We start from the raw sequence: 72,089 nt of genomic DNA, 5'->3' as shown, positions 1-72,089 counted from the left end.
GGAGCTCAAGCCTTGAGACAAACTGCATAAAAAATGAAGGAATGAGAAAATAATCCCAACAGCGCAGTAAATCTATACTGGAAGACAAAGATATCAAAAGAACTCCTGTAGAGGCAGAGTAGCAGAAACCACTTTGTCACGACCTCCTCTTGGTGTGGTGCGCTGTTGTAAGGCATAGCCTGGTTTTCTTCTGCCCATTCTCTATATTTTATCTAGGGGGAAAAAGAAAAGGATTTGGTTTTTTTTGGTCTGCACACAGTGGTATTGCAAGGGACTTCTGAGAAGATTTGTGTTGCTTTACACCCTGTAGCCATTCTGAAACAAACAGCTTGTGATTAAGAGATCAGTTGCTAGCAACAGTGAAAGATATTGGGATTTGTCTGGGTAAAGTGCTCTCTTCGAAGCAAAGCTTCCATTAAATGACACATCTAAGTGTATCTTCCCTTGAGGATTAAAATGCTAAGTAGGTTTCAGGTTGCATTTTTTGCCTGTACTTATTTCTCACAAAGATCTGCCCAATAAATTGTTTTTTCTTTGCATCAGATGAAAATTTTATGTTGATCAGGAAGTCTGATTTTTTGAAGGGAAAAAGGTCTTTTCCCTGAGTAGTTTTAAAATATCATTCAGTTTTTTCAGCTGTTTAGCAGTGGTGAGCTTACCACAAGCTGCACTAATAAGAACATAAACCAAAGGTTTTGAACAAATCTAAGATGAATTCATTATTTCCCTTTTGAAGATCTACTCCAAAAGCTAAAGGACTGGCATAAGTAATTGCTAGTTTATGCAGTTTGTGAAGACTACTTCAAAGTCACAGCAATCAATGGGAGGCTTTAGCAGGAGCTGTGTAAGTCCTTTGCTATATAATTCAGTATACTTCAGCCCTTATTCTTTGCATGAACTTCTAATTCTGCCTCTTCTTTTCTATGCGCCCCTGAGTTCCTGTAACAGCATACTAGGGTTATGTAAAGACAAGAGGAGAAAAAAAAAACTAAAGGAAAGCTCCAAGGTGGGATTAAGTGAACTGGGATTTTGTATTAAGGACAATATTAGAGAAAGTCCTTAATTTTTCTGGTGTTCATGTGTTGCAAGGAAGAAGCAAGACATTAGGATTTGCCGTGGGCACTGAAAATTTCTAGACTTGTTACCCATCTAAACAAGTCTGCCATAAAAAGCAACAGAAAAAACTCTTGAGAGCTATGTGTCAGAGACATGTAAGTTCCTTTAACAAAAGAACATGTTAGGACTTAGGGTTGTACCGTTGCACAGAGATAAATGTAACCCATACTGATGATGCTGGAAGAAAAGAAATTAGATCCTTATACCTCCTTACCTGTTCTTGTTTAATTAAAATTGAGTTTAAAACATTTCTTCTTCTAGAACTACTAAAACAAGTTGGATTTTTTTAGTTTACTTCGTATACAAAAGTTCATGTTGTATCAATGTAAAAAATCAGCAGCTAGTAGAAGAATAAAGCAATTTGCAAATGTTCTTCCTAGAAATTTATTTGCATATTTGATGCTGCCACTGTCCAGAGACAGCCAGAATCTAACCCCATAAATGATGTTGATGTATCGTACAGCATGAAATTGTACAGTAATTTTGTGGTGAGAGCACTAATTCCAGCTTCGGTTGCTAGCTTGTACAGGTGATGTTCACTGCATTCTTTTTTTCTTCCTGTCATAATTGTCATAATCCTGCAGCTCTTAATTATTTTGTGTGCCTCAGCAAGGGCTAACAGGCGAATGCAGTGTTATCAGCCCCGTTGAAAATATAAGGGCAAATCACATTTTAAATATGCCTTGTTTAAAAAAAAAAGAAAAAAAAAACAGATGGAAACATAAGCATAATTTAATACCTTTGAAGGCTAAAATGTATTATGTGTACTGGAGAGCAAATCAACAACATGAAGCTGTTACAAAAATGCTGTGGTTTTATCCCTTAAAATTCAGCAAGATGGTACTATTCCTGTTATTTCATCCCTGCCGATGAACACAGATCAATGGAAAGTTTTTACAGAAATATCCACCATAGGTTTTACTAATGTTACTTAACAGTAACAGTAGAGTAACCCTATGCTCTGTGATTGTTATCTGACTTCAAGTGCCAAAAGAAATACATAACTGACAGGACAGGCAAATACAGTGCATTTCAGTCAAGTCACGATGTAGGATTGATTTATTACAGAACACAGAAGCGATACCAGTGGGTGATGATCAGATAAGACTCATACAAAACACTTGAGGCTTTTGAATTTGTTTTCCTATGCTAGAGAGCTCCTGTGAGGAGGAGGCACAGGTTATGACCTATGTCTGACTCAAAGAAGGAAATGAAAGAGGTCTGTTTTGAGAGTTATGTAAGTCTTCATTTTTTGTAAGACAGGGAAATTTTAGTATTTGCCAAACAAAAGTAAAAGATTGGTTTCCTTAAAACAAACACCTAAGCAAGTCTGATGCATTGGTGTATGACAACAGCAGGAAAGTAATGAGGGAGACCTTGGCAAGAGGGCAATGACCTTTGTACTTGCTCCTACCAGCTTGGTTCTCGAGGCTAAATATAAAATGGGAATGAAATACACACTATCTAGACAGGTCAAGGAGCTGTGATGCTCTTAGCATGCTCTGGTGCCAAGTAGTTCATTAAGTTGCAGTGGATTTGACTTAAAATGGAACCATTTGTTCTGAACTTGCTAAGTGGAGCCAATGGCACAAAGAAGCTACAAAAGAACTGGCGTGGAGAGTGATGGGTCCATAGAAAAACCTGCAATAAAAGCCTATGAAGGGAAATTTATACATAGCCTGAAGAAATCCTTGTAAGATAGTCTTTTTAAAGATAAAATATACATTGATTTATTAAGATGAAATCTTCCATTCATCCCCACAGTCACTGTGCAGGAAAACCACAATCTTCCTTCCTATCTTCCTCCCTTATTAGCATGCCAGTCCTTGATATAGAAAGTTTAGGGCAGAAAATGAGGAAGTACACAATACTCAGCTGAAACTAGCTGGGAAATTTAGGAAGTAAAATGTAATTATCTGAAAAGGAATTTTGCCAGAACACTTAATTTAATGGCTCAGTGCTACAAGATATAAATAGGACTTGTATGCTTTTGAACCTTCAATTGTATGCTTTGCCTAAAGAGAACAGGCTGGCTGATCTCTACCCATACAAGTACAGAGCATCAGCACCACAGGCAAGGCGATCACGTTTTAGAGGGTGTAAAATAGTAGTATTTTTCATAGCAACTCTGTTAGCATAGTCCTTCTAATGCCTTTTTGATACAGAAAAGACCTTTAAAAACAAGCTGCTACTCACGCTTTGCTTAAGTTTTTGGCCATGTCCAGAAAAAAAATCGTTCTTTTCCTGAAGATAATGTGCTGCTGATGGGGAGCTATGGTGTAGGAATGGGAACGGATCAAAGACATCCAACAGGAAGGACAGACTGACCAGGGAGTAAAGAATTTCTAACAGGAGACATCACTAATATTCATTTTAGTTTGGAGATTCTCCCAAATAAAGGAAGTCATCAAGTGATCTTGTTCAGAGTAGCAGTGCATAGTCCAAGCTCATGAAAAGTATCTCTTGTCTTTAAGCATCACAGCTCAGGACCTTTGTACAAAGATGAGAGAAACATCCTGTCCCTTACACGAATACTTCCCACCACACACCTCCTGGTCTTTGGAAGGTGGCTTTCAGACTTCCTCTGGTGGTCCAGTAGTCTAAGACCTAGACTATGTTCAGTTTGGATTCCATTTTGCTTCTGGCTTTTAAACTGGAGAAAGGAAATAGGGAACTTACAAATTTGGTAACAGCTCAGCCCCAGCCCTGCAATGTGTTTATTCAGCTTTGGCTAGAGCAGTGCCATTTAAGCAACAAACACAGTTTCCCCAACAGTTTTTCTCCTTTGCAAGGCAATGCCCCAATCAAATGAGAAATTCTTCTACTTTTCTTGCAATAACTGGACAGATCATTGTACAGCATAAAAGGCTACAGTAGTAACTAATGGAAACATTAGTCTGAGGGGTTTGCCTCCATGGTTATGAAGGCACTACACAAGAACTCCACAGTAGTTCAGAGTTTTGGTGCATCCTTGGGAAGACTGCTTCATAATTCAGATTTCCTGATTCTTTTTGTAGAAGTAAAGTAGAGATTTGCTGCTCACTTCCTGTTGTACTTATGGAGAGCTGCATACTCTGTTCTTCTCTTCTGTTTTGATCTCAGAAAGACACACTTCAATTTTATTCACATTCAAGTGAAAGTAATTTTAGTAGGGATAACAATAGATTTTTTAGTATCATTTCCTCAAATTCCTTTGTTAATTACAATAAACAAGCAAAATTTCTTCATTTTCTGCTTTGTTCTCTTACGACTAAAGCTATCCCTGCAGATCTGCAGTTCAACAGTAAAGGAGTTGGAGGATATAATTGCCCAGGCTGATCAGTGCATCCTACTCTGTACACTGAAAAAGCAAAAAGTTTGCTGTAACAGTCCAGAGTGCACGCAGTGGCAATGGAAAGCTTGCCAATAAAAGCAATAGATACTGAAGTGCGAAGCTCACTGCTTTTCATTCAGATCCAGTTCTGGTCTACCCCTGGTTCTTTGGCTGCACTCCAAAGGATGCATAAAGAAAATATTGATCTCACTGCAAAAGATACAAATGGCAGTTTGTGGTCAGGTAATGATTCTCATTTACTTTTTTTTTAATTTAACTTAAATAGTTTACATAATATAAAAAAATCTCCTTTAGGGTTTTTCTGTGTTTCCTTTGGAAGTTGCAAGAAGTAAATTTTCTGTCAGAATCCATTGTGTCACATGGGGTCTTGTTTCATGCCATTTTCCTGTACATTTCTCTGATCCCTTGTTTGCCTAATGCAGACACTTTGACAATGTCAATATGACAGTATAGAGGACCATAAGAAATTTCTTGATTTTGTGACAGTAATTTGTTGACATTGTGACAAAATAAATCCTACTATAGAGGAAGTAGAGAACAGAGAATGATAGTACATTTGTAACATAAATGTGATTTATAGGGGTAGGTACTTGATCTCTAGTAAACTGTTTGACTGAAAAGGCAGCTATTTTCCCTGTCATGTGCTAGTGTGTGGCTCTGGATGTGTAGTTTGCTGAAGTAGAAGTTTACTGTGGTTTTTTTTTTCCCTTTTATTGGTTACTTTAGGATTTTTGCTGTTGTGGGTTTTTTTTTTTTTCCTTTTATCAGCGACTTCAGGATTTTCTGTATTGTAGCATACCTTTCTAAGCACTTACATTTCTCTATAACTGCAAAAGAAACAGACAAGAGACTTACAGGTAAGAGCAAGAGAAGATGTGCTCCAGCTCCATATCTTGTAGTACTTGGCCATTTCCTACACCATGAGATGGTGTGACAACGTGACCCAAGTGTACAAAAGCCAACAAACCCTTGAATTTCTTCATTTCTTGTGGTGGTCAGAGCTCTCTCTCATGTGCACATGTTCAATGTATCTCCTAGACTTAACTGATAAACATTAAGGCTCCTTCCTGCTGCTAAGGCAGCTGCAACTGGTTCTCCCCACTGCTTTCTGGTTGCATAAGAAATTTCTTGTACAGAAAAGAACAATGGTCCATCTGGCTTTCAGGCAGAGCAAGTATCCTGTTGCTTTGAAGTGAGGTTGTATATTTGATTAGTTTGTGTGTCAGCCATTTATTTCATTGTTAAGAAAAGTATCAGTTAATACCAAAATTAATCAAAGGATACTTTTAGTGTTCTATAACTGGATCTTATCTGTGAATGTACGAGATAAGTAGAAAGCTTTGGCTAAAGCTCTCTCTGTGTTACTTATAAAGTGGAAAAAGAACCTGTCTCTCCCTCCCACTCCAAACATGTCAGTCATGCAACATGTATGATAATGGAAAGCAAACTGGATTCGTTGCCTTACACGTGGCATATATCTGAGAACCACAAAATATTAAATAATTTTTTAAACATAATCAGAATTAAACACTTCTGCTACTTTATGGACAATTAAATTTCAATAAGTATAAATGTGTTTACCTTGCACAGTGCTTGGTCCAGCCATATCCACGTTTTCCAGGTAAGTCTATAATGCTACCACATCAAAATGGTTCACATCTACTGAGAACATTTTCAACAATGTATAGAAGGCAATTATTATCTCTAATCCCTGCAAATATAGTACTTATTCAATGTGTGATCAGTAAAAGGGTGGAGTGGTCTTTTGGAAAGGGTTGTAGCACAGATACAGACACCAACAACAAAAGATTAGTCCTTAAAAGGTAGTTTTCTACAGACGATCTTTTTCCAGAGATACTAATGTCTTTAAACTAGGCTTTCACAAAGAGAATTGTTTCTTCCAGGCACATTTCAATGTCAAGTACTAACCTGGGCACTCTAGGTCATTCCCCTGAAGGAAGTATTCTCTGCCTCCAACTGAGTGCTGAAGAAACAGTAGGAAAATTGGCACCTCCAAGTTCATGTTGGCCTTAAACTGTCCTTTAATGTCTAAAACCTTTTCCTCTTAGACAAAACTAAGTACGATGGTTTTGTATTAGAGAAATAGTGATTAAATAACATGTTTGTTCTTATAAATGTAATCAAAGAGATTATCTGAAGGACTGCTGAGATGAAAGCAGAAATTAAAACTGTTACTTCTCTTAGAGAACCCCCAGAACACAAGAGGCATTAAACTTCATAGATGCTTTAAAGCAGGATTGTTACCTAGGTGTTAGGTAATTGATTTCATCCTACAATGTTCCAGACACCTAGGAGATTAAGTAAGCCAAGTACAACAGCTCCATCTCCATGTTTGAGAGTTTAGGGTTTTTTAATTTATGGTTGCAAATCTGTTTTGAAAAACTTTCTCAAATGGCTTTTGTTTTCTAATTGTGCTTTTCACATATGGACTGAGCTTTACCGTTTAAATGGATTTGAGTCATAAAAGGCAACAAACCTGACAAATACCGCGGTGAATATTTTCAGAGTATTTGGGAACATTTTTTTCTTATTTTTTCCTCTTTTTCTTGTGCAAGGTGTTAAGTCAATATTTAGCCATAAATCAAATGTTTGGGGAAGCTATCTGCACAATATATCACTGAGTCTATTAGAAACTGCTGGGATTATTGCAACTGTGGCAGAACAAATTCAGAGCTACTTGCTGAGTTTTGGCACATAAACATGTGGTTATTTTCTGATCTTAGACTGAACATTCAGCAAAGAGAAATTCCTATCCTAAGCTAAATTGACCAAAAAAGTAAGCTACTAAGAGTTTGAAAACCTTGTTGCCTCAACAGAAACATAAAAAAAAAAAAAAAAAAAAAAAAAAAAAAGAGTTTCTCACTGGATAAAGAAATACTGGATACTGGACTTTGATTTGATGATGTTGAATTAGTACAGTAAATGTGCATATCTACACGTACATTCGTCATTCGTAGAGGGTATTAGGCTTGCCTTTTCAGTATCGTCTTGTAATTCTGGTCCAATAGCCAAAGCAGAAGATGTGCAACAGTGTATTTCATGAAAATTAGCATTTTCAAGATGGTTACTTACATACCTCCTGCTGTTTCCTTTTACAAACCTTTATAACATGTCAGTCCACGCATCAGTTAAGAGAGAAAATAGGTTTTAAGTTCAATTAGAGGGTAATGTTTTTAATTTTTTCCTAAAACCATTAACTAAGTGACTTGAGTGACACAAACAAGAGATTTGAGGGAATCATGCAAGGAAGAAGAGTGATGTTTTTACCTCTTTTGCTATACAACAGAAGTAAAGATGGCATATTTAGACAACAAGAGGCTTACTTTTTGCCTTGAAAAGCTTTAGAAGTCTCATCTGAAGTAATCTAATTTTGTTACAACAGTAGAAATGTCAGTTTTGTAGAATGAATCTCATTTTTTTCCCTGAAATACTTGATGGCTCTTAACAATTAAAAACTTATTCCCCCAATACTTTTAAGAACAAAAGATGTGTAAGGAAGGCTAAGAGTGTTTTGTCTGAGAACTGGAGTTAAAACAGAAAACTTACTTACAAAAATTTAAAACTGCTCCATAGTACTTAAAAACTTAGAAGTCCTTTAATTCCATTACTTGTATGGATCAGTACTCACAGATAGGTTCTAATTTTGTGTAAGTTACCAGACATGTCTCCCAGGCATGGGTGTTCGTTTTTTTCTTGACTTTTGCTATTTTCAGTTCTATTTCTGACAAGAAATGTAAAACAAATGGTTGCAAAAGGCTGAAGTCTGATCTTTTACCCAATGCCTTATTCTGCCTACGGCAGTAGTCCTAACGGATTGGCAGGACTAGTACTGTCTTTGATATTTGGATGCAGCACAAACCTTTGTGCCATGTTGAGTTAAGGGGCACCACCAAGGAGGTGCCTCCCACAGCTGGTTAGGCCCACTGATTATTTTCCACTCCTCGTAGTCCAAGTGGGCAGTGATGAAATTGCACAGAGAAGCCTATGAACTATGAAAAGAGATTTCAGGGGTTTAGGGTGTTTGGTTCAAGGAGCAGAAGCTCAAGTGATCTTCTGTTCTATACCTTCAGGGTCAGCGAGCGGCACAGAGTGGGCTTGGAAAGTTCCATTAATGAATAATTGGCCTAAAGGCTGGTGTCGAGAGAGAAACTTTGGGTTCTTTGACCATGGGGCAGTTTACTCGGCCCCTGGCCTGTCTTCTGTTTGTGGAACCCACCTTTCTCACAGGGGGCAACGAATCCTAGCACAGGAGCTGGTGGGGCTTATCGACAGATCTTTAAACTAGCTATGAAGGGGGAAGGGGACAAAACAAGGCCCTCAGGGGAAGAGCCCAGGGGAACGGTGCTCGATCTGGGGCTGAGGCAGCTGTCTCGGCTGAAGTGCATCTACACCAATGCACGCAGCATGAGCAAAAAGCAGGAGGAGCTGGAAGCAATAGTGCAGCAGGATAACTATGACCTGGTTACTATTACTGAAACATGGTGGGACCACTTCCAAGATTGGAGTGCTGTGATGGAAGGCTACAAGCTCTTCAGAAGGGATAGACGAGGAAGGAAGGGTGGTGGTGTGGCCCTTTATATCAAAGACTATTTTGACGGTGAAGAGCTTGGGGTTGGGAATGATACAGTTGAGTGTCTATGGATAAGGATCAGAGGAAAGGCCTGTAGGGGTGACATCGTGGTGGGGGTCTGTTATAGACCGCCTAATCAGGATGAAGAGAAGGACGAGGCGTTCTATGAGCAGCTTGAGCAAGTCACGCGATCGCCAGCACTCGTTCTCATGGGAGACTTCAACTTCCCTGATATATGCTGGGAATATCATACAGCGCAGAGGAAACAGTCCAAAAGGTTCCTAGAGGGTGTGGAAGATAGTTTCCTTAAGCAGCTGGTATGAGAGCCTACCAGGGGTGGTGCCCTGATTGACCTACTCTTTACTAACAGAGAAGGTCTGGTGGGAGACATGAAGGTTGGGCACTGTCTTGGGCTGAGCAACCATGAAATTGTAGAATTCTCTATTCTTGGAGATGTCAGAAGGATCACTAGCAGAACGGCTATCCTGAACTTCAAGAGGGCGGACTTTGACTTGTTCAGGATGCTTGTTGCGAGGGTCCCTGGGGAGTCGCTCCCTAAGGGTAAAGGGGCCCAGGAAGCCTGGACGCTCCTCAAGATGGAGATCTTAAAGGCACAAGAACAGGCTGTTCCTGAATGCCATAAGGTGAGCCGTAGGGGAAGAAGACCGGTGTGGATGAACCGGGAACTATTGTTGAGGCTCCGGAAGAAAAAGAGAGTCTATGTCCTCTGGAAGAAGGGACAGGCTACTTGGGAAGATTACAAAGAAGTTTCTAAGGTATGCAGGGAGGAAGTTAGGAAGGCAAAAGCTCAGCATGAACTCAGATTGGCCACTGCAGTAAAAGAGAACAAGAAATCCTTTTACAAATATATCCGTGGTAAGAGAAGAAACAAGGAGAATTTACACCCTTTACTTGATGCAGTGGGGAATGTGACCACTGAGGATAAGGAGAAGGCTGAGGTCCTCAACACCTTCTTTGCTTCTGCCTTTAATAGGCAGATCAGTTATCCTCAGGGCACTTTATGCCCTAATCTGGAAGTCTGGGATGCCAGGCCAAATACACCCCCTGTGGTACAGGTGGAGACAGTTAGAGAGCTCCTCCTCCATCTGGACTGCCACAAGTCCGTGGGACCGGACGGGCTCCATCCCAGGGTGCTAAGGGAGTTGGTGGGGGTGATTGCCAAGCCGCTCTCGGCCATCTACCAGCGCTCCTGGTTATCTGGGGAGGTCCCGGAGGATTGGAGGCTTGCCAATGTGACTCCCATCTACAAGAAGGGCCGTAAGGAACTACAGGCCTGTCAGCCTGACCTCAGTACCCGGGAAAGTTATGGAACAAATCATCTTGGGTGAGATCACTCAGCATATGAGTGGCATCCAGGGGATCAGGCCCAGCCAGCACGGGTTCACGAAAGGGAGGTCGTGCTTGATCAACCTCATTTCCTTTTACGACTGGTGGATGAGGGAAAGGCTGTTGATGTGGTCTACCTGGACTTCTGCAAAGCCTTTGACACGGTCTCTCACAGTATTCTCCTAGGGAAACTGGCTGCCCGTGGATTGGGTAGGTATACCCTTCTTTGGATAAAGAACTGGCTAGGGAGCCGTGCCCAGCGGGTAGTAGTTAATGGAGTCAAGTCCAGCTGGCAGCCTGTTACAAGTGGTGTCCCCCAGGGGTCGGTACTTGGGCCCATCTTGTTCAATATCTTTATTGATGACCTAGACAAGGGGATTGAGTGTACCCTCAGTAAGTTTGCAGATGACACCAAGTTGGGTGGTGGTGTTGATCTGCCTGAGGGTAGGGAGGCCCTTCAGAGGGATCTGGATAGGCTGGATCGCTGGGCTGAGCTGAATGGGATGAGGTTCAACAAGGCCAAGTGTCGGGTCCTGCACTTTGGCCACAATAACCCCATGCAGCGCTATAGGCTCGGAGCTGAGTGGCTGGAGGACTGTGAAGAGGAAAGGGACCTGGGGGTGTTGGTTGATGCTCAACTGAACATGAGCTGACAGTGTGCCCAGGTGGCCAGGAGGGCCAACGGCATCCTGGCCTGCATTAGAAATAGTGTGGCCAGCAGGAGCAGGGAGGTAATCATCCCCCTGTATTTGGCGCTGGTGAGGCCACACCTCGAGTATTGTGTTCAGTTTTGGGCCCCTCACTACAAGAAAGACATTGAAGCCCTGGAACGTGTCCAGAGAAGGGCAACAAAGCTGGTGAGGGGTCTGGAGCACAAGTCTTATGAGGAGCAGCTGAGAGAGTTGGGATTGTTTAGTCTGGAGAAGAGGAGGCTCAGGGGAGATCTCATTGCACTCTATAGCTTCCTGAAGGCAGGTTGTGATGAGCAGGGGTTTGGCCTCTTCTCCCAGGCGACAAGCAGGACCCTAGGAAATGGCCACAAGTTGTACCAGAGGAGGTTTAGATTGGACGTGAGGAAAAACTTTTTCTTCCAAAGAGTGGTCAGGCACTGGAATGGCCTGCCCAGGGAGGTGGTGGAGTCGCCATCCCTGGCAGTGTTCAAGAGGCGGCTTGATGAGAAGCTACAAGATATGGTTTAGTAGCTGTGGCAGCAATGGTAGGGGGAAGATAGTTGGACTAGATGATCTTATAGGTCCCATCCAACCATGTGATTCTATGATTCTATGATTCTATGATTCTATGAAAACATGAATTATTGGCATTATTCTTTACAATTAGACCTGATGACAATTTGTTAAGAACTGAAGTGTGTAAATGTCAAACAGTGAGTTTCAGATGCAGAGTCAAGAACTTAAGTTGAAAAATAAATTGTTGTCTTGTTGACATTTGGAATTATATCAGCCTGAAAGCAGTGATAGACTGATTCCTGATTTATGCTATTAAGGTGGGAAGATAAATAGGCCATGTAGTTTACATGCCTTTTCTTAACCTGGGTACGACACAAGATGTTCAGTACTTGTCAGATTTTCTGCACATCTGTCAATTCTCCTACCCTCATGCTTTTTTGGTCCACTGGGTAACTTCAGTCAAACTTGACAGAGAGGCAGAAGTCCCGAGGACCATTCACTTTCTGTGAACACACTGAAAATCAGTGATTGGTTAGAAGGTAATATCTCTGCTTCAGGGGAAGTAGAGTGAAAATCAGCTTTTTCATGCTTAGCTTTCTCCTTACTTTCTGGCCAAGCAGGCAAGACAAACATGGCACTGACCTTGCCCAGCATGTAACCTACCTCGGTCACTGGCGCTATAAAGGAAGATGGGAGGCTGCAAAGGATTAAAGTACTGTTGGAGAAACAGGGATTTAAGGTAAAAAGGGCACAAACGCCTAAGAAAATTGTCTTCACTAGTGCTCCTGATTATGGAACAGGTTATTAAACTGCATTACACTGCTAATATAGTAGTTTTCAAGTAGTGATACATTCTTAAGCACACAAATAAAGTTCACAGTGAGGAACACGATTTAAGTGATAACCAAAACTAAAACAAGATGTCTTCATTTTACCTTTCTTGGATTAAGGGGAAGGAGGAAAGAAGGAGGATAAAACTGGGATGTTGAGACACCTATGCTGATGGACCATATTTATGGCTGATTGGGGTATTTTCTTTTGATAATTTGTTTCAGGGAGAAATCTTGATTTACTGTACTTCTGACTAGTATGGCTATATTTTACAATTTGGCAAGGTGCCTACAGGCCCAAATGCATATGTGTTTAAGTACTATAGGTGTTGGAAGATGATATGGTAGCCCTGCTATGTTGAAGGTAGTACGCTTACCCATTTTTATCTCCAAAGGATCTGTCTCTCTGCTTCTCATCCCTTCAAAAAATTAAAACATATATATAAATTATACTTATAATATCATTAGGAAACCCAGCATTTAAAAGCAAGAGGATTTATAGTTATGAAACAGGTGTAGTTATATGAAAAGGCATACTGAGAACACAGTAAACAAAGTTGTTACTCATACTAGGTTTAAAGAAAAGTGTATGTAAGCTGAAGAACTTAATACTCCAACCTGTGTTTTCTTGATTTTCAAGTTTGATTTTGGTTATCTTGAAGAAAAATATGTCTTCTTACATAATGAAAACTGTTGTATAGATATGGTAATTATTAACATCTTTATCAATAGGCATTACAGCTCATTGCTAATGCACTTATCACTGTTTTGTGAGAGTAATGGTGCATCCTTAAAATAAGAATAAAAGTATTGAGCACTATTTATATTAAAATTATGTCTCTGTGATTGCATTTAGGACAAATCAATATACACCATTGATAAAACTTATTTCATCTTCATATTCCCTTTGTAGAAGCAATTTGTGTTAAGTTCCTAGCTCATTAGGCTGTTGTTGAAAGACTAGAATATATGTGAGATTTCTGTTTATGATGATACATTGTGCTGTGCAGACAGAAGACAGGGTGAGTTTGGTTCCAGATTTGGTTCAAAGAGTTACAGAAGGGAGGTTACATCACTTAAGAAACAATAAATGTAGTGGATGCTACTGTGCTCTGAATGTGTAGAGGCAGAGGTTGCAGTACTGACAACAAAGTCACACTCATCTATTGGCTGGGTGGACTCCATGCCTGCATTAATGTAAATTGAGATGGGTTAGCTTAAGCCAAACCTGAAACTGCATGATTTTGTTCTGAAGTGGGTTAGGACGGAGAAATGGAGGCAGCTTCTTGTCTCATTCCAGCTAGAAATGCAAGATGTCTGCTACAATTACTGTAAATAGGTTCACCGGCCTCTAACAGGAAAGCAATGCATTTGAGATACGTCCTCCAGAGAGTGACAAGGTTTTTGTTAGCTTTCCTCTCTCCTATCATCTGTATTTCTGTATTTCAGCCACTGGCAAGTCCACAATGAAAATCATCAAATCAAATGAATCTTAACTCTAAATAAGTGTTTGTCTTGATTTTATTTTAGTAAGGCAGGACTAATTTTTCCCCTAGAAGAATTTTCATACTGCTATTGCAGCGTGAAATAAAGCACACAAAGAACTGAGATAAAAAAGTAGATTAAATAAAAGTAGACTACTGTCGTGGTTTTGTTAGTAAGGGGGGGCCTAAGGTGGTAGCTTCTGTAGGAAACTGCTAGAAGTCGCTCCCCTTTGTTCAGTGGATTCAGCCGGGCCTAGGGCGGACCTGCTGCTGGCCAAGGCCAAGCCAATTGGTAGCAGAATGTCCCGTGATAACGCCTCTGCGATAACGTATTTAAGAAGGGGAAAACAGAAAAAAAAGAGAGAGACGAGAAGATGTGAAGAAGCTGAGCGGGGGCAGAGGCGCAGAGGTGGAGGCGCAGGCCTCATGGGCCCTGCAGGCCTCACCCTCTGGCCTCTTGCCAGGTGGCCGACTGGGCCCGACTCGGTCCAGCCCGGCTGCAAGAAGTGGAGAGGAGATGAGAAGTGAATAAGATGTAAAAAAAGATCCTGAGAGACATCTACCAGCCTGTTGTGAGGAACGGCTGCAGACGCCAAGGTCAGTTCAGAAGGAGGGGGAGGAGTAATGCGGCTCCTGGCCAAGATTCCCCTGCAGCCTGTGGTGACGACCATGGTGGAGCAGGTTGTCCCCCTGCAGCCCATGGAGGTCCACGGAGGAGCAGAGATCCACTTGGAGCCCGTGAAGGACCCCGTACCGGGGGAGGTGGATGCCTGAAGGCAGCTGTGGCCCGTGGAGGGCCCGCTGGGACAGCTGTTCTGGAGAGACTGCACCCGTGGAAGAGATGACCCACGCTGGAGCAGTTCCACAAAGGACTGTGGCCCGTGGGAGGGACCCCACAATGGAGCAGAGGAGGAATGCGAGGAGTTCTTCCCCCGACCATGAAGCAGCGGTGTGAAACAACGTATGATGAACTGACTGCAACCCCCATTCCCTCTTCCCCCCCCTGTGCCGCTCGGGAGGGGAAGGTAGTAGAGATAATGTTAAGCTTGGGAAGAGGGAGGGGTGGGGTGAGGTTATCTTGTTCTCTGTCTCATTATCCTGCTGTTTGTAGTAATAAATGAATAGTTTTCCCCAAGTTTAGTCTGTTTTGCCCGTGACGGTAACTTTAAGGATTTCTCCCTGTCCTTATCTCAAACCTCGAGCCGTTTTTCCTTATATTTTCTCTCCCTGTTCTCTCAGAAGGTGGGGGGAGTGAGAGAGAGACTGCGTAGTCTGGTCTGATCGGGGCTGAACTACGACAACTACGTGAAATTAAATACCATTTTTGTAATTAATTATTACAGTTTTTAGTTTTGACGTATAGCACATACCAATAGTGTCAGGGGAATTAAATTAGCATCAGGGAGAGCTGGGGAACTGTATTTCACTTTGAACTTACAAGTCTGCTGTTTGAAGATGGGTTGTGGAAGAAAACTTCAGAGATAAACAATGGACAGTGTTGATGGCTGGTATAAATCGATTCCCCTGAAGCCTGTGGAGTACGCTAATTTAAACTCGTTTTTATGTATTTGTCACAATATTTCTAAACCATACTTTCCATGCAGCATCAGATGGAAATATGTTTATTTGTTGTAGCAAAGAATTTAAAACTTCTTATTATTTTCTTAGCATGTATTCTTCTTCTCTCATTTGTGCTTTTCTGTTTTTTCTTTAACATGTCTTCTTTTTCACTCAGTAATGCAAACCATCACAACTTGCATCAGGTTATTGTTCGTACTAAATATGTCAAGCCTATCTATTCTTTCATATGCTATGTGTAGCCAGTTCCCAGCTGATGTGTTTCATCTGTGATATGAAGTTATTGCTTTCCTAAGATCTCTGGTGAAAGGGGTGACAGGGCTGAATACAGCCCCAGCTCTGCAAATAAGATGACTTAGCTGCAAAATTTTACACCACTATCTAAGCCCAGTGCACCCAGAACTTCTCATCAGTAGAGTATTACATATGCCTACCTTGTGCCTTGTGCAGCACTGTCAGTAACTTGGGCTTTTTGACAATATTGTCTGATTCTCTACACATGATTTATAGGCTGTTGGTCATGTCATTTTATTTTAAGGGAAAGCAAAGTAACATGGATCTCAGAGAGACATGTTCCTAGAATGGTTCCTGCCTAATTTTTGTAGGCAGACTCCAGAAATTCTCTTAAAAGGGTATAAAATCCTAGTGGCAGTATCTGGGCAGATACTTAATCCTACTGAACTGCTCAGTCTCCATACACAGGCCTGCCAAGCAGACAGGTTTTGTCACCACAACTTATTCTAACCAGGCAGGTTAAACAAATGACATTTTATGGCACAGATTCTATTTATTTTGACTGTGTCAAAAAGTGTCATATTAACTTCAGCCTTCTCATCCAATGAATGGATTTTACTGTGTTTTCTTCTATCATAGAGTCAGCTGTGATGATAGAAAAAAACACAGCAGGAGTAGTCTGAAGACAGGAAGGAGAAACAATTTTTTAGCAATATTTTTAGTATATTCTTATTTTGAGTATTTGGTCGATATGGAACAGATTGTTTCTTTTTCCAAAGCTACTTACTTTGACACTCAAAAGAGGAATTTTACAAGCAATGAAAAAATATACCCATATATACCATATGGAAATGGTATACACATTTTATGAAATAGAGATAGAAATGGACATATGAAGTTCCTGACTCTAATATGATATACAAGATACATGGACCCACAGGAATACCGTGATTTTTTCAGTAGATTCAGTCCTGGGAAGACCCCAAGGACTACTGAATAATTAAAAAAATATCACCAACAATGATGAGTTATTAATGATGGTGTTTCCTGCCATAAACTCAAAAAGTCTTTTGTGCTGAAAAGATATTAGATATTGAAAGCTGATAATTTTTCATATTTTCAGCACCTCTAGCCTGTATGCAGCTAAGAACTCCATTAGAGTTTATTTCTTAATAAAAATTGCACCATGGAAGAAAAATATGTTTTTCCTTTTGCAAAGGTTACTCAAAATAATATTTCAGTATCAACAGGAGATAAATCAATTCCCTCTGTTTCCTGCATTTAGGACTAATGTTCACTCACATTTGGCTTTTCACATTTTGTTATATAGATTTCTCAATCCATTAGCTAATAGCTGTTGAAACATAATGCTCAAACAAGAAGGTTGCAGGAGAAAATCTTGCCTGTTATATAATCAGACAACTTAACAAACTCAAAACATTTGGAGCTAGGACTCCAAGCTGAGGAAGGTGAAAGTCCCAGAGTGTGTTTGGAAAGAATACGCTGTGTGGCTACCAATTTTAGGACTTTTTGCGTCTGTTAGGATTTCAAAAGAAATTGCAGTTCACTGTTTCTATTGTTCTACTAATAATTGTTAATAATTATCATTTGAAGTTACAGAAGGAAGTGGAAGTACACATTCACAGAATATGAGACAGGTGATATAAGTTGAGTTTCTTTATGGGAGTGAAGTTCAACTCTAGAGACATTTTGAAGACTGGCCCCATTGTCACCTGACGATAAGAGGATCAGAGTTGCAACTCAGATGCAGTCATTAGTAGGAAATTTCCATAGCTCTTTTTATGTTAGATCATCTATTATTTCTTGAGCTTCTCTGACTTTTTCACTTGTCTAGCGAGTCTCTGGCAGGAAATGGTAAGAGGTAGAGAAGGGAATTATCTGCCATTGCATCTTCCTGTGCCTCTGGCTACAGCTCTGATCTGTCCATATTCAGACATTATTAATGATTTCTATCTGAATCTACTCCTGTAGCACCCAAAATGGGTTAGATATTATACGAACATAGGAGAAGGGCACTGTTCCCACCCTGACTATTTAAAAAAAAAAAAAAAAATAAAAATCATCAGATGATTCATGATAGAATCATCACTAAATGTCATTTCCAGTGAGCAAGCAACAGTTTGGGTCATATACAAAGAAGTTTTTAAATGTGTCTTTGGACATCTTGCTGGGCAATTTCCTCCTGTAATGCAGAAATGCTGATAAAGTTAATATTTGTGAAATTGTCAAAGGAAATTGAAAAGGTCACTTCAATTTTTCTTTTAAACTATAGAAATTGCTCTGTTTTTTGTAGAGTAAATATATGTTCCTTGAGGCAGTGTGGAATGAGTAGTTAAGAAGAAAATACACTTTTTTTTTTCATTAAAGAGGAAAAATCATTTATCACCAATTAGAAAAGACATATTATGAATTACTGAATTCAAAGTAGCCCCTTTATTATAGTCAGGAAAAAAGAAGACAGAAACAGGAAAACATACCTTTAATTTTTTTTTTCTTTTACCAGTAGGTACTCATTTTTCTCCCACTTTTTTAAGGATTCTGTTTTTGCACTCATATCTGTGCATATTCCGAAGGGTAGGGAAGGGGATGGTGGTAGCTGATGACAGTATGTTGAATAATGTAGCACCTAAGCACAGTGCAAATGGTATGGAACAAGGAAGAGACTGTACTAAGATGGAGTTAATTTTCTTCATAATGGTCCATATGGTGCTGTGGCTTTTGTAACAGAAACTGTGTTGATAAATCACTATTGCTGAACAGTGCTTGCACAGCATCAAGACCTCCTCTATTTCTCACTTTGAACCCTCAAAGAGTAGGCTGGAGGTGAACAAGAGGCTGGCGGGGCACACAGCCAGGACAGCTGACCTTAACTAACCAGAGATATCCCATGTCATATAACATAATGTTCAGCAATAAAGACTGGAAAGGGGTAGGATTTTTTTCTGAAGTTGCTTTTGCTTGGGAACTGCCTGGGCTTTGATCTGCTGGTGGTGAGCAATTGGTTTTGCATCACCTGGGATTTTTTCCTTTTTTTCCTTCATTTATTGAAAAGTCTTTATCTTGACTGACAAGTTTTTTTTCTCACTTTTGCCCTTCTGAGTCTCTCCCCCATCCCTCTGGGGGTCGAGTGAGTGAGTGAGCAACTGCATGGTCTTTAAGTAGCTTGTGTTGAAGCTCCCACATCTGAGTGGGAGACCTAGGCTGCAACTCCTTATTGCCTCATTTTAGAAAAGGATTTAAACTGAAAACTTCAATTCTGTGGAGAAATCTTACATGCTGTGTGTAGCCATCTATACATTCTGTATGTGTTTTCTTATTTCAGCTGATAGGTGTTCACTGGAGAAGATATTAATACTGAGTTCTTTCACTGAAGGAGCAGTATTTTCAGCAATGAGATTTTTTAACTGTTCTCTTTCCCTCTAGCCCAACAAAAACCTAATGTTTTATACAAAGTAAAAGTTTTAGAAAAATAACTAGCTCGTTTTTAGAGTTGCAACAGAGTAGGCTCAAATCTTTGCCATGAGAGAAGGAAGAAGATTTGTCTTCTGGACATATTTTCTGTTAAGATAGCAGAGTTAACATCTGGGGAGTTAGATGGCAATAGTGGTGGTGGACATATCCTCTCTTTCCATATGTAATGCCTTTTCTTTTACTCACACAGGAATAATTCAGATTCAGCTTAAAAAAAAAAAAAAATTAAAAAAGGTTTTAATTGCCAAAATGAAAAAAAAAAAAGTTGGGCACTAAGCCAAAAAGCAAAAAGTCAAGGCTTATCTGAGAGGAAATGACTCAAAAGCAAAAATCTGCAATGAAGATGTTGTCCCTAATGGATGAAGTAAAGCCACAATTGCAGTAAAATAATAATTTGCACTTTGAAAACTTAAAATGACACAGACAATTATTACATGAAGAAATTGTTAAAATAAAGTCACGGCATTCCTCCTCAGAAACCAGTTCACACACACACATATATGTTCATATATACATATTAAATTAAGACTGAGACGTTTCCAGGAAGATATTTTGAACTTATATTACCGGGGCTCATTTAAACAAAATTTTCTACCTAACACACGTCTGACGGATCAACTTGTTGGTGTAAACGTGTTGGTTAAATTAAAGTTAATAGACAACACATGAGTAGCTGGCCTGTGCTCTTTTCACTAAAGCTAATAGACAGCACCTGTGCATCTAATACACAGTGTTCAGGTAACTGCCAACTGTGGTATACTGTGCAGCAACTGAAGGAAAGTTCATGGTTTATTTCAAACACTGAAGTGTCCGTGGTTTTTCATCTTAAGATAAAATGTCCAGATTTTTCGGAATGACTTCTGTAAATGTTCTTTCAGGCTCTGATAGCCCTTTTCCAGAGCTGTAAATTAGATTAAAAAACCTCTTCTCTACAAAATAGGAGCTGGTTATTATTTTCTGGGAATCAGCCATTCCCATTTGTATTCAAAGAAAATATAAGCACATCAAGAGCAAAGTTCTTTCCCTTCAGATTTGAAGCTGAAAAAGTAACAGAAATGAGAGATTATCTCTCAGAGCCACTTTTCTTGTGAGTTTTGTATATAACACATACAAAAATTGATTTTAAAAGAGAAACCAGTGCAGAGAATCTATTTGAACATGCTAAATATGAAAAACCTGGGAAGTAAAATTATTCGATTTTGTTGTGGAGAACTCAGTGACATACTGCAATTATTCTGTCCCTCATAATTTAATATTTGTGTTATGTTTTAGCTATAAGACTGTCACTTATTGTACTACACACACAGCAAGGAGATCGAGTCTCTGAAAACTAGATACGAGAGTAGACAAGAGTCTAGAAGCAGAGGCCTGGCGAACTGCAACAACTGTTATGTACAAAGAGAATAAAGAACCTGAACTATTTCACTGAGCAGCTTTAGAAGGACCTTAATAGAAAGTAAGATGTCCAAGAAAATAACAGGCAGAGGCCTGACTGTTTGGAAATCTCCAGGCCTGTGGAGGGAGGACCATTCCTACATCTGGAATAGACATGATGAAAAGAAATAAATGCCATAATGAAAACAACACCATTTGGAATAATATCCTCTGAATTTCAAGTATAATACTTTTCAAAGAATGATTTCATAAAAACAGAGGCTGTGGTAGGAAAATTGGGATGAAAAGTTGTTCTGGAAAAGCCAGTTTTTAATTCAAATTAACACAAATCTGTCAGAGAAGCTAGCGGTGGCCAAATATCTCAACTCTACCACTTCCTTTCCACCACCTGCTGCAGAAATCAGTGGACAGTCAAAAGACCAAACCACTCAGTTGGATTTATTCCTTTTTCCCATCTTCAGCTAGCCCAGCTACACATTGTTAGTGTGTTCCTAGTAGCAGGAGAAGGTGCAGTGAGGAACAGCCTTTTCGCTCCATTATTAACCGTTTTTTTTTTTGAGGAGAATACACCCAGAACCCTGAGGGAAAAGTATCTCTGGTTTATGGGAGGTCTCCATCACCTGTGAACAGCCAACACTTTTGGAAGGTGATATAGATGCAGCAGCATCTCCAAGACATTAAAGGTGAACATTTTTGATGCAACAGCAAAATGTAAGAAAAACTGAAGTGATCTAACCTATCATCTGATCTCTAGTAATAACCAGGTAAAATAGGAAGACTGCCAAGCACCACTTCCCTTCCCAAAACAGTCCCCTATTTGCACATTAGGGTTCAACATTTTAATTTTATTTCTTTCTTTGAATATTTTAATTTTATTTCTTTCTTTGCCCTAAAATCCAAACATTTTCACTCACAGCATATGGAAGTTAGAGTAAGAATGGCCTGTATGATTATAGACCAAGAAAATTCAGATATAAGATTGAATATCCTGGCATTGGCCTAAATAATCAGTACTATATTTAAGTGTGGCTGTAAATTAGATTTTTGGTCTTATTTCATCATGGATTCATATGGGCATTGAGAGCCTATATGCTTTTGAAACTGAAAAATAAAAATCTGTGATTAACCAGCTCTTCCAAATCCAAAAAAAAAAACCCCAGAGAATATGCTGTAGCCAGTCAAGACTGTATGTCGCTCTGATTGTTTAATTGTGATGAATAATGAGAGGGAGGCTGTTTGGGATTTCTTTCTGTTCTACCTTTAGCAGAATGTCATTTTTTTTTCACCAAAAGCCTTTCAAAGAGCTTAAGCTTTAAATTGTCATTTTTCTGTGATGAAAAGACTTTATGCCTCCCTTACTGACCTCTGTATTCACCATACAACACATTTATACTTGCTGAGGAGCTTTGATTCAGGTTGAACAAAGTAAAGGGGCATCTTATTCTTAATTGACTTAGGTGTGATATTTCCAGCCCATTCATCTAAAAAAAGTGCAGAAAAAGGCATTGTTTAGAATGAAAGATACATATTATGACCTCTCACTTAAGTAACCTCTCACTTATATAGTCGTGTCCTCTTTTCTCTTAACTTTTCACATCTTTTTCATTTCACCTTTTCTTCTCCTTGTTCTTCTCCTTTTTTTTTTTTTGTTTTTTTTCTTTTTTTTTTTTTTTACAGTAACTCTTTTCTTAACATGGTGTTTCTTCAATTTATATGTAATTTATTTTAATGTGCTGAAAACACAGCAGAATTATTTTGCAATACAATACAATATGGATTGACCAAAACCAGTCTGGTTGTATACAGTATATCAGATAATTTCTCAGAGAGTATGTGGTGTTATAGGAATACTGTACAATACAAAAAACACATGGCAATAGAAGCTGTTTTCTTTCTGGTGTACTTTTAAGGTACCATCATCAAAGTCACTGGAGTTATTTCACATTTATTCAGGTCTGAGTGAGAACTGAATGTGCCAATACTTTAATTTAATTAAGCTTTTGCATGTAAAATAAAAATTAACTACATTTCTTTCCAGTTATATTTCAGTCTACTCAGTGACAATACACAGGCAATAAATTTGGCATAGTTCATGTGGAACACAGAAGGCTCTGAAGAGAATCAGGCAAACCCAGACATAACTCTATTGATCTTCTGCAAAATTGGAGCCTGAACTTGGAATGTAGCTTATGTAAAAACCGAGGATCACATGGATTTTGAAATAACACAATTTTGGTCTCATTCTTCACGTACTAACTGTGTTTATGATGATGTATCCCAATTCAATACTGCAGCGTTACACTAATCCAAGCCAGCAGGGAATCTGTGCCAGTGGTTTTGACAGCACTCTTACTCACGTAAGCAAGAGAATTAGCTTCAGAAGTCTATCCAGAGATTTATTAAAAACAATCAAAGTAATATTTAAAAGCAGTAGGAATCTGCACTCAAATTTTGGGGAATAATATTCCCAAAAATCATCACTGGCTTATAATCTATTAAAATCCTTCTGATATCTATGTATTCAGGAAAATTTTTGTCTGTGCTGGAGTTCAGTTTTTAACCATACAACTTTTCTTAGCCGATACGTACAGAAATCAAGTTTTAAAAATATGGTGAATTCATAGATCTGGCTGTCACACAGGTAAAGATATCAGCAGAGTTGGTCTAGGGTAGATTCCGGTTTGACATCCTTGATTTTCTGTCCTAACTTTGGAGGTACTGGTCTATTCACCACTTTAACCACATCAGAAAACTAGTCCCTTTACATTGTGTGTGTATGCCCTGCCATTTTTTGCCATTATGATTAGCAAAACAGTATTTAAGTGATTGATTAATATGTTGTTAATCATCTGTGTGGAGTGTTTATTTACCACAGCCTTAAACATAATGGGATTTAAGTGTACATTCAGTTGTCAGTTATACTGACACTGACACTGATCTAAACTCAGACTGATTCCTCTGAAGTCTGTAAAATTAACCTGAAAGTATGTATGTGACAGACAAACATTTCCTATCACATTTAACCTGTTAAACATTGTCCCTACCAGCTCAGAATTTTGCAGGTTAGTCGTGCAAAACTAAATTGCAACGGTATATAAAAATATTCAACATTAACCACATTTTGACAGCCAGGAATGCTTCCAAAACTTAGCAACGTACCGTGATCTCAGGCTGCACAATGGTCTGTTCAGGGAATTTATGTTCTTCATTACCTAAAGAATCTCTGAACTGCCTTTAACTTACACCTGCTCTGAATCAGTCCCATTTTCTGCTCCAAGATCACAGTTTTTCAAAACCTATACCTATATGAACAAAAGAAAGATGTTGCAGAACAGTTTTAAGGTACAAAATTAAATTCAGCTCTGGTGCCCACAGCACCTATATAGCCCTAGCCACCTCCTACTTCGCCTTTTTCCCTTCTTGCTGTGCTGTTGACAGTGGGGCAATGACTTTGGTTATGTGAAAGGCAATAGTTCTCTAGAATGAATAATCATCACAGTATTTACTTCCCCTCTTACTTGGGGAAAAACATGATTTCTAGAGGTGTTCCAAAAACCACCTTTGGGCAGGAATTTAGCACTGGATAAGATGGACAAAGATTCTGCTGATTTAATTTTGCTTTTTAGTACCTTCTTGCTGAATAGTGTCATAGTGGGTGTTATGGTGGGTGATAAAGGTGGCACCTTTATCATATGCTTATTTTAACTGAGTAACAGACGACAAAATCCGCAAGTGTCTTCACAAGTTGTTTAAGAACACGTAAATAAAATTGTGTTTATCCAGGCTACTTTAAAAATCTCAGCCTATGGAAAAATAGTACATAAGTCCAGCAGAAGATGTTACACTTGAAGCTTATGGAATGAAACATGAACAAGCCTGTAGTTTTTTTTCTCTGTCACACAGAATTTTTAAATTATAATAAACTGTTTTGCATTGAATAAGAAAAGTTTAGGGGGGATCAAACTTAAGTTCACCTCGAAAAACTGCTGTGGTTAAATCGTTTAAAAAAAAAAAGGGTGACCGGTAGATATATTCTGATTGAGTTACTAGTGTTCTTTTCATAAGCATGTCATCTTGTCCATTGAATTGATAACCCAGAATATTTTATTTTTAAATGGTTATCTGAAGTAGTAAAAACATAAACCTAAAGGCTACTAGAACAGTGAGGTGCTATTTTTCAATTATAGGGTGGAACTTGAATAACCCATGAAGTAATGTTGACATTCAGCAGCCATAGGCTATCAATTGTGCCTTTTTAATAAAAAAAAAAATTAACATAATGTTAAACATACAGTGCAGGATGGCATATTTGCCTGGAAAGAGAACTAATGTTTCCCAGTATCTAGGCTGCATGCTGTAATCACTAAATGCAGTGCATTCTTCTGTGAAAAGAAAGCAATAGTGAAATTGCCAAACAAAGGTGAAAATGAAACAGATTTTCTTTTGATTCCCTGTCAGTTAAGAACTTCTGGGCTTAAAATCGCTGTTTTAAGTATTCATTAAAATGTATTAGAATTCCACTCAGAGTAGGAAAACAGCATAACAGAAAATTTAAACTTATTTACTTCAATATGAATTCTGCTATTATCTTTGGCTGACAGAGAATTTCACTATCTGAGTGAAATTCAGGTTTTGTATATAAAATTCCCATTAACTTTCATAGTGACATATGAAAAACATCACCATCCAAGCATAAGTGCATTTTTTTGAGCTAGACCGTGGTGAAGATGTAGCTATTGCCAGTAAAACTGCTTTAAAACACCATCCGAGGGATAAGGGGAAAATATTCTAATCATAAATATCCCACTTCCTACAAAATTTTTATTCAGAAAAACAAAAAAGAAAAAGAAGCCTGAAATAAGAAAAAAAAAATCTTTTTCATCTGCTCTATGATAAAATCTAAAGTGTGACTATCTGTCCATATGCTCCTGTGATGTGCATGCCGAAAAACATATAGGGATTTTCTTTAAAAAGTGTCTTCTGTGCATAATCTATAAATCTCTACTTGTATATTTGGTGGAGTTCAACAGCAGAAGCCTTGCAAAGAAGATGACTTAAAAGGGACTGCATAAAAGCAATGAAAAAGAAGTATTTTTCAGAGAGGAAGGAAAAATGAGAAAAAGCATAGGCCAGGGCACAAAAGGCTAAATTTTACCACTGTTGAAGTAAATGGCAATCTTAGACTCCACCTCACAAGATGTTCTTTAAAAAAGTCCTGTCACTGACTAGCAGGCCAAGCACCTTTTTAATGAGAAAATATTTACAAAATAAACTTCCTCATTCAATAAGTTCATAGTAACTTATATAATAGTGGTGATAAAATAAACAATAAGTGACTGTGAACAATAAAATGTGTAACTTATGCAGAATTCTTAATACAAAGTCTCTTACATCTCATCTTAAATTCTGTGTTGTACTACTCATATTAGATTGCTGTATCTTAGCAATCCAGTAAGATAAGAGACATATTTATCTGCAGTTATCTTGACCAATACTAGCTGCCATGAATGTTGTATGAGTACTCATCAATGATTAAATGAACATCACAGTGTTTTGGTATCCGTTTTTATTAAGGCTGGAGCCCTAGATGATATTTAAATGATTTGTCTATTTCCTAATGCAAGTAGTAGAACTTGATCTGTGCTCATTATTATTAGCTTTTGGGATGCTGAAAATTTAGCAGAGTATTTCATTCTCTTGTAATTATGTTCATTGAATCTATAGCATTTTAAAAGAAAAAAAAAAAAAAAGAGAAGCCTAATCTGCACTGGAATGCCAACACGTTTTGAAAGGAGAAATTGCAAACCTGGCATGTGGTGACAGGGAGGAGAGACCAACCCAACCATCTCCCCAACTCCCATGTGGACTGCTGGAGTTCATGGGGCAAGCTCATGCTGACTGGTTTTCTGTATCCAGGAGGGGACAAACACATGGTGGCACAGCCGGGTGAAGAGGAAAGCGTGGTGTGGGGTTGTAGAGCTCAGAGACAGTTGCTGGAAAATTACTGTGGCTGCATTAGAGAATGATGGCCTTGCCTGCAAAGGCTTGTGGTGCCGTGAATGTCCTGGCAAGCTGTGGGGCATTCAGTTGTACCCCATGCGGTGCTATTTTCTATAGTTAATCTTTCTGCATCTTTCTCTTGTCCCATGTAAAAGTACACAAAAAAATCAGATGCCATGCTAACTAACATCTTTTCAGTCTTTTGAGAAAAATATGTGCTTTTAAAGCCTATTTTTTTCTTCTTTCCCTTCTTCTTTTAACTCTTCATTTTAGATGGGACCATTGTTTTATGATCTCATGGGTTTATAGGCAGGGCTTGCACATATTCACATGTATTTTGCACCTGGTTTGTCTTGGAACAAAACCTGGGAAGAAAAAAAGAAAAAAGGGAAAAAAAATCCACCTATATTTTTATATTACATAATATTTATTATATTATATAATTTTTATATTGAAACATGCTTAAACTATTTGGAAATTTATTTTTTCCTTTGTGGTGAAAGACAAGAAAAAATGTAAAATGTATTTGCTGTTGTTGTACGCAGCTACCTATTACCATTATTGTTGTTTTCTTAAAATCTTTCTTTATTTATAGTCATTTTCCATTACTTTCTATAAGGATTTTTCACAGCTATATTTTTCTTAGGGAATGGTGGCAGCATCGTGTCAATTTGCTATAGTAATTGCTGAAAATAGCCCATCTACCAATGTGCTCAAATCACCCCTGTTAAAATATCTTTCTTGATCCTTTCCTGTGTTCATTCCCCTGGGAATTCCTATAGTTATGGCTATCGTGAAGGCAAGAATCTGCTGCCTGTAGTGAAGAGGTGGCTGTTATTTTCTGGCTGTTGTCGTTCCCATAAGAGACCAACTCACCAACGCTATGGTTTGTTAGTCACTTATAATATCTAGCTCTTCCAAACCAGACTCAAACAAATACAAAATAGGCATTCCCTGCAAGCTGAGTTCAGCTTTTGAAGAGTAAACAAACATTTCATTAAAATGGTCTCACTAAAGACGGGCAGAGAGATCTGAACTGAGCTGTCACCTTTTATTAGTCACACCCATAAATTCTGCCATGTTACAGTGCTCACTTGCAGTATCCCAGAGAGCCTGGAAGAGGCAATTCTTCAGGTTTCCCGCTCTTTGTTTTGGAGTTTTTTTTTTTTTCTGGGGGGTGGTTATCTTCTCCCTTGCAATGTCCAGTATGTGTTTGCATCAGTACGGCCACATTCGTTGTGTGTACCTGTACTCAAATACTGACCATGGCGTCAATCATTTCTATTAGGCCAGTGCAAATAAATATTTTTGTTAGGGAGACCACTTTTTCAGTATCAGTTCCTCTGCTTTCAGGCCTGAGACATAGCATTTCTGATGTTGATGGTTTCCTGGTCTTTTGGATTCTTTTTCCCCCAGTAGCAGTGACAGTGAGCTCGGTCCTCATATTCACTCTGACAGCCTGACAACTGATATCACCAGGCCACAGCTAGGAGTGGTTTATTACTTTTAGTAGGATTTATTTAATTCAGCCTCACAGCCTAAGGGGGTGGGGGAAGAGATTTGACTCAAAATTAAATTCTTGTAGGAGTCCTTTTAATATAAGAAAAATGGACAGAAGGAGTATGGAGAGAGGGCAGAAGAGGAATGGCTGGAAAAGCATGTAATGTGAACGTGATTATTTAATGCAATGAGTCATAGAAGTCAGCTTGGTAAAGCATGGATGAAGCAGAAAAAAAAGTAGAGGAAAAAGAATAGCAAAAGCCTTTGTAACATATGTGATAAGGTATGAATAAAACCTCTGTGTCTGAGATTTTAATGGTGTACTGGCTGAAAGCTTTCTTTTGAAGTATAGCTTTCTAAAAGAAAATTTAAACAAAAGCCTAGATGAATAATTCTTAAAAGTTATCTTTCCAACAAAAAAAAATCCAATAGAAACAGCCTTTTATTAATTAAATATTACTTTGCTTTCCATGACTCAGTGTGTTATTTTCCAAATGAATAAGGGGGAAAAAAATGCAAGTGATTTTTTTAAAAACAGCCATAAAATTGAGTTTTTCATGGCTTACTTCTATAAGCTTTTGTTAAAAAAGTATTTTGTAAACAATGACGCTATAAGAGCTGCCTACTGCACTCAAGTATTTCAAATTCAGATGCAGTTCCCAGCCCTGCCCTCCTGTCTGAGCAGGAATTTTCCTCTCTAAACAGGACCATCACAAAGTAGTCATTTCTTCCACACAAGACCCTGAGTTCCAAACAAGGAAGTTATTTGAGGCTGCCTTTTACTGCTCTTGGCGAAAATATTATGTTCACGAAAATCAAACATGGGAAACAAATAGGATGGAAATAGATTAACATAATTAGAAAATGTGCTGATCTCCACCTTTTACATAATTAGTATTGGAGGACTTTTGTGCCTCTTTCCCACAAGGATCTTTTTGAATCGGTGAAGGTTTCATCTAACTACATCACAGACTACCAACTCTTTCTTTGACACTTTTGTTGTTTCTTGGGCACATGGATCATCAAGTCTGCTGAGAAAGTAAGCAGAGCTTAGCTTCTAGCCCAGAGCAGCTTCCTAGCCCACTGGGAAGTAGAATGTTCTTCCCCTGCAAGGATGGGGAATGCTCTACCTCCACAGGGAAGCCTTTCATGTTTATGAAGTTTTATTTCTTATTAATAAGCAACTTGCTGAACATAACTTCAACAGTCACGTAACTGGGATATGTAGCATCTTGACAGTCAATGTGATGGCAAGCAATAACCTCAAATAGTAATGGTAGTAGGACAAAATGACTTCTATGCCTGTCCTCCAAGGATGCTGCCAAAAGGAAAACAGGATTATCAACATACAGTTTCCTTTTGAAATTCCATGATTTCCAGGTTAATATCTGCAGTGAACTTAGTCAGAATAGAGTAAGTGGGGCCCAAGTAATCATTAATGATGGCAATTTGTGACACGTACTTCATTCAGTACTATTAATGCTGTCTTCCTCACTCCTTTGCTCATTTTTGGCCTTCAGTAAATCTGTAGTTGGCTACAAGGGAATGGATATTTGGGATGGGACCTGGCTTATGCACACATGGTGCTTGCAAAGTAGCAAGTCATCGGGATAAATGCTTTAATCTCCTGCTTCTGCCACCTGTAGCTTTCTGACTATGTGTTAGGAGACCATTTTGTTTTGAATGATCACCTGAAAAGGCAAACTAATTAGATGTTTTGAAGCCAGTGTCTGCAAGGAGCTGTGACCATAGATTAATACCTGCTAAAAAACAACTATAAAAGAAAGCAGGCAATCTTGGGAATGGTATGAGCCTAGGGAAGGAGCTTAAAACCAGTTTTTAAACAGCTGCTAGTAGAGTAGCAATGACAATATGACTACCCATGATTTGGACATATACCTTGATTTTTCTATACTAAGCAAGATCTGTCAGAGAATTGACATGCTTGAAGATCCCTCATCTTTGCCTTCTTTACAGATGAAACTCCATCTGTTTTCCTCTCCCCTTAAAAAGATAATGGCCCACTAATGATCAATAAATACTTCAACATTATCATATTGTTCAGAAAAGAAGAGAGGCGTCACTTGAGAGGTGAATGGCTGGAGGAGAGGAAGTAAGTAACAGTAGTTCATAATCTGTATATCTTTGCCGAGAGTCCATGTGCTTTAGCAATGGCTAGGTTTAGAGACCGCGAGAAATCCGAGTAAATCACAATTCTGTCAAAATTGCACTTAGTCTGAACAGAAACATTGTCAAGAAATCCAGATGTATAACCTAAAAAACATCCTGAATCATATAGTCTGCATAAAGAAGAGACATCACTGCCACTAATCTGGAAATCCTGGAAAATTACCTGGAAATCAGATAATCTTTCTAAATGAAAAGATAACATCTAGGGGCCATATTCCTTCTCACAACAGAAACAGGTGCTTGTAGGGGGTGGAATTTAGGCTTGAAAGTGTATTTTCTACCCTGTTTGCCTCTGGCTTTACAACAGGTGTAGCATAGGCCTTACGTAATTTCAGTGTAACTGTGGTAGAGCTTAGAAGGGTAATTACTGAATAGTGTAAATCACTTCAGCTCAAATTACTTCATCTGCTACAGTAACAAAATGATTTACTTTAAAGAACACCTTTCTCCATTGTACATACATTTCATTTAATGGCAAGCATTTTGGAGTAAGGGGCCTTCTCCGAGCTTAGCCGGCAGTTGGATCGAGTGCGTCTTTCCAACCACAATAATTTTTAAATCCACTGCCAGTATCAATCTGGCTTGACAGGTAGTACTCTGAAATGATGATGAATGAAGTTGATAGATGAATGGGCAAAGGAGAGTATGTGGCCCAACTGAGAAAAAGGTCTCCAGGGCAAGTTTGCACCCTTTTTGCATAAAGGAAAAGAGAAAAGACTTTCTGAAACCTCAAATCAATTAAATTTCAGTTGGAACTCACACCTTCTTACAAGCAAAATCAACTCACCACAGGAAACAAGTCCATAAGACACAGCTCTTAGCTTCAGGTTTCAGAGAAGTGCTTGCAACTTTTCATTTGTTATGCAAAATTAATGTGAGACAGAGACACATTCCACAAAGAGAAAAGAACCTTCAGGCTTACTAAAATCGTGTGCTGTATTATGCAACAGGTGGTTTTGGAGGGCAGGAGAAAAAGCAAAGTACTACTTGAAAAACAATTTCTACTTTCATTTCACAAGGGATTTACAGCTTTTTACCAAATTTTGCAAAATAATTTCTCTTAAGAGTCTAGCCCCTAAAAGTCTATGCTTATAACAGATCCCTTAATTGAGGCATTATGAATTCAACTCTCTAATGCCATATGTACACAACGTAATTACTGGAGCATTAACTTAGATGCTCTATTAAAGGGTGTAGAACACTTTCAACGGACCCATGTTTCATGAGCTGAACTAACAATGCTGAAAAAATCTACCATTTGGACAAAAATTTCTTGTGCTGAGTCGCTGGGTAAAGACCATAATTGTTATTTTTTAAGTTGGAGCAAAGTCCCATTAGTTGCACTTGGATACTCTGAGGCTGAAAATGGTCCAAGGTACGAGAAGTAAAAAAATTTTTAAAAAAGGAAAGATTTCTGAAACTCACAATAATGGAAGTATTAGGTACCCTAATTCCATCAGCTTTTCATCATTTAAGGAGACTACATGATATCAGGAGAATCATAATTTAAGCCCATCTCTAGTGTTCTTTCTTAGTCCCAGCATGGTCTGTTGTTTACAGCTGAGGTACATTATGTTCACGTGACCAATACTAGTGCTTTTCTACTCCAGTTTTGTCTTATAGACAACATAAATTAAAAATAAAAGTTAACATACAAATAGGAAAACTGAGTTGTTTCTAAATACCCATGAATCTTCCCTAAACAGGCTTTCAATGTAATTGAGAAAATAAAATATTGCACTAAAGTTCAAAAAGGCTGAGATAAAAGTCTTTCTCTGGCTTACGGGCCGTGTCGGGGGATCTTGGATGTGTCACTTGGACTGGGATTCGGAAGCACATAAACACTCCTGCACCCACTTTTAGGAAGTAAGGTGCTTAATTCAAGCTTCTGATTTAGATTCTTGGACTACGAGTCTTGTTTTTCGCTTATTATCCTTCAGCTAGTTTTGGAGGTTTCTAAGGTCTTTAAGAACATCCATTCTGTTCCATCCTCTTCTGTTCTGTTTTCTTAAATACTTATTTTACATTTAGCTCTTAAAACTGAAGTCAAAGGCTATTTTGATTACTGGAAATACGGAGTTTAGTGGTTTTCATTAATTTCTCAGTGTTAGCTGATGCAAACATAGTTCTTACTCATAGTTCCTTGGCTGTCAGCACAGCTTCCTTCTTTGCAGTGGTGCTCTCTGGAGAGGTGTGCTGACAGTCACACAGACCCACATGTGCCCCATGCTGACAGGAGCCCAGAGTTTCACAGAACTATGCGCTGCATCTGTTGTAGAAGGTGAAAGGGTCATTATTGTGTTGATTTTTAGAGCCTGAAATGTATGAATCAGCACCTCCAGAATTACTTATTTGTACAAGTAAGAGTTATAATTTTAAAATTAATGTAATTTGAAGTTTTTTACCTAATCAGGAATTAAAGACTTAAATAAGAAAGTTTGCTGCCTGCTCCAGGACAAAGAAGACCTCTGCATGGTTTGTAATACGATGACTCCGGGATCCTAAAATCAATGTGGATTAATATAGGTCTCCTAAATTAGAAAAGGAAGGTATTGGAATACCTTCCCTGGAGGCAGCAGATGTGAAGTGTAGGAAAGACTGATAGAGGTCCAAGCCACGTTATAGGTGGGGCAGGTTTGGGAGATTTCAGTTACTAAACTTTGCCAAATACGTACTTAGCTGGGTACCAACTTCAATTTCTGAAAGGTTCATAACTTCCACGATTAAGATGAATTTGCATGAACATGGCAAAAGTTAACCCATGTCAATTGCAAATACTTGTTCTGTAGCACAGAAGCAGTAAAACTTTACAAAGATATGATCTAGACAATTTTACATTGAAAAATGAGTATTTTACCCTCGGTAGTATCCGAAATAATTTAGAGGAGTACAGAGGTGCATAGAAAGCAATGCTCACACAAAAAGCTTTATGGCTTTAGCAATATGCTTTAACAAACCTGCACAGTGCTGCCTACAACTTCCACAGTAATCTTGCACCTCTTTCTGTGAAAAACAAATGCACTTCTTTGGTTATAGCTGTAATTTCTCTTTAACATGACTCCTGAAGGATTACAGGAATTTGTTTATGTTCAGTGGTTTTGGAGCAAGTAGTTCGATTAAAAAAAAAAACAGGTTGAAAACTCCATAAAATTCTGACTCTTTCTAACTCTGAGGTTTCTTTGTACATGAAAGAAGGAAAAAGGTTGCCCTCTTTTTTAAATTTATTCTAGGACAACTGGAGAATACAAATAACAAACTACAATTAATCATTTGGCTAATCAGAGACAACATAATAAATTTGGGACTCTTCACTCTTTTTGTCAGAAATATGTTTTTGCAAAATTATGAAAAAATGAGGAAGGAATGCATTACTTAAAAATTAACTCTTTGCAAATAGAGACAATTCAGTCATTAATAACAATGCCTGGTTTAACCAGCTGTAGTTTTATTGGTCATGGGTGGCATACATTTCTAAACCACACTCATGGGCAAATTATACAGGGAAAAACCTGTGTGTACATATTTGGAATATGTTTTTTTTTTTAAGAAAAAGACAGAGGGGGGGGGGGACAATTCCTTAAGAGAAAATGTCAGTATGTGATTTCAAAAATAGCCAAAAATGTCACTTCTTCACTAAATCATTCAATCCTGCTTTTGTTTTTCTCCTTCACCTGATTATTCTCCTTTCTAGTTCTTCCTGGTTTCCCCTGTTTAAAAAAAAAATAACCTGAAGAAAGCAAAAGCAAAAAGGAGGAGGAAGAAGACAAAGACAAAAATGTACAATATTTGAAATGCTTGTTTCATTTGTCTCCGTGTCTAGTGTCTTTCCAGGAAATACTGGCTGAATATGTAAATAATTGGGAGGGAGGAAGAAAGGTAAGAGGACATTTTACCATTCTCCCCAGTGTGTTATTCCCCCAGCATTCTCCCACAGAGAGGTGGTTCACCCTAAGGAACGTCCCTGGCCATACTCGGACCGTGGTTGCACAGCCCATTCCCGAAATGGGCTGCCCCGTTTGTCCCTACCATTTTTCCAATGCCACTATTTTTGCAAGGCTGGTTGCTGGACCAGCTGATCAATCTCGCTGTGCAGCTACAAAAACATGTCATGAAAGGGAGGAAAAGGGGTAGAATCAACCTTTCTACTAGCAATCCTGACTTTTTCTGGATTAAAGTGCCTCTTTGCCCAGTTTCAGTACAAGTCAAGGCTGCAGAATTGCTCCTTTGATGTTTTATAACTAGAAATTTATTTCCCAACAGAAATTTATCTTTTCTTGCAATGAACTTGTGAATTACTTAAATATTGTCATGTCTTTTCTACAGCTGTAAATAGTGATGCCGTTTAAGAGATGTGCCTCAAGCTAACTTAAAGGCAGTGGCAAAGAAAAAGTAATAATTCAAAGGTTCCTGGTTTTCAGATCTCTCCTATTTCACTAGTTTAGTTTACCTCCAAGAGTTCTTCAGTCTCTCTCAGAATTAGAAATAATACAAAAACAATGTGCTAACATAAAGCTTTAAAGATGCACTCCAGAATGAACAAGGAGCTTTTAAAGACTCTTTAAGGATATCATTTTGAAATAAAAAAAATAATATTCAGAGAATTATGTTTAAGCAAATTTATGTCAAAGAAAAGTGTCAATGTGAAATTTTCAGCATTGTAGCTCTCATTTTTGTGTGGGTGTACACAATAAGAAGCACTCCTTTTTCTATTTAAACTAGATTGTTAAACAAAACATATTCTAATAATGCTAATTAAGATGAAGCCTTGTGTCTGTGCTTACCCACTTCTGGTGTTTGCTTTTTTCCACATCATTTTTTTCTCCTCCTCATTGACATTTCAGACTAAAGCAAACATTCTTTACGTAAATCTGTGACCAAGTGTGGGCAATAATCTAACCTTTTTGAGAGGATAATGATAGTTCTATTCACCAAACAAATTCTCTCTAAAGATTACAAAGACAAACACTAGGGCTGAAATCTATTTTCGTAACCTGTGTCATCAAAGGCACCTTGTAATTTTTTCAGAAAGCAAAGGATTGTATTTGGTTATTGACACCTATATCTTTGTTAACAAGACTGAAATTTTCAAGTTCTCTTTCATGTAAAGAAAGCATTTCAAGCCTTTTTTGATCTTTTTATATACATATTGACATGGGGAGCTATAAGGAGCTTTCTATTTATTTACTAATTTATCACTATACTGAAGTCACTTAGAAATAATCTGAATGATCTCTAATGTGTAACTGGCAACATCACTCTGCATAACCTCATCTCTCTGTCTTTTTCTGTAATACCAGTGTCATAGGCACTTTCTGAAAAAATATGAAATAAGACCTGGGTGTGTCTTCATGGAGTAGACCTTATTTTCTGCTGCTTCTTTGGTTTAACAGTTAAGATTTGTGGAAGAAATCAGCTTAGATACAGTTTCCCAACAATTCTCATGCCTCCTTAATGACTTTAAAATCATTAAAATCAAATTTAAAAATCTAGTTAATTTTGAAATAAATTATTTAATTTCTAGTTAGGGAGGGGAAATGAAGCTGGTATAAAGGAATTAACTTGGAGCCTACATTTTGGTGGTTATGACAACCTAAGACAGAACCTCCTGTTGCTATTTGACTGCCTTGCGTGTGTGCATACACAGTGAACTGGATCAGGGAACAAATCTGACTGGAAAACAACCATTTAATTCAATATTCCACATCATGCTGTGTGCTTGAGAAAAGAAGTGATTCAGAGTTTTCCAACTTTCAGAAGCATGTCCTAGCCTACAAGGTTATACAGTCACGTTCATTTCCTCTGGTAGAGAAAGACTCTAATTGTGCAGCACAAAAAAGAACCAGAACAACTAAAGGAGTCCCAGAACACCTGTGTGCACCCATTGGATGTCAAATCTTCATTGGCCAGGTTATCTGAGCCACCTAGAAAAGCGAAGGAGGGAGCAACTAAAGATGTGAAAATACTGTATTGGAAAATATTATGAAATTTCGTACTAGTCATTCTCCTTGTGTGGGTTAAGAGCAGTTTATGCTGTTATACATACCTAACATAGAACCTTGGTTACAGTAGATCAAGGCTCTATGAATACTGCAGTAGTCTGTGAATAAATTATATTGATAGGCTTTTACAACCTCCGTCTAAAAATGAGATAAATCTGTTTCTGCAACCTTGTGATGCAGGTGTGATAAAGATTTTGACCTTTTTTGCTTTTCAATATATGAATTCCTACATCTTCCTTTGCATTTTCCAGTGTAATGAAGACTTTTTTTTTCTGAAAATCACATAAATGTATGATAAATGCTAATAGTCTGTATGACGTTTTACATAAACATCCTACCTCAAACCAATTTTTCACAGATCTTTCAATTCACACATTTCAGATGCTAAAAATATCCTGTCAACCTTGAATGCAAAGCTGTCAAGCTAGATATATTAGAACCACCGACTAAAAAAAATGTTCTGAGTTTCTTTGAAAAGTAACATTGAGATCAATTGTGAGTATGTTTGGCCTTTTTTTTTTTAAGAATAAGGAGTCAGGTGATTAAAAAGGAACAAGATTTTATTTCAAATTAAAATGGATGAATGAATGAATGAATGAATGGATATTACATACACAGTAAGTCACAAAAACTGTTGTGTTACAATCACAGCCGCATTTCACTGTCATGTCCACATGAATCTTAAGCCATTGGACTAAGTTCAACTTTCAGTCCTTTAATAGAAATACATTTTTAAATTCCATAATAAGACTAATTTCCCATTTCGTTTTTGAGGGGTTAACTCCTGTACTGTGGGAGAAGCATTTATTCGGCAAGTAGAAAAAACAATGAAAAGAAGTTGGGTCCACAGCTTGCAGCTTCTGTCTCTAAGTCCCACTGCAGTCTGAATAATGTGCAAAGAACCAGACAATCTCTCCTTGCATCACAAATTCAGAAGGAACTTGGTGCTGGGACAGGATGGAGGTTAGTAGAGATGCCTACTGTATAAAAAGCTTAGAGCAGTCTTCCTTGAGACTGGTGGCTAAAGAGTAGACAATCCAGCTAACCTTGTTTGCTCCGCAGCCGCAAGTAGGTAGAGTTGGACGTAGAATGAAAATAACTATACTTCCTATAAAGGAGAAACATGAAGCAAACATTTAAGCCAGGATGCTTACAATTTAGCCATTAGTGGTTGTTGCACTTTTAGTATAAATGTTATGGTATCAACTAGTTCTATAAAACAGCAAAGTATTTTATCTCATTGACTCAACAATGAAAGGTTTGTATGGCTTTTTTTCTCTTTGAGGCACAACAAATACCTTACATTTTAAAATAAGAGTTACATATGAAAATACCACACATGATTTTGGAAACTTTAATATTTTCTTAAAGATGTTGGTTTGAAAAGTATCTTGAGCAATGTACTGCTAAAACCAGGGAAACGAAAGGTGGAGATGATCTTCACTGAAGAGTATTTTCCACCGGGGACTCCACTGGCATTCAGTTGTCTCATTTAATTATCACTTTCCTGATTTAACCATTATTCATGAGCTTCCTTGTGTTCTTAAAAAGCTCTGAGCTGTGCTTGCCAATGTTATGGCATATTATGAAGCACAGTTATGCAGCAAGAGGGAGGGGGTGATAATGCATTGGTCTCTACTGCTGGCATGTTTTCTATTTGAACTCCTCGGCTGCCAGCAGAATGCAGAGCTCTTTATTCAAACTCTACTGCTGTTTTTTAAGCATTGTGCTAGTATTGCAATCCTTGGCATTGCTTCAGTAAAATAGAGCAATAAGGAAGCAGCATGAATCATTTGCATGAGGTTTACACTAGTTTCCATTTAACTGCATTTCTCTTTTGTAACAGTGGTGAAAGAAATGCATGGTGAGAACAGTTCCTAACATATGCAGACAGAATACACCCGGGTAGGTTTGAGATTAATTTTAATTGGTGTCATTTCTAACCATACGTGAAGCTGGAGTATGCTCATTTCCTTTCTTCATGTCCTCTCTGCATAATTTGAATGTTTAGATTTTCAGCTGAATTACACACTACTAATTTACTAGGTTTGGATTTTTTACTAAAAATACATATGTGCAAGATAGTCAAGATAAAGATAAGGATAAAAAAAAAAAAACCCACCTGTTCTCCTAAATGTGCCTGAAATCATGCCATAGCTAATTTAAGGGGGTGGGGGCAACAGAAGTGGTATAATTTCTGTTCTAAACCACTGAATTTAGTTTATAATAGCAATAATCCTGAGGAAATCAGTCATTAATGATGTTAACAGCCAGTTTGTCAGAGTGTTACCTGCCCTCGGCTTCACCCTAGGCCATTAAGTCAAAAACCATAACTTTTTAATAAAGATGGATTTAAAAAAAAATATTGCTTAAATAGTGAACTGGCACTTTATAAGCACATATATGAACTTCAGAACATGGTTAAGGTGGAATATTTATTTACAGAGAGTACAGAAGCATTGCTAACACTTTTTATTTTCAGATGTGGAAAGCAAAACCAGGAAAAAAGCTCAGCATGTTTCTTGTCTTGCATCAAATATATATGAGAGTAAAAGTTGATTCTCCCAAATTTATGCTAGGGTGAAAAGAAATACAGACCAACACTTTCTACTCTGCCTGGGTGAAATACTTATTATTCCAAATTCTTCTTTCAAGCATGCAGATTCTTTTGGTTTAAATGAAAATGTGAGGCAGTTTGAAATGAGATGCAGTTCCAATAAATTCAGCAGAGTTGCCTTTACCTCAGTGGCAAGCAAGTTTGAATTTGGCAGCGAATTATACACTAACTGAATATTTACAAAATTCTGAAGTCTTCACTTAGTCAAATCTTTCGTTAATTTCAGCAGGAACAGTAATATTACATGAGCAGAACGTTGCTTGAATAAGCATTATTTTCATATCTAAGCACATTAACACTAGCGCGAGCCGTGAATGAATAAAACGGGCCGTCGCGTATTCAGAATTACATCAGTGTAACTAAGAACAGAACTTGGCTGCCTGTGCCTGGCTGGGCCTGTAGTTGCTAAGACTTGTCTATGAATTGAAAAAGCTGCTGCAACCAATCTGCCAGCTGAGCAAGGGCGGGAGCTGAGCTGTTGCACTTCCTTTGCTCCACAGACCCATGGGCAAAACCACTTGCACAAAACCTGTACCCCTCTCGAGTCAGGACCATCAGGCTGATTTCCATGCTGCATGTGGTCTATATCCTGTGCTGTAGAGCAGGACTTTGAGCAAGTCACACTAAGAAAGCAAAACACTGAAAGGGATAAGTTCTAAAGACAAAGCCCTGAGAAGCTGACATGGTGTGGGTTCAGTTTGGAGATAGTAGCTTAGATTTTTAACACCATAGTAAAAGCTGTTAGGACAGCTTTAGAAAAGGACACTAAATTATTCACTGCTGGCAAATTTGAAATTACTGTTGCATGTTTTGCCTAAAAATCATGCCTTAACTCCAACAAGTCCCTGTGGAAACCCTATGGATTTCATTGTAAGTAAGCAAAACAATCCTTTCTTGCTTTACACTCAATAAATGTATTTTTCTGCAGATTTTTTTCATCACATCTACTGAATGCTGCTTCCATTCTTCTGTTCCTAATTTTTGAAATGAAATTTTTTTATTTCTTGAACTTTATTTTTTCTAGCTGTCAACTAGTCAAATGGGGTGATGTAGTAAAATATTTTTCATTAGCATAGTTTTGATTAATATTTTTTGCTAATGTTCAAGGCAGTATCATGTGGCTTTAGGATCTATTTTACGTTTGAAAATTGATCTTTAGGATCAGCTTTTCAATTTTTTTTTTGTTTTAAAACTAAAAATAGTACATCCAAAATTATTCGGTGTTATAAAACCTAGTTTTTATTTTCAGTATTCTTTTTTTTTTTTTTTTTTATCTAGGATATGCAGCTGAGTACAACCAGTACATGGCCTTGTTTAAATTCAGGTTTGATATGTAAAAGAAGTCTTATCAAGTACACCAACCCCTCACTTCTTCTGTTCACTATTTTTAATTTGGTCACACTTACAATACAGTGTAATGTAGTGTATGGGTGGTGCAGAAGAATTACAGAAGAATTACTTGAGAAACAACTTCACAAGTTGCAAGTGCAAAGGTAAACAGAGGGTTTTTTTTCTGGATTTTACACAACAATCTTTCTACTAGACATTGCACTTTCTTTCACTGATCAGCTTATTTCTTGTACATCTTAGCTTCCTAAGCCATTACCTTTCAATTATTATTTCTCAGTTTCACCAGCAACTATATATTTGCTTCAGACGGTAATTTAAAGTATCACCAGAAGAAAATGTAGGATGACAATTGCATAAACCCTCAGACCTCACTAAGGTAACAAAAACGATACTTTTCTCTCACATCCTGCTCCTTGCAGGGGGTTGGACCGGATGACCTTTGAAGGTCCCTGCCAACCCTAACCATTCTATGATTCTGTGATTCTACATTGTTAATTCACATTTTTTTTCTTGCCAAGTACCAGTAGAGGTTTGCTACATATTTCACTTAACTGACTGCTTTGCTAGTGCCTATCTAGGTTGACCATGTCACAATCACAGTTTTCCTTTCATTCCATCTTATCAAATAACCACTGTTATTTGCAAATATTTTGCAGTAACACCACAGTCTGACTCTGCCAACACTGCCTGTTCACGAAAAATGGTATTTCTACAACATATATACAGAAAACTGCACCTCCTTAAATACACAATATCACAATATTTACTATGTATTTAGAAAACTGTATTTTTCAGATCATCTAGAATGAGCTATCTGGTGGAAATACACAACTGAAAAAAAGATATTAGAAATATATTCTGACTACAGAACTGGGAGGGGGGAGAGTGATCTTAATATAATATAGCTACAGACACAGAAAAATTGAAAATGCAGAATTAAGAAAATGTAATTTTGACTGGAAGCAATTTTTTATGGTCTTCATTGCTATAGTACCAGATCAGTCCCTAGGAAGTCTTTATCTCCTGCATGTTTACACTTACTCTAGGAAGTCCTGTTGTGCAAAAAGAACATAGATGTAATTCCAGAGATTTAGGCAGTCTTCTAGGTATCTGGGACCCAACTATAAAAACAAGCCAAGAGTCCTTGAACCTGATTAAAAAATACTATAGGAAATCAGTGGAAGGTCTCCTATGTTTGTGGCAGCGGTGCAGCTAAGGAAATGTTACATCTTTTGAAGCTACTTGAACTTCCCTAATCATCAGTGGCTTCACATTCCGCTCTGTTTCAGGGCTATAGTCCAGTCACAGGAAGCCATTCTTCTGGCAAAACTGGACAGAGTTTCCTAAGCAAAAGGACATGACTGAAAGCTTTTTTAATTGATATGTCTTGGTCTAAGGCTAGCATCAACAAGAACTCCGGAGTATCCATGTGGTGCGCAGAAACCTATGTTCACTGGAAGAATGCTGTGGAAGTACTACCTATAAGTAAGCATTTTCTTTCGCTGTCTCCAGTTAGGACTTGGCTTTGGCTGGTGTTGACCAGCACATTCCTTCCTAGCCAGGCTGGCAGCCATAATGCAGTGTAGGACAGGCACAGCTGAGCATTGTCTGTCTGCTGCCAGCATTTACTTCCTCCTCTGCTGGTTCACAGAAATTGTGTGTAGGGCTGGAGGGCAACAAAACTGATTCTTGGGTAGTGTAAGTTTACACATTAGGCCTCAAATGACAGAGGTGCAGTTTTGCAGGCAGGACAAAAGTATGATCAACAGCTGTAAAACACTGCAGAAAGACCCAGCAGAATGAGAGGAGGTTTAGTGGAGCAAGAGTGTAACGTCCATGGGCAAAACAGTATTTATCAATGTTGACTTCAGATCTTGCTCTGAAACCAAATAGTTTAAGATTGACATTGAAACCTAGCCTTTGGCTTTCTCCTGCACAGATATATTTGGGAAACATCTGGGAAGCAACAGGTATATTTGGAAACATTCAAGGCCCGGTTGGATGAGGCTCTGAGCAACCTGGTCTAGCTGAAGATGTCCCTGTTCCTTGCAGGGGGGTTCGACTAGATGACCTTTAAAGGTCCCTTCCAATCCAAACCATTCTATGATTCTATGAATGAAAGGTTTGATTCAGGGCAGAAGCTGTTTCAAATGCATAACAGGCCATGTGGATGGCCAGGGGGAAGGGCACAGAGAAGCGGTTGGTTGGTTGGTTTGTTTGTCTAGTGTTGGTTCAATTACTGTGTATTTGACAAAGGAGAAAGTGGCTGCTTCTTTCAATGACATGTCTGTTTCGATGGCACTGTTCAAAAGAGGAAGCAGGGAAAAATATTTTTAATTTTGGTCTTTTTGTTTTATTGTTGGAATGAAAAACAAAAGGAAAGTAAACATACTATGGATTCTAGAGCTTACAAGGAACAACTTCACACAATTGTTGTCTGAATGGTGTTTTCGTTATCTCTTTGACTCCTCAAAATGATTTGATTTTTTTTTCTGTAATTTTGAAGTGGTTTGGCAGTGCTTGGCATTGTTTTCATTTATTTCTAGAAAATTTACTCTTTTTTTTTTATTACCTTCCCAATCAAAAAGAAACACTGAGTACAGCAGTCCAAAAACGTCTACAATGTATAATTACCTAATCTATCTTGATCATATCCTACCAAAGTTTTCTGACACAATATTTTTTTTTCTCCTAAACATAAAGCTTTCAAAAACTATTTTGGCACGTACAAAGTCATACAAGCATAGCACTTGAACCCTCTAGCAAGCCTTTAGGAGTACAGAAATTATCATACTGTATCATATAATGGTCTAAGGCAATATTTATTCTCCGACAATGGCAAGCACTGTACTCTTTACATCCAAATAAATCAAAATCTCAAGAGCTTACAGACTTCTTAAAGCTGAGAAAAAACAAGTTTTAACATCTTTTCCAAAACTTAACACTTACCAGCCCTCAAAAAAATCACTGCTTCTATGGAAGCTTTTTAAGTCTGGTCAGAGTATTGTGACTAGTCAGGGTAGAAAGTACATGTATAACATTCGCAAGTTCTCCTAAAATGCAGAAGATTTATGAGAAGCATTATGCAGCCTTCCACTCCCTCAGTATTCCCTCTCTCTGGTCTCATCACAGTAGTTGCGGTGTGCTGGGCAAGATTACAAAAAAACATGTTATACAAAACATGATGTAATACAGTATGAAGTAGAGCTTCAAGGGATTATATGGTGCTTGTAAGGCTTTTTCATATTTGTTTTTTATTTTGTGTTCCTGTGTCTATCAGTACTTATCCTCCCACTTACTCTCTATCCTCTTGTTCGTGTAAATAAGGACTTTTAACATAAAAGCCTAGGTATTATGCATAATATGGAGTAATATGATCCTGTGTCCCACTTAAGGTAATTCTCGAATTTTGTGTGGCTAAAATGGCAGTGTTTACAAATCAGCAAAGTTTTGGAAAGATAACAGGAGTATGACCATTATGTTAATTTTTTTTTGTTGTGGCAACAAGACAGTTATCTTCACACTTCTCTGTTTCCACACAGATCTCCAATCCTGAGTAATAATCACTAATTAGTGAATACAGGATATTTAGCCTATCTTTTCTTTCTTAGTTTTACTGTATTGAAAATTGAGTCCTGTTAGTCTGTCCCCTCGCTGTTCTCTCATGAACAATTTCCAAATGTTCCCGTGTTTCCATTTTGTCTGTTAATTGAAATTACTATTGTGTTTTCATACTCCTTAATCACCGGACTTAATACCTCTTTGGACAGTTGTCCCTCGTCCACCTGTCAAGAAAGCTAATATGTTTTGACACAGGAGCTACCTCCCTGCCACGCAGCGGCAACCCACCATAGGTGTAGGGGACCAGGATCTTGTTCTTTGTGACTGGCATTAAAAGCAAAGAGAGAGAAAGACACTTGTGTTTTTGGTGCATCCTATTAGCAGCAGCAGCAGGCTTGAAGCTGTTAATTTCATTTGAGAGTCTTGTTTGGGGACTTCCTCTTTGTTTGTACCTATGTCCCATTATAAATCGTGAAGCAGCCTTCCTTAGAAACACCTAATTACTTTCATGTCATGTGAATGTTTTCTTTCTGGAGAAAGAGAGGATGCACCCCAAGACATTTCACCTGGGAAAGCTGTGAGTCAGAGTGAAGTGGTTTCATGAAGAGGCAGAAATCGTTAGAATAATTTCTGTGCATTATACTGCAGTGTAACCCAGGCCCAGCTAACGGCTTTTTGCCGCGTGCCTCCGCTCGGTCGGATCCATTTTGCATGAGAGGTATTATGCAAAATACCGCGTTGCAGCCATCTCACCATAACAGCATGGAGTGCAGGACAGGCTGCTAAACTTGCCCATGCAGCAGAATAAACTTCTTACGCAGAGCTAGCTCTCTGCTATCACAGCTTGACTGTTGCCAGTACCCAAAATAATTCATTTAAAGCTAGCTCTGGCATCTTTATGCTACACTGTGGCCTAGTGGGCTTTTACATTTTCCTATTCTAAGGATTTAAGCAGAAGATACTAGCGGAGAACATTTGCAGTTTGTCAGGTGCAACTGGCCAGCCTGGAAACCTGAGGTTTAAAGGAATATTAGCTCCTCGGCCTTGCTAATTTGTGTTCAAGCTGTGCATTTATCCATCTATGAGCCAGCTATGCTGGAGGTGCTGAGATATTTAACACTTGAAATATTTAAGCAGTGCCTGTTTTCATGTTGGAGCGACACACAGCTCTGCTAGCTGCTAGTTTCAAACATATCTTATGAGAACTTTTCTTTGCACATCTATCCACAAGTATGAGTTATTCAGCATTTTTATATCACTGTATCTAGCAGGTGTCTTGTGGACTCAGTCATAATCATATCTTATCACAATGAATATAACAAAAACAATTTTTTCATTTAAGCAGGCAATGTTTATTCACTAATTTATTTCTTTCATACAAATATTTATATATCCTGTGTAACTTACCCAAAACGTACAAAATAAAAGGAACATTCAAAACAATGCCACTTTCTGTATTAGCTCAGCCAACACAGGAAGATTTTAATAATATCAGAATTGTAGCTAAATAAGCATCCTGACACAGATTCTAATTCAGAAAAGCACATAACCACATGTTTAATCTTAAGCATTTGCATTAGTACTTTCTCAGATCAAGACTTGCTAAATCTGCCTGCTTCATATAAGGGGTTGAGCTGAGGACAATTTTCCCCTCTTGGGATTGGCCTATGAACTGGAAAGAAAAATTAACTGCATGAATTAAAGTGGCGCTAATAGCCTTATATGAGAAACAGCTTTTTTTTTTTTATGAAAGGGGAGCACAGATAGTCACTTCTGGTTTTGGAGACTATTTTTGTTATCTGACGTAACTATCTTGTTTGCTTTGCGTTGGCCTGTAAATGGATCATGCCAAAAATAGGGGTAAGCAATCTGTAGGCTCCTTTATTCTCTTTAAATATCTACTTTAAGATTTTTTTATAAAAATCTGCTTTTTAGTATGCATATTTTCAAAAGCTTCATTCTATTCTCATCCACGTAAAAAAACTAGGCCAACAATGGGCACTTTGAACATCGCTGGCCTTAGTGTTTGAACAGTGCTTGAGCATATTTTTTCCAACCATCTGAAAAATAAGTATTTTAGGATACCAACTTCAAAGGTAACTATGTTGAAAGCAATTTTAGTTTTCACTATAAAAATAGGAGGTTAACGGACTGTATACAATTCTCAAAGTATTTGCAGTATATGCAATGTGAATAAGTTGCACCTGCTCACTAGAGGTTTTTACTGTTTTGTTTACTAATACTTTACAAACACAGAAATAAAGAATAACTTTGTATATAGCTCTGGAATATCATCATGTAGTAGGTGCGTATCCCGTGAAGGAAAAGTCTCTCTCTGTACCAGGTCATTCTATAAATACTTTTGGTCCTGAAAGAAAGAAAGAATAAATATTAAAAAGTTAGAAGAAACTAAATAAAAAGCTGCTTTAGAATAGAAGCCCTTAAGCATCCTTAACTGTAGCTGTTGCCATGAGCTACAGCTAAAGCTGCAGAGCGTAGAGGTAGACTTAATGTGCATGGGAGATTAGTCTAAAACAGAACCCCAGATATGAAAACCTCGAAAGCCACAAGAAGAGCAAAATATAGAAACCTAAACGTATCTTGGTTCAGTGAAAACTGGGACGACATATTTCTTTTTTCAGTTCAAAAACCACGGAATACAGCCATTTTAAATTGCTAAGTCCAAACTAACTTTTTATCTCAAGCCTATCGTTGTTGTGCAAGTATTAATTTATTGTAACATAACAATAACTTCCTCAATGCTCAAGAGAAGGTTATAGGTTACTCCCTGTCAGTGTGTTTCATCCTTCTTGTAAAGCCCAGGATGTCAGGCTCTCTAAATTTTTCAAAATTTTTCTGTTTCATGTTCCTGTCATTCTTTATACCCAAGATTCCAATTTCAGTCATAACCTGTGTATTTTAACCACGGCATACAGCAATTTTAACCTGTGTATTTTAACACAGGTTATGACTGAAATTGGAATCTCGAATACAAAATGTTACTGTTTCCCTTAATTTTACCTTTTTCAAAAAAGAATTAATACTAAGTATGTGCTTTTTGATCCTTCTCATAGTGAAAGACTGATTTGAAAAAATTATGTAAATAACTAGTTCATCAAAACCTACTGAACTAAAAATCATGATTTTCTAAACAGACATTAGCTCAGAAATAATAGTTATCCATTTTGCATACAATGAAAAGAACCCAATTAATATTTTAAAACAAACTTTTTGACCTTCTTTGATTTTAAAATGTAAAACTGTGGTGCACAAATATGTATAGGAAAACTGGGATTTCACCAGAAAATTAATTCATTTCCTGATAAATAAAATATCTGTATTCTGAGTTTTGCTTTTTTTTTTTGCAGTGAAACAATATTAAAAATTTAAAAAATCAGACTGCTTCCAAGAGACAAAAAGAATATCTAGCTGGAAGGTCAGCATCCATTTAAAGTGGAAAATCTTTGGCTATAATAGATCCTTGCTTTTTAAACTACTGCATGAGAGCAGTACACATTTGAAGAATCACCTTGTTCCTGCCGTACCAGTGCCTGGTCCCTCAGAAGCTGCTAGCAGGAGGACCTGAAGCACTCATCTCTATGTAGGTCTTCTCCCTCCTGCTTCTTTCCTAGAGGTTTTTTTTTGGCCTGCGTATTCCTTCCAACACTCATCTTTCTATCTCCTTCACTGAAGCCCATTCTTCCTCTTGGGTTGCCATGAAACAGCTTAGGAACGCCTGACCCTGCCAAGGAAGGAGAATGTGGACGCAAATGTCGGAGGGTCATTGCCTCTCAGCAGCTTTTTTCGGCAGGACAACAGTCTTCCACTGCTTCCTTCTCACTTCATCAACATCTGAAAATGCTAGAGTTTCTCCAGAGCAAACACCAGGTTATTTGGGCACAGGTACTACCATCAAACTTAGCTCTTCCCCTGTCTGAGTTTTACAACCCAAGCTATCATTTTAAGGTTTGTGGTGTTCTAGGGTTCACGCAGCTCTGACCAGCAATTATATCCTTAGAGCCAGCCCTTTCAGTCACTGACCATTTTCGATAAACATTGTGGGGGCTGGAACTCTCACCTAGTATCCGTTCTTGTTCAAAGATATACTTAAGTGAGACATTTTATATGATGATGCAGTGATTGACACTGTACCTAAAGCGGGGGTAAGTCACTCCAAAACTTCTGCCGTCAGGGCAGGGAAGAACATATGGAATGAAATGAGGCTTCAGCAGTAATTTAAAAAAACAATGCATTTGTAAGAAAAAAAAATCTGTAAATACATCAACTACGCAAATTTTATAACAAATTTTCAATGTTATAGAAAACATCAGGTTTTAAATCTCATGAAGTATTTACAGCAGTTGAGATTCCTTCTTTGTGGCTAGGGATTGCTTTTCATCTCACAAGACAGAGCAAATAATCACGTATGGTTTTTCATTTTGATTTTTTCAAGTTCCTGGTTATCCTGTCATGCATAATGCATTATATTCTCAGCTTCTAAAACTAAATTGGCATAATTAAAGATTTTCAATTACTGAATATTGTTTCTGATTGTGTCAGGATTTTCTAGGGCTGCTTTTAAAAAAAAATTACTAGTTTGCAAAAAAAATACACAGTTCTTGAATTAAATAATATTCTGTGGAAACAGTTTGAAATTTCATGATGGTTACAAGGTTTTATAGAATATAAACACAGGATAGTGTATGGGCATGTTTTCGGACTGCAGGCATAAAGAAATGGGAAAGAATTTAGAAAGTGAATCTAAAGTGAAGAATCTCCAGGAGAAGTTCAGATTCCTGTCAATAATTCCGTGCAGAAGTCATAACATAAAAAATTAGAAAGTCTTTGTCATTACTCACATAAAGTTAGCAACGTCTGGCAATGAGACTGTATCTGTTTCTGAGACCAACAAAACTGTGACCAATCTTGCTCCTATTGTATCTAAGAAATAAATTTTGACTATGGGATGCATCTGGCTTCCTTTCATGGCAACAGAAATTAGCCATTGATATCCAGGGGAATGAAATGGGGCCTGTAGACACAGTTTGTTTTGACTATTTTCTATTCAGTAATTTTTAATGAAGCAACTAAATTAGGCATAACTTGCTACAGCTCTAATGAATATATTGCAAATTATTAAAATGATAAAACTATCTGGCCTTAAATATTGTCTTAGAAGATTTGTCATCCAGAGAGCCTTGGGAAAGGTGCAAGTGAGTATTCTGAAAGGCAATTTCTCATAGTTTAGTTTGCAGTGAAAATATATTAGCAATGTTTTTTTTTAAATAAAATATTTGTTTACATTTTGAAGTAAAAAAAAATATTTATTGTATTTTAAGTCTTTATGCTTGGCTTTTTATAAACCTTTCCTCTGAAGCACTCATCTGAGATGAGAAATCTCATTAAAGGCTCTTTGAAACCTAGGGTATCTACCCTCTTGCAAGAACAGTGAGCTGAATTGTACCACTCAGATTATTTAACTACTGAAGATGTGCATTCAGTTTTTAAATACACTATAAATTCCAGTATGACCTCAGATCATGTTGCTTTCCTGTGTGTTGTTTACCTGCTTTGACACCTAATGGTTTCAAGCAGCCATACATTTTGGAATAAAGTAGTTACAATTTGCCTGGTACTCACAGAAGTTCATTATATGTACCATTTTATTTCCACCGTTACTAGTGCTTAGCAGAAAACATCTCATCCTAAGTATTAGAATAAATTGCAAATTCAACAACTTGCTCCAGCTAGCGAAGAAGTTAGCTCAGACATCGTGACACGTAGACTATATTGGACCAAGACAGACAAATAAACTAAAAGTCTACAGGGACTTCTGAAAATAGAGAAATAAAAATTGATGCTCCATATAGTAGAGAGAAAAGTTAATAAAATTCAAGGCCCAAATTATTCGGGTTTTGTAGACTAAAAAATCAAAGTTTGCAAACAAAATGAAAATAAAATTAAGAGAGAATAGTGGCATTTCAGTTTTGTCTCCATCATCAAAAGCACCATATAAATTCCAAATAAAGGCACACCAGTACTTAGTGCAATAGCATAAGGTATTCTGAAAGCACTGCTTCAGAAGTAGACAGCTTGTTATTTAACTGTCCAAGTTTTGACTGCTGTTAGGATGCAGCTTTACAACAATTAAATGTAAAAATCATATTGGCATAGACAAGAACAACAAGACTCAGAATATGAAAAAAGAGTCATCGCCACCTCTTCAAATTCACCTGGCTTTTGTTCCCGCTGCTAGGTGGACATCCAGGAGGAAAAAAAAAAAAAAAGTGTCTTGGTTGCAGGTTGCATTCATACCAGGAATGAAGCAGATGGAATCTGTGCTCCTTCTCCCAGTTGCTTTTCTAAAGCCACAAGCACTAGCCAGGAGCTAATTAAACCTTCACTCAAATTCCAAATTAGATATTAGGTAAATTACACCCACTAGAAAGACGAGGTGAAGACCCCATCCTTTCTAACTTGCTTTGTAAAGTGATGTGTGAGAGTCATTTTATCGCAATTACCTCAGAAACTTTTGAGCATGATGAGCAGGCTGAAGAGACGGCTGATGGGAAAATCCACAGAAGAGAGTCCTAGAGACAGACCCGTCTGCTGCCAACCACACCTGCCGAAATCTCAATTACAAAGAAAATACACCACTATAAACTCCTGTTCTTGTGAAGTGAAAAGATGGATAGCATGTAACTGATATTGGAAGGTATGCTGATTAAGTGGAGTAAAAATAAGCAATTGTTAAGAGTTCCTGAATGGGATCCGAAGAAAATGCCCTAAATGAGTATTACTAACTTGGCATGCAGTACATAAATTGCATAAATACAATGGTCAAGAATAAAAAAACCCACTGGTATCTTAGGAATTCTGCATGAATTTTTTGTTTTTAACTGTCTCTATCTTCACCATAGTGAACGCAGTTAAAATTCACCATGAAATCTAAACATTTTCCATATTGGCAGAGCAGATTCTTCGTGTCTTTCTCAGTTTCAGTTCAACTAGGCGTTGTGAAAGAGGCTAACCACAAGAACTGCTTCCTGTAAACCTGTCACCTTGTTCCCCAGGAGTAAAGCTTTGACAGCTTGCATCAAGAGTGGAAAGAAGACTTTGTCTCTTTCCTGTGTTGATTCTTAACTTTTTCAGAGCAAAAGAGCTCCTACCTATGATCTCTTCCATAACAGACCTAATAGGACTTCATCTGATAATTCATGTAGGAATTAATAAATCTACTTTGTCAAGTCCATATTTAACTTAAAAGTATCTCTCTTCAAAATATATCTCATTTTGATTTATGAGGTCCACATGAATAATTTTGTATGGGTATGCTTCAGTTAAATCAGGGGTTTCCTTTTCCGTTTTAGGCTTGGAGTTAGGAACCGTGATTCTTGCTACCAGGGACTTGTTTCTCAGATGACCCACTGAGATGCCCTGTGTTTGTGTTCCATGATTTACCATACGGGGAAAAAAAAAAGAAAGAAAAAGAAAAAAAGAAAGAAAGAAAGAAAGAAAACCAACATCGGGAAGACCCAGAGTCTTGTCTTTTTCTTTTTTTTCTTCTTTTTTTTTCTTTTTTTTTCCTTTTTTTTTTTCCTTTTTTTTCCTTTTTTTTTTCCTCACAGGCAAAACATCAGTTATTTCAGAGGGGGAGTTACAAGTCAGGAAAAATCCTGCTGCCCGCGGACAAACCCGTCTGTTAGTCTCATACAGGGAAAACAAACTGCTTTCGACGTTCAGATTCGCTCTTTAATGAGAAAATGACTCACCACCAAAGTTTCCCATTCTCGTCGGGAAAGGGAATGCAGTTCCCCGATGACAATCACAGCGGGGTGAGCGCTTTCACCTTCCTCCCCAGAGACACCCCCCTCCCCCTCGGAAAAAACAAAAAAAACAAAAAAAAAAAAAGGAAAACAAATACTGAGGCACACGGGGGGATCTTCTGCGCCCGTTACCTTTCTCCCCAGGCTCCAGAGCGCTGCAGACCAGACTCACGTCGGTGCCCCAGCACCCAGCAGCCAGCGCAGCCAAAAGTTGGCGGGAGCGCCCAGCCCGGAGCGGGGCAGCGCCGGGCAGCGCGCGGCCGCCAGCAGCAGCGACGGGAGCGCGATGCCGCCGCCGGCGGCCGCGGTGGCGGGCGGGCGCGCGGCGATTGGCGGCGGCGCTGACAGCGGGCGGGGCCGCGCCGGCGGCACCGCCCGCCCCCCGCTATAAGCTTCTTTGCCGCCTTCTCGCTGGGTCTCACTCGCGCTCCGCGCGTCTGTGTGGCTGCGCAGTGGAAATCCGCGCCGGGGTGCTGCCGAGGGGCGCCGGTGTCATGTGAAAGCGCACATGCTCTGCCACCCGCGCAGACCCCCCCGGTCTGTTTCCTCCGCGTGTTTTCCCCGTTTTTCCTAACGTAACTCCGCTCCTTTCCCCATCCTCCTGCCTCCCCAGCCGCCGCCGCTCCGCAGCCCAGGCGACCCCCGCAGGGGCTCCGCGCCGGGCGGGCGGGGCGGCCGCCAAGGAGGGGGCGCGCCCGGCGGCGGGCGGCCCGCGGAGCCGCGCCCCGCGGAGCCGCCGAGGAGGGATGGTGTTCCCGGTGGAGCGGGGCTGCGGCGGCCGCCGCCTCCGCGGGCGCTGAGACGGGATTTTGGTGGTGCGGTTCCCGGGCTCCCAGCTTCATGACTGCGTGGAGCGGGGAGCCAACACCATGCGAGGTAAGCGGGCCGGGGCGGGGGACGCCTCCTGTTTTGGGGAAGGGTCCAGCGGGGAGGTTTCGTGCCGGCGGAGAAAGTTGATGGGTCGCGCCCGCCCGCCGGCATGGCCGCTTGCGGCGAGCTCTCCGCAAACGCGAGGGGTAGGGGATCGGCCCGAGGCGCCCTCCGCAGCAGGAGGGCGGGGGGGCACCCCCGACGGACCCGTGTGAGAAAGCCCGCGCAGCTCCGGGCGGGGTGGGAGGGAAGGGTCGAGCGGTTGGCTGTATCTGCGCCGTGGAGTCCCCACCCGCAAGTGTCCACGGGGCGCGTTCGCCCTCGGCAGGTGGCCCGCACCGCCGGCCCCACCGGCATCTTGATCCCGGCTGGCTGCTAGCACGGGGGCAGGGCGCGGGGGTTGGGGGGGGGGGGGTGGGTGGAGGCTCCTGTTTCCCTCCCCAAAAGTTGTTCTCGAGACTTTTTGGCTGGCTTCGCGTTGTTCCTCAGCCGGCATGTCGCCTGGTGGGGCACCCGTCCGCGGGGGCTGCTAATAGTGCGGATAGGGTTGCGCTGCCCGGGACCTCCCACACACACACCAGCAGTTCTCTTCTGCAGCCCCCCGAGCCAGTGCCCTACTGCTCAGCCCGATCTTGAGGGGCAGACACAGTCTCCCCAGGGCTTGCAGTCCCGCGGGGTGAGGATCGCGCAGGAGAACACAGAGCATCCCCACCGATGGGACACCCCTCTTCCTCCCCCGCCCCCCGCGCGCGCGGAGAGCTGCCGGGGTACTTGCCCTGAGGCTGGGGCTGGAGGGGGGCTGCGTGCTCTGGCTGCCACACCGGGCACCGGAGTGGGTGCGGGAGGCGTGGGAGCGCGTTGCCTCCGCGTGTCCCAGGGCCGGACTCCTATCCCGCCACCTCCCCCCACCCCCCCCCGCCCCAGTCCCGTTTTTCACATTGGCCTTTGTCGCCCAGTTGCGTGCCTCACCCCGCGGCGTGGTAAAGGGGCAAAAAGTGTTATTTCCTCGAGGGGTAGGGACGGAGGAGAAGAGCTGACGAGGAGCGAAGCACGCTGGGGATTGACAGCCGCGTCGCGTGCGGACTTTTTGGGTCTCCGGTTTGTTTTAGTGAATGGGGACGAGCACGCTAGAAACAACGTTTAGCTGGCATTTCCTCCTGTGGGATGTCAGCTCCTCTGGCTGCGTGCGTTAACAGTGCTAACAAATCATGCGTGTGTGTAATTTTCTTTAAAGGAATTGTAACTTTGACATTTGCACAGGGAAACGGGGGGGGGGGGGAGGAACCAACCCCTTTTTCCCCTCTGCGTTCTTAGAAGATGGAGTGTTCGCTTTGGGGCATCTGGCAAGAACTTCCTAGACAGTATTTGTCTTTCATAAGAGCAACAGGAAACGGAGAGAAAACCCTCAATTCTGTAAAGCAGCCCCTGTTGGGGCTTTGCTGCCTTCCCCCGCCCCCCCCCCACCTCGGGTGCCCGCAGAGCCTATTGGTGGCTCAGACGTTATTTTTGAAAGGTGCCCCCAGGGCAGGAGCCCCGTCTCCCCCTTTTCCGGGCAGTTTTGTTCCCCCATCCCGCAACTGTCCACGCTGCCACGGGTTGCAGGAGCCACCCCCCCAAGTGAAATATCGTCCATTTGCCTCAAAACGAGGCCCAGGGCAGCTGAGTTAGTCTTTCCATTACCTTTGAGTTTGCTCAGTGGGAATTTTATGGATGAGAGAGGGAAGGCGGGCTGAGATGCAGAGAGGAGAACAACAACAAACAGGCAACTTCCATCCTTGTGCAAAACTCATGAGTGATAGGTTGACAAAGTGGTGCCTTACACCAGGTGTACATCCAGGCGAGAGCAGCGCTTGACACCACCTCAAACGAACAAGAACCTTGTACGCTAACAGAACATGTGTCCGTTGCGTTTGTGGCTTTCCTAATAAAGGAAATAAATGTCTATTGCAATTAACAGATTGTGAGCTTCCATGAATTAATACTTTTTAGACAGCCTTCCTGTGATGATGTAGTTGTTTTCAACTATGTTATAGTCGCTGTTGGGTTTGAAAGAAGAAGCTTGCTCTCTTGTACGTGTGAGCTCTTGCCCCAAACTTTCCTAGCCCAGCTGCCCCAAACTTTTATATCACCAGCTGTGATGCGCTCAGCCCGACGTGCTTGGGACACGCAGGGTTTGCTGCTGTGGCTTACCTGCACCACATTGGAAGTGGAAGCCCAAGAGCTGAAGTGTGTTACCCAGCCTGTGTTACTGCCCGCTGCATCCCAAAGCACTCAGCAATCACAGGGGCTGTTGGTCATCCCATCCCATGGAGGCACAGCTGGCTTCGGGACACACCTCAGCTGTCCTGCCACTGCGTTGTAGTTGTTGGTCATGCCCTCTCCAAAATAATAATTCCCTGTACTTCAAGTCTCAGTTTAAATCCTTTTGAGTATACATAGCCATGCTGACTTAGAGCGGAGCAATATTCTGGGACAGGAGGCTGAGCACTTGTGCTTTTGGTGCACTCAGTTGGTCCAGGAATTTCCCTCTGAACTGGAAATGGAAGTTTTGGAAGCTGATGACTTTTGTACCTATATTTTATAGAGGCAGACAGAGGTGTAAAAAAAGGATGCTTAAAATGAGAATTCATCACAATCTTCCCTCCTTCCACCTGTGCCACTCCTGCCAACATCCTGTGAGGGGATTAAGAGTATAGAAGGTGTACTTAAGTATTTATTTATTTATTTATTTATTTATTTTTAGAAAATGCACTAAAATTATTGTGCTGCTTTACTAAAAAGAAAATAAAACTTTCTTGTTTTAAATCTTGTCATTTAATTTTTATTGAACTGATTTGTAAAGTTTAAAGCCATTACATGTTAGTAATGCAATTACTATATGTCTATGTCTATGATGCAATTGATATGCAAACATAAAAAAACCTACCAAGTGGCAAAAAAAACCAGTGTCAAATCACCTGATTTTACTCTGAGCACATGCTACCTGTACACACACAAAAGCCAAGTTTGTGGTCGTGATTATTTGAGTTGTGAAAGTGACATTAAAGTAGTCAGAGTCCTCATTTTATTGAAAAAAATAATACTTAAGTTTTTAATTGGGAATCTTACTGAAAAGCTTTATCCTTTAAAGAAAAGGAACTCCACGAAACCCTGAAGCCAAGGTATTTGAGCAAGTTTTTCTGTGCAGTTTTCTCTTGCTGGTGTCCGGACCGAGCAGTGATACATATTACATAATGTTATATAGTTATTCTGTTTTCTTAGCATTGCGGAAATATTTGTAAGCAATTAGGAAAGTGTGAATCAAACAAATCCTATCTGCGGTATTGCTGAGAGAGCTTATTAAGTAACATATACAAATAGTGTGGATAACTGAGGAAGTTCTCCTTAATTTATCAGATGAGTGCAGGGAATCGTTATACGCTCGTTACGGCAAAGGAAACTTATTTCACAAGTTACTCACGGAAGAATAAGTATGACCAAATTTGGAACGTGTAACATTAATATCCTAAAATATGTGAATGAACACACGGACTGTTTAAAACAAAGGTGGTAAGAGAGACGCAATACTGATTTTAACAGACTTAGGGACTGAACCCCACCGCAGCAAGACCTGTTTGTCATCACAGCGTGGTGTGTCCAGCTACTACTTACCTGAATAACGTGGTTTGACTGCGTTGAGACTCCTTGCTATGCGATGGAACACGAGTCTCTGGTGCTAGGCCTTTGCAGGTCAAATTTTAACAAATGTCAGTAAATGCTTAGAAAATCACGAGTCAGTAATAAACTATTACTGCGTTACGTAATAAAAAATACAAATATGTATAGTAATACAGAGTGACATCTCTAGCATGAACAAAAAGCAAACCTGAAGCGTGAAAGCCTGTTTGTGCCTCTGCAATACTTCTGCTTTGAATTGCAGCATATTTAATCCCAAAGAGTATCTTGCATTTATCTTTAATTGTTGTGTTATGCCACAGTGTTGGAGGCAGGAGGGCAGGGAAGTAAATAATGAAAGTTCACCAATAGAAGACCATCTGTTTTAATATTTTTAGAATTCTTACTATAGAAAATATTTTTTTTTCTATTTTTGGGAGTTTTTTTAAATGAGAAAATTGTTTCTCATAGATAGAAATCTGGTGACCTGTAATATGACAGTTAATTTAAAAACTACAAAAATACCCTGTGCATTAGCTGGAGACAGTTTCTCTTTTGTAGTATGGAAAATGTCTGACACCCAGTGTTGGCCTTTTACAAATACAGTGACAAGCAGTAACTTGACATTTGACAATACAGTTGTGATTGCAAGTAGCGATCACTTAATTTGTGTTTTGTGATTGAGAACTGTATCAGCATTTTGGGGGAAAAATACACAAGGAGAAAAAAAAAAAATACATGTTCTGGGTAAGCTAGAAGTCAGAATTCCCATTTAGGATGTACTTGCGCTAACCAGCGGAAAGCCTTTAGGGTGCTATTGTGGGTGCTGCTATACATGATATTGAGATGTGTCTGTTAAGAAATGTATGGATGAAGTACACATTCAGCAGTACTGTGTGTTATTAAAGAGTTCCAGGGACTGGGGTCTGCTGTAGTATGGACACAGGTTACCTGGTATGGGAGAACAAAATAGAAGGAGTGAAAGTTTCCCAAGCTATCTGAGAAATAATTTTCCTTCCTCTCAAGCAATGCAAATGAACTTAGAGAAATCAAGGGCTGTGCTATGAAATTGAAGAATGTGTGCTTTGTAGCTGAAGACAAAAGGCGTGCACAGGAGTAAATATTGATTGAACTAATCATCAGATGAATAGAAATGAGCTTTACCAGTGCACCAGTATAATGGGTTATGTTAACTAGCCCTTTCGTAGTCCATATGCTGCCCTTTCAACCCGCAACCCTGTCTATTGAGCTCTTAATGAGGGAAACCACAGGTGTTATAACGGCATTTATGGTAAATCGGTCTAAATACAACAGTTGTACAAATAACAGGTTGTAGTAACATAGGACAAAAGGGAAATTATTAAAAGAAAAAAGAAGAGAAGACACTTTGAGCGTTACTCCACAATCGTGAGGTGACTGTAGTGCGTTAGTGGTTACGCGTTGTTTTGCGCTGCTGAGATGCTGTCCTAGATCACTTGCTGTTGAGCTTAGTAATAAACCTGCTAAATCCACTTCAACCAAAGCGTAAATTTTAAGAAACCTGATACATTTGAATTTAAAATCAGTTTCTTTAAAGAGCAATTTTAACAGCTTTGAGCATTTAGCACAGTTGGGACTTTCCATAATGACTTTCATAGACAAACCATAGATGTCAAAATGTTGTTCTTTGTGCTTCGTGTTTGTAAAGTTCAATGTTGTTGTTCCTTCCGATTCTGTGTACAGTCTGGGCAAAGTCTGCAGCATGGCTCTGAGAATAAGACATCACGCAGCGTTATTGGGAGTGGCAGACAGAAGGTGCCTTTTGGGTTGTGCCGTTTTCCTGGTTTTTTGTTTTTTTTTGTTTTTTTTTTTTTCCTAATAACGCTTTCATGAGCGTATTAGAAACTCTGATTTGCACACAGGATTCAGAATAGAATGCGGCTGTGATGGCCTGGTCCTTGTTTGACTGAACAACCCCTTACTCACTTTAGTGGTCCTGTTGATGAGACATTTGGCCCTCTGTATTTTTGCTGTCTTGGAACTGTTTTTTATGAAGCAGAAATACTCGTGCTTAACTTTGCCAGACACATTCTGCTGGAAATTTATGCAAACGGAATGACAGCTGTTTCTGCCTCTGCTACAAGTATATAGGCTAATTTAGTTTGACATAAACGTTGTTATTATGCTGTTAATGATGAATTATTTTGATGAATTGTCAGTTACAATGCATCTACACACTTTTTAAGGAAGAACGATGCTTTTATTGCTGCACAAAAAAATGCAGTAAATTTTAAAAATCATATGTTTATCATGGATATTTAAAACTACATACTTATTAAAGAGTAAATGTCAAGTAATTACGCTTGCTTGACAGACAAACTCATTTTGAAACAGTTTTCCTGTTATCATGAACTTGTTTATGCAAGTGGTTCAGTTGGATTTGATGGGACTGCTCACATAAATAAGGCGAACTGAATTTGAGGCTGTTTGTTTTGTGTCCCTTTGAAACCCAGTGGCTTGGGATTGTAAGAAACGCGAATGATTATAAAGGCTTATAGGGAATCAACATCGTAAGAAGCATGCTGTGTTTTAAAAAAAAGAACAAAACAAAAAACTTCTTGCCCTGAAATCTCAATAAAATCACCTTCCACTCCAAACTGCTTACTGCTGTTTGGTTCTGGAATATAGCTGTCGACTTGGCTGGAAGTTCGTATTTGCTGGGAGGAGATGTTGGTAAATACGCCACTTGTTTTCTCAGCTAATGCTGACATACAAAAATTATACAAAAACATTGTTGTTCTGCCAGTTATCAGTAAATTACTTTGTTTCATCATTATGCTTTTGCTGATTGCTGCATTGCTGCTAGTAAATAGTGACCAAATCAATCTTTAAGTAAAGACTGAGAAAATACCTACCTTTGTAATATATTAAGGCATGAATGTGCTGCACAGGGTAATAAACATTGTAGCATGGCTAAAAAAGCAGTATAATTTTAAGATTAATTTTGATGATGATTATAAAGTCAGTCTTTAAAGCATTCTGTCTGCTTATAGATGTTATCAAGGTGGTTTCACAGTTAACTAATTCCTTTTAGTTATTTGTGGTCACTCTGAAGGTCTCCTGAACACAACAAACACCTTTCACACCAAAATTATTCTTTTTAAGATTCTTATTTCTGCTTCGTTAATCCATCGTAGCTTTATCCTGCAGAGTAACACTTCCAAACAAGATATGCGTTCCCACTCCATTTAATTTTTTCACACTCTGAAGCAATTCTTTTGACTAAAAATGTCTTTACTCTTACAAGTAATATGTATTATGAGGTTTTCTGAGTGAAGGTGTTCATGTGGGGGGAGAGAAGCTAGATCAAAAGACGACAAAGAAGAAGAATTTGTTAAATTGCAGTTCAGTCTACTGTCAAAATAATAAGCTGTCAAGAGGGTAGCATATTATGTTTTGGAACAGGTTGTTGTTGGTCTCAGATGAAATTATGGTTCTCCTAAAATAAACTTCAAGTGTAAAAAGTGAAGACAAGGCTGTTTATAAATAAGCAACTCTTAAATTGCCATCCCCACTACAACAGGAGGTGAAGTGTGATAAGCTTTATGCAATTTGATAATTTGGGGAGGTTTGATTGTTTAGTGTGCATTGCACATTGAATGCTTACACTTGTTAGAAAGATATTTGGGAACTGTAGACCCAGTCCTGGAGCTGATGGCATGTTTCTTTTTGTTAGCTAGCAGAGTGAAAACTGTGGAGCAAACCAAAAGATGTATTGGAAATTAGACTCTTTTTTTTTTGGAGGAGGACAGCTTAGTGAATTTACTGTATGTGAACTGTGTAAAACTGAGTTTAACAAAATTAAGGACAGTATTTTCATTACAAATTAATTTCTTGTTTAGAGACATTCATGTGTGTTATCATCTCTTTCCTTCTTGAAAAATATGCCTGGTTTTACTAGGTGGTGATAAACTGCTGCTTTTTGATTTAAGCGCCTGCCACAGGAGTGCTTTTTGGAAAATCTAACCCTCCACTGCTAGCACATTTTTCCTTGATCGCTTGTACACTTCAGCAGCGCAGCACCAATTTTGCTTCTCAAAACAAGATGGAAAAATGACAGTTAATGTTATATTTCAGGTCCTGACCAAATAGTGAAGCAGGTGCTCTATTGTTTCTTTTTATATTTGTCTGTCTGGAAGAAGAATGAAGCATCAAACTGGCTGTGAAAATCATTGTTTGCTTCAATGTGCATTGTTTGGGGGATTTTGTGCAATATTTGTACGATGAACTGTATTTAGTATTTAATTGGAATGAACTGAGGGAAAGGAGAGAGAGCGTGCAGAGGAACTGAGGCCAGATATTCAAAGGCGGTGGGAGCGCAAATAGGAACAAGCGCAGCACAGTCTAGTGGCACAGAGGAGTAATGGCACTGGAGAAGAACCTGGTAGTCAAGGCACAGTGCCACTTGATGACTTCATCTTTGTGAAGAAAAGAAACTTTTATTTTGGAGAAAGTTCCCCCGATGACCAGGCAGAGTTGGTTTTTTTTTTGTTGTTGGTTTTTTTTTTTTTTTAGTTTGTTTAGGAATTTGTATTAAAATTCCCATTGTTTTCTTTCAGTGTGTTTGTGAAAATTATACAAGTACTGATTATTACTGGTATCTGTCAGCAAGTCAGACTTGTCCTTTTAATAACACAACCCATTCTCTCTGTACCAATATGTATGTAAATAGAAATGTGAATCAAGAAATACCGGCTTCATTGTGTTTTTAATGTATGGAAAGCTATGATATGTCTCATACTATAGATGATAGTAAGCAGTACTGCAGCAGTAATCTTTGAGATGTGCCAACTAGAATAGTGAGGGACTTGCGTTTAAAATTAATATTTATATTGGAAAATGTAAAAAATAGCAACGCTTGCACTGCATTTTCTCATTCAAAAATCTGCATATTCTGAATAATCTAAGTTTATAGTAAAATCACAAGCATTAAATAGTACAAACTACAGCCCCATGTAGATAAAACAGTTTTCATTTATTTGAATGGGATGCACTTTACTGAGGAATCATAATTGTTAATATATATTAGTTTCCTCTTAGCTATAGTAAATTTTGGAAAATTCAGATTATATTAATCTCTCTAAGTAGGAATAAGGAGGAAGATTAAAACAACAATGTCAACAGACACAAAGTTTGGTTGATTAAAACCCATTGAGAATAACTCAAACTACAGATTGTTCCATAGCTTAAAGAATGTTGACATCATGTTCCACTACAATTTGCGAAGCACTTCTACATGCTTATGAAAGTAAATTCCTTATTCTGAACAGATCGAGAATAAAGCCATTACCAGTGTTGTGGCAGCTGTTGCAATATTAAAGATGAAACTTCAAAAGTGTCTAGTAACTACCATAATTTAGGCATAGTTTAATAATTAATGTATTACTTTTTTAAAAAAATACATTGCAGAAAACTATGCTGACATTTTGAGAAGCAGCATAAAGGTTTCTGGAGAAACTGTTCCTATTTGTCAGTATTTCAAGCGAATGTATGTTACAGTGTATTACATCAACTGTATGAAATCTGTCTGCAGAGCTGTGGTCAATCCAAGCTGCATCCTTAATTTTGAAACAGAATTCCCCATAGACCTGGCTGGAACGTTTTACTGTAAAACTAATGGTACAGTATGGCTCATTGGTTGTTTACAGCCTGCTGATTTTCAGAAGGTGGGAGAGCTTAGCATCACTTCGAGTTCAGAGGATAAATGGGGAAAGAACTTGCACTGACTTAATTCAGGTGCCTATGCAGAAGTTGCTTTCCTCATTTATCATTGATTTGAGTTTGCCAAAATTCCAATACTTATTTTTGTAAAAGACCATTCACCAAGATGTGTTCTAAATCAACAGTTGCTACAAGCTCTGGTGGGAGTGCCATGAAGAACAGGACGCTAAATAAGACCTGCAGCAAACCATTTTCAAGCTTCCACAGAATTTAGGAGAAAAAGATTGTGCCAGCTGCATCATAAAATTTAAGGAGAGAAATATATGCTTTCAACAGGGAATTTAAGCAGGTGTAAGAGAAAATGTGGAGGAAAAAAAGGATGGTGAGTTTGAATGAACTACAAACGAAATAGAAAGGGTGCTATTTTGAGAGAGAGTGAGTGATGTGGAAGAAGCAGATGGAAATATAAAGAGAAAGAACAGCATATAAAAAGGAGGAGTGAGGAGATGGAAGGTTTTTCTGATGTGAACAGTCAGAGCGCTGGACTTCTATATTTCCACTCATTGCAGACGTAGTCAACTACAGCGGGCACACTGTTAGAAATAAGAAAGAAAGAGAGAAGTGGAAGTAATAGAAAAAAAAAGAGTGAAATAAGGAAAAGAATGAATGTACAGTATGAATGTATTCTTTGTGCCACTTTCTATTGCTTGATGTTGCATATAGATTTGTTGTAATGGGACTTCAAACTATTTGGTATTCAGCTAAACGCTAACGTTAGCCATCCGCTCCCATTCATTTCTCTACATGTATCCAGAGCTCTGCCACTCAGGAGTGCTGCAAGTTGGAACATCACATACACGGTTATGTAAGCTGTCTGTACAAGCTTGGCATTCAGTGCACTTCAGCCAAGTTAGTCATTTGCAAAATTAAAATGTAATTTGTAAAATACATCCAGACCTGATCTTTTAAAACTCTGGATCAAATAAAATAAAAGGTTTTTTTCTGTCTTTCTGTTATTTTTCTGGCCCTCATTCTTTCTTTATATTTTTTTTTTTTTTCAGTCACTTCTATTAAAAACCAGTGTACTCAGGAAAGTCCTTGACACTGAACTTCATTCAGTTGTTAGAAAATGTGTAATTGGTTCATTAGACCATGCATCATACATGCCTGTGTATTACAGAAGGATGTTTTGTTCTTTTCACCCTTTTGTTCTTTTGGGTTTATCTTTGTTTGAGATATGCTGAAGGGAAGAAATAAGCAGTTTGTTAAATCTTGGCCTGGCTACATCTCCAACATGTACCTCTATTACATTTGTATGCTTGTAGCCTTGGAGATAGAAGAGGTGCTTGAGAGATGATTCTCAGCTTCCCTAGTACTGCTTGGTTGCCAGCACCTGCTCTTTCTCTTGCCTGGCAAAAGAATTTGCCTGTATCTTTTGATTTTTTTTTTTTTTAAATGATCTATTATGTAGAGTTTACCTAATTCGTATAATAGGCTTTTGTAAATATGTAGAGGTAAAGAGATAATGTCCTATCTGATTGCTGCAAAACATTTTTGCAAGATAGAAATAATGCCTTTAGACCTTTTCTTCATGCTCAGATGACAGAGAAACAAAGAATGCTCTTATAATGCTCTCCATTTCTCCAAGACCAGGATGATTTTTAAGTATATACCCTTGACTAACTTCTCCTTCTGTAGCAGCCCCACAGAGCTCGTTGCAGAACCAAACAGTAACAGAACTCTCCGTAACCAAAAAGAAAAGGAAATCTGAATTTTCGGAAAACTACTCTGGTAACGTAGGAGGTTCATTTACATGAATTCTCTGCTTTCCAACCTCCGCCCTGTAGTTTTCTGTAAGTCCAAGGCATAAGACAGGCAGAGAGCCAAGCTGTCATCGGTTAACATCTTTTTTGTCCTTTCTCAGAATCGGTTCAGCTAGAGGAGGGTATATTTCTCAGAGGAAAGTCTTTACGCTATTAGTGAAGTATTTAGGAATGCATCAGATTTTGACCCACTGCTAACCTACATTGTCTTTTGGGCAGAAACGAGCAGCAGGATAAAATAATTTCAGGCACACAAATGCTATTAAATGCATGTTGTGATTTTTCAGAATCTCCAAAATAGCATTTTTTGATATCTACTTCACTGTGGAACAGGTCAAAGGATGAACTTTTAGTTTACTGTCAAGAATAATACAAATTGTTTAGGAATTATTTTTCATTTAAGGAATAAGATTGTTTCTGTGAAACTACTGATCACTGTCAACAGGCCAACTATTATGGTATTTTAAGCAGTACTAAACCACTAATATTCTACTTTCTGCTCAGAAAGGTAACTAGAAAGATTTCATATTTCATATGTTTGTATATCTAAGTTTCATATTTCACGAGGGAAGAGGTGATATTTTGATAAATTTATGCCTAGAATGGTTGAACAATTCCTTAAAAATGAAGTAATACTACTTTCCCATGATGTGAGTTTTAAAAAACATCCAATTCCAATAGGAGATGTATTTATATCCAAGTATACAAACTTACCTTACGTATCTATGTATTTTTATCGTTTATGATGATGAGGTAAAAGAGAAAATAACATGCCATTTTCCAATCCTGTTTGGCTATCAGATTTTTCTCTTAGAGCTAACTAGTCATTCTGATGTTTGTTTATTGGTTTGGTGTTTTATTGCAGTTGCATATTACTTTTTAGATTATTTTTTTTTTTTGTGCTTTGTTAGTTGAAATCTCCACCTCCACTGGTTGTCAGAAACTTCTTGTTTCTTGGTACGTTTCATATTCTTATGGTCTTTGTGGTTCTTCATTTTGTGAGCTGCTTCTGTCACAAGTATACTTCTAGTGGCAGAATCACTAGAAGGCGGCCGTTGAATAGATGTTAAGGGTGAACCTGGAATATCATCCTTCCATACAGTTCGCTAGACTCATTAGAAAGGCAAGTTGGAGAAAAGTTTGCAATTGTCCAGACCAGACTAATCTACAGTTTTGCACACTGATGAATGCTTTCTGTAGTGATATTTGTCAACTATTCATATATGAGAAAGCAAAAAAAAAAAGTGTATTTGTTATGTCACTTATTTACTTTCTCCTCCTGCATGACTGTTTCTTCCTATGTAAGATATAGTAGTTCCCTTCTATTGCAGATACAGTCAGCATCTTTATACAGTAAGGAAAAGAAGCAAAGAACTTTTCTGCAGTGGAACTTTGTCAAATCACTTAAATTAGAGCTTTCCTAGGGGTTTTGCTATCTAGTGCCTTCACACGTGATGTATTCTTTACTTGAAAAAAGTGCCAAATCGATGGCTCTTCTGTACCCTGCAGAGATTTAGGACCTGTTCCCGAGGGGTTTTTTGGCATGGGTGAAGTGACCGATGTGCAGAACTTCTTGTTAGGCGCAAACCTAACAGAGGTCGTGGCAGCCGAACTGCCCACGGTGCTGGGGCCGTCTCTCTCCCATGCCGTTTCCCTATTGTGCCTCAACACTGACCTCGGAAGACTCTTTCCCCGTGGCCGTTGTAACCTTGGCCTTGCTGCCGACAGTGCCAACAGGGGTGCCAATTAGTGCTATGCGGTGGGTTTTGTTTTTCCTTCTTTATGAACAAAGTCCATTGAGGCCTGGACTGAGACCACCGGCTTACTTCACGCAGGCCACCGAGTGCCATGGCATTTGTATTTCGCTCAGTCACTACCGACCTGGTGTTGAACCTTCGTGTGTAATCTGTATATACAGTCTTTGTGTCTATCACTAATTTGAAAGCATTTCACTTGTTAGGAGAAGATGTTTGCTTCTGAAGTAAGATAGGTTAGTAAAGCAGAGTATGATGTAACAAACATGTAAAATACCTGACGCTGCTCCTTGCAGTTAGATGCTGGATTTGAGTCTGCTTTTACAAAGTTCAAAAATCTCACCAAAATTCTGAAGAAATGATCAGGCATTAAAAAAAGGGCACAGCAGGAATGACAGGAGCATTAGAATTTTATATGAAATTAAGAGAATCCCGTGTGTTACAATAGGCTTTGCGATCTAATACACAAACATAAGAGTCTCTGTTCTGTTCTGGGCTTTTCGTAAATGATCGTAGGACATTTCTACTTACTAGGGCCTTTCTGTCAAAAATATTTAAGCATATTCAGACATACTCCAGACTTCTAAGGTTTCAGAGAGAGAAAATTGAGCTGAAAAATAGTTGTTCTTAAGCATTGCAGGAAGCCTAGGATTAAATCAGTTGTTCTGAAACATTATTCTGTATTTTTTTGTCTGTCAGCAGAAAAGTTTTTTTACAGGAATCTTGATTTCTTTTTTAAAATATATGTGAACAAGGTTTTCTCAGTGTCCAATGGAAGTGGTAATCACTAGTCTCCATTTAAATCTATAATGCCAAACTTCAAGTAACATACATTTATGTATGGATGTATACTAGACTTGTCAGCTGAATGCAACATTCTTGATTTTATGTTTTTGAAATATTTTTAATATTTTAAACTTTAAAAATATTTCATTATTTTGTTTTCGTAACTGAACAGGAAATACATTATACAGTTCAGGTTTGGGGTTTTTTTTGTCTTTCTCTTTTCCCTCCCAGTGATCCCTCATAGTGAGGCATGTTGTGTGTCTGTAACTTTAAATCCTGTGGTGATGAAGCTAAAGTTGAAAAAAAAATTAGAACTTTGTTATTAGCAACAGTAGACAGGAAGGCACAGGGAGAGGAGAACTGGCTTGTTATTAAGTCATAATAAGGCTGCAGATTGGGCTATGGGTATATCCTCTTAAAATAGCTGTTCTAGTGGTGAAAAGAGTAAGTATTCTTACTTATTTTGAATGTATGTATCCATGAAGAGAATATAGAAGGAATCATGTAAATGTTGGAACAGCTTAGCAAGTTATGCCAAAAAAAGGTTTTTATTCCAGTTCAGTAAATTCAGCTGGCTGCATTTCTGAGAAAGAGAGAAGACTATATAAGCAGGAGGGGTAGGTGTATGAGTGTGAGTGATTTTGTGAAGCGGGGTAAAGAAATCTGTGTTAAAGATGAGAGAATTGGGGGAGGGAGACACTTTAGCCTCTCCTTTAAGTACATCTCCCTCCTGAGTACATTTACTTCTATCACAATGGGCTAGAAGAGATCTTTGTTTAGTGGCGCAGTGCCCCTGAGACCTAATTTAGCTTTTATAGCAAATTCAAAAAGAGACAGAGTGAGCAAGAGAGACCAGAACAAAGATATGAGTTTGCACCGCGAATATTGATACTTGTGGGTTGCTTCTGTAAATTCTTTAAAAGAAATTCTCCTAGAAATGCTGACTTCAACTTCCTGCTAAAGGAGGGCCGAACTTTAGAGATGCATACTGTTTCATTATTCAGCTGTGATAATGAGGAGATGGTATAAATGTGTGTTGTAGGGCAGCAGTGGCTTTGTTACTTTTAAATAACAAGTGGAAAGCCATTAAAGTCAAGCAGAAATGCATCAAAAATTAATTTTGTTTCTGAAAATACAGTTTTTTACTAAGTCATACTGTTAGAAGCATATATTGGATCTAGTTCTGTGAACGTTACAAAAACATGCTCAGGAGTCTCAAAACGTAACGTATAACATTTCTTATTCCTTTGTTTGAGCGACTTCTCATTGAGAGTTTGGAGTGGCTTTGCTTTCTTCTAGCACATAATTTTGCAAAGATCATCTTTGCCCCCTCTGGATTTAGGGCTGCTATCATGTTTTTGGATATTTTTTTTTTCCTGTATTTTACAAGTCTATTTTCATCATGCATGGAGTTGTATTGTGTCTTTGTGTAAGCCCAGGAATCTTGTACAGTAGGACCCATTTCCATAGTTTCTTGACATCAGAGCTCTGCTTTGCTGTTATGCAGATGTGCTTTGTGAGTATCACTATTTTAAAAGTACAACATGAAACAAATTCAGGTGTGGGGGAAGTTTGCTTTGGAGTAATTTACTATTCTGTTATCAATACACAAATGTTGCTTTGACATCTAGCATTACGGACAGCTGCAGAAATGTATTTTTGGTTTAAAATGAGATGAGATTAAATTAAACACCCATTAGCTGATTTAACTTGAGGTTTTATTGATGCTTTTGTGGCTGATCCAGTTGTCCTGCAGGTTCATATTTTACTTGAACTTTTCCTTCAAAGAGCATTTGATTAAAAAAAACATAGGCTTGTCAACAACATATGTAACGCTGAGTTGAATCAGCTCAAAAGTATGCATTTAAAAGTGCATATTTTTAAGGAAGTCATATTTATACTTGATTTATCATCTAATTTTGACTGGCTTCCTGTTCCTTCTCTGAATAGCACTCACTAGTAAGCATCCTACTTTTACAAACTCACGCCGGCCAAGACGATGGCTAGTTTACGGTTGGTCACTTCACCTTGCTGAAGCTTGTTGCTGCTGTTGCTGGGCAGCTCGATCGGCACCAGCCCCTGCCACGGTGTCGTTCCGCCGATTTCAGTTAAAGGTCTGGACATGGAGCTGGTTTCTTCAGCTGATCAGTTCCAGTGGTGAATGGAAGGGCTTCAAGAGCTGTGCTGCACAACGGCTTGGTTCCGTAAGGCTTTCTGTAGTGAGTTCAGGCTGGGTATCTTAGAAAAATATTTAAACAAATAACTAAGCTGCTTCTGTTTTCTCTTGTACAAATCAGTTTGGACGGGAAGCTCATGTTTGCCGTGATGTTTGTTTCCTTCATTTTCCAAGTAGATTTCATCCCTTTTGTGATGTGTTGAGGAGAAAAACAACTGAATGTGAACGAACAGAAAATCCTCTTCTTTTTTTTTTTTTTTTTTTTTTTAATCTACAATGTGATTAGGAATCTCTCAAAAAGATCCTGTGCTGATGTTCTTTTCTGCCAAGAAGGAAGCATACGAGAAATTTTCATAAACATTTTGGGATCTGCATGGAAATATGACATCTTAAGCAAAAAGGTCTGAGGCTAAGCAAGGAGCTTTGGGAAGAACACATTACGTTGCCATTTTAAAAAAGACTATTTTGGCATGTTGAGGAGTTAGCTGTGAATTCAAAAAATCCAGGAAAAGGAAATATTTTGAGGACTATGTCTTGATGTGTTGAGACATGGGTGAAAAAACGGAAGTGGTAAAAGCAGATTTTGGGATGGTGTCATTTGTTAACATTTAAGTTAGTTCTGCTAACTTGGTTTAAAGCAGGTAATGAAGAAGTATTTTTGTAGATGTGTGGCTGTCTTGCCTAACCGAAATGTAAATACTTCATTTTTGCCTATTGTGTTTGTAGGAAGGAAAGGTAGAATTTAACCATTTAATTAAAGTTTTAAAATATTTTTCATGTTATATCTCTCAATACTCTCTTATTATACATCTTTCTACCAAAGATAATACAGAACTTCTCAGAATTACACTGCTCTCAGCTTTGCTATTGGTGCACTAGTATTTTCATTGAAATTTTGGTGATAAGTAGGACCAACTTATTATTTAGTCCTTTTGTGGAGAAACACTACTGAAGAAAGAAGCAGTAAGAGCATAGACAGAGCAGTCTATTTTATAAGGTTTTCCACAGTGACACAGTGAAATTTATTACAGTTTGTACTGATCTCTGTTGCAGGCACACAAATCAGTACCTTCCCTTCATTTGCCAGTGTGTTACTGTAGAGGTTTTTTGTGAAATACTTTGTTTAATTATAAAGGTCTCCAGGGACTTTCTTTCTCACCAAGTTCTGTCCAAATGCAAAGCATGCTCCTATGCTCTGGAAAGAAGGAGATGCTGTGTTTCCATTTTTAGGTAATAATTTTATTCTTTGGCCATGACCAGGTTATTTAAGGTCTCCTAAATAATTCCTGATGTTTGTGCCATACTTCCAAGTGTTTCCAGTTGCCAGAGATGGTCTCTAGGGCACCATTAGGCTGGATACTTAGCTCACAAGTTCTCAGAGCATCTCTAGCAAGATGCTAGTGACTCTTCATACCCCAAACAGGTGCTTCATACAAAACCCCATGATCTACTTCATATTGTGTCTTCACTGTCTCATCTAATGCCATTATCCATCCACTAGGGGGGTTCCTTCATCATCTACTTGGCTACCCCATGTGGGCTTCACATCACCTGCTGAAGGTCAGCATAATTCAGTAGCACCAAAGGGACTTGGCATAGAGGGTTGTGGGGTAGAAGTCAAAATAACTGAATATATGCGTACATGAGAGGATGGAAATTTGGAGCAGAGGCTTTTCCGCAGGACATTGAATCAAGATAGAGGGACTCCAGGATAATATGTGCACTTAACACTCAACAAGCGTCAACAAAGCTTGTTGTTGACAAGGACCATATACTTTGTCTCTCCTCATTGAATATTTTTGAGAGTATCCAGCTTCTTTCCATTTCACAAAACCAAAGAGCTACACTAAAAAGTTGATATATCCTTTGCAAGAATAATAAAATACCTGATGGAGCATGTTTTGGAGCAATTGTTCTGTGAAGGCCATCACATGGATACTGCTGCCTTGATTTTTAGCCTGCAGTAATGATCTTGGAGGGAGGAAATCCTCGTGTGAAGTCAGTGTTATGCTTGCCCTTGCCCAGATTGCAGCCATCTCCTGAGCAAACATTTCAGGCCATGGCTCAAGTCTATCTGAATGATCTTCCTTGGGAAGTGGTGTTTAATTTTGCAAGGAGCCAGGAGTAGTGAGAGTCCAGGAAAGACTGTCTGTGGCAGAAACAGAGATGTTTCTCAGGATCACTCTGTAGGTGCCACTATGGAGTGCTATCTGTGGCAAGCAGTCCGAAGGTTGCTCCATGACAGGCTTAGGTAGGCTGAGCAAATTATGCTTTCAGGTATGGCCCAAGGCAAAGATAGTTTGGACAATAAGGAATTTTTGCCCAAAGAAAGTTGTTGTGGTTTAACCCCAGCCAGCAACTAAGCACCACCCACCACAGCACTCACTCCCTCCACAGTGGGATGGGGGAAAGAATCGGAAGAGTAAAAATGAGAAAACTCGTGGGCTGAGATAAAGACAGTTTAATAGGTAAAGCAGAAGCTGCACATGCCAGCAAAGCAAAACAAGGAGTTCATTCACTGCTTCACATCAATAGGCAGGTGTTCAGCCATCTCCAGAAAAGCCAGGCTCCATCATCTGTAATAGTTAAGAAGACAAAATGCCATAATTCTGAACGTCTTCCCCTTCCTTCTTCTTCCCCCAGCTTTATATATTGAGCATGACTTATATAGTATGGGATATGCCTTTCAACAGCTGCGTCCCCTCCCAACTTCTTGTGCACCCTCAGCCTCCTCGCTGGTGAGGTGGGATGCAAAGCAGAAAAGGCCTTGACTGTGTAAGCACTGCTCAGCAGGAACGAAAACATCCCTGTGTTATCAACACTGTTTTCAGCACAAATCCAAAACATAGCCACATACTAGCTACTGTGAAGAAAATTAACTCTATCCCAGCCAAAACCTGCACAGAAGCTTACCATCTGTGTTCTCATAGGACAGTGTAGATGCAGTTTAGAAATATGATTTGTTACTTGGTCTTTTCATCACACTGCCATATAGTATCTCAGATACTTTAAGTTTGCAAACTGAAACTGGGGCTTGGTTGGATAGTCATGGGACACTAGTAGAATATATACTATGGCTGACAGACATGTTCTGACCCACAATCCAAGCAGAGAAAGGTGAAAGCACTGTATAGCAGAGCCATACTAACAGTATTAGCGTTGTGCTGACCTTCACATAGCTGCATGGTATATGTTCTGCTCCTTTTCTTCCTGTGAGCAGATCGATCAAGTTAAAGTAGCAAAATTAAGGTTCATACAGAGGGGAACTGCACTGACAAACATCATACTCACCTCCTAAAGAAAATGTGAAGAACAGACAAGGAGACAGGGAGTAAGTCTGCTCTCTGAAAGAAATATTCCTTGAATGTTTTTTCAGGATTTCAGATTCAAGACAGGGTCGCTCTTGTTGCAATGACTGTCATTAGTAGCCTTATCACTTACCATCACATGATGATTTTGTGATATCCTCTCTAAGCAGAGAAGGTCAAGAGGAACCAGTGATTTAAAATTTTCTGAAGTGCACACTTGGAAGGCATAGCCTGCAGCTAGGCAGGAGGTGCTTGTGCCCCATTTGCACTCTCTTCTGTGATTCTTCTGAGGACAATGCTGTTTTCTGCTAAAGTTAAAAAAGTCATTAACTTGGCTATCTGAGGGCTCCTTTCCAGCCCTGATTTCCTAGGAGAAAGCTGAAAAGG

General features: G+C 38.9%; 1 long non-coding RNA gene across 1 annotated transcript; it reads right to left on the bottom strand.

Moving 5' to 3' along the window:
* Window positions 1-45,220: 45,220 nt before the first annotated feature.
* LOC147596306 (uncharacterized) lies at window positions 45,221-51,827 on the bottom strand. Its single transcript, XR_015261498.1, has 3 exons — window positions 51,764-51,827; window positions 50,327-50,437; window positions 45,221-46,173 (listed from the first exon to the last, which is right to left on the bottom strand). It is a non-coding gene; the product is annotated as an uncharacterized LOC147596306 (long non-coding RNA).
* Window positions 51,828-72,089: the final 20,262 nt, after the last annotated feature.

Source organism: Chlamydotis macqueenii, chromosome Z, assembly GCF_036417535.1.
Source record: "Chlamydotis macqueenii isolate bChlMac1 chromosome Z, bChlMac1.mat, whole genome shotgun sequence".
Lineage (NCBI taxonomy): Eukaryota > Metazoa > Chordata > Aves > Otidiformes > Otididae > Chlamydotis > Chlamydotis macqueenii.
The sequence above is the reverse complement of the archived record's forward strand: the minus strand, read 5'-3'. Positions and strand labels throughout refer to the sequence as shown.